At 43.0% G+C, this 62,229-nt stretch overlaps 1 protein-coding gene across 1 annotated transcript; it reads left to right on the top strand.

The window, feature by feature from the left end:
* Positions 1–16,512: 16,512 nt before the first annotated feature.
* On the top strand, positions 16,513–43,661 carry SMPDL3A (sphingomyelin phosphodiesterase acid like 3A). Its single transcript, XM_075268069.1, has 8 exons — positions 16,513–16,648; positions 28,886–29,099; positions 29,948–30,092; positions 31,501–31,597; positions 34,702–34,880; positions 38,499–38,679; positions 40,300–40,424; positions 43,122–43,661. Exons 1-8 carry the CDS (start codon positions 16,555–16,557, stop codon positions 43,458–43,460), a joined length of 1,374 nt encoding a protein of 457 aa, XP_075124170.1. The 5' UTR covers positions 16,513–16,554; the 3' UTR covers positions 43,461–43,661.
* The last annotated feature ends 18,568 nt before the right edge of the window (positions 43,662–62,229 follow it).

Genomic DNA, 62,229 nt, shown 5'->3' with positions numbered 1-62,229 from the left:
TTAATGCATATTGCACATTTTCTGTTAGTACAATAAACCTTATTTCAATCCTGAAATATTACTGTGTCCATCAGTTATTAGATATATCAAACTGAAATGGCTGTTGCAAATACCAAAATATTTAGAGCTAAAAATGATTAAGATTAATAGGGGTGCCCAAACTTTTTCATAGGACTGTATATATCTTTAGTGAATGTTGTGTTTATCTTTGTGTTATCAATCTTTCTCGGTGGTTTGTGTGTATACAAGGGGGTCAGAGGGAAAATCGCTCTTCTCTGGCTGTTCAGATGTTGTTTTATGGGCTTTATGATGTAACACCCCTTCAGACCTCACTCTATAGGAAGGGTGTGCGTATCCCCGAATCTATCTCGAAGCTCTGTAGGAAGGCAGGAGGGTTGTCCTCTTCTTCCAGGGGTTGACTCAGGAAACCCCTGCCTAAGCTCAGAACATACTCACAGAAATAGGGGTAAAACAACCGGGGAATATTTATTAGGATAGAAGTAAATAGGAATGTGCTCAGGAGAGCAAATTGCAAAAGTAGAAAGGTAAGATAGCATATAACATAACATATAAACAATCCAGTGGTTGCTCCTTTGTAACCATGAGCTATAAATGCATGCTAGGCCTGGCAGATATAATAGTATAAATGGATCCCCTAATACTCTAAACTCTGGGGAACACAGGGTTAATGTACAATGACCTACACATAGTACCTAATTCTCTCACACATAAGTTGGCACACACACTCCACATAGCTAGCTGCATGTACCAAATCTCCCCTAATAAAGCTGCAGCAGCATAAATAAGGGCTCGTTCACATCTGCGTTGTGGTGTCCGTTCTGCAGGTTTCCGTTTCCTGCATAAAACAGAGCAGGAGACAGAAACCTGCAGGAGGCTTTCTCACCCATTCATTTGAATGGGTGAGAAAGCTGTCCGGCCGTGAGCGGCGGTGAGCGTTTTGCGCTCTCCGCCGCGAAACCGGGTTTTATAATCCGGACACAGAGTCAGACATGCAGTACTCTGTGTCCAGATTAAAAAATCCGGTTTCGCAGCGGAGAGCGCAAAACGCTCACCGACGCTCACGGCCGGACCCGGTCTGTGCTTTGCGTCTTCTGGCATGCAGAAGACGGAAAACACAGAACAGAAGGCTGAACGCAGGTGTGAACCTAGCGTAACTCAGTCCATTAGTTGGGGCCCTGTTGTTGTTGGCGCGCTTGCTGGAACCGTTGGTGCACTTAGGATTACTGTCCTCAGAAATAGTTCCCACAACAACTCTATAACACAGTTCAGCAGTGGCTACTCACAACTCCCAGACACATAGGTGCATCCACTTCCAGAATTCTGCTTGGCTCTGCAGCAATCAAGTCCTAGTGGAGTGGGGCAGGGTCCGCCTGTGTGATGAGACAAGGGATCTCTCCAGAGCCAAGTGGTAGAGCTGTCTAGCTGCAGGGTGACCTCCTCTCCTGGTCTTAGCTGCTGTGCTGGCAGGACTGTCCCTGGAGCTCTGCCCTGTGTCTGCAGGTGCTGGACTCTCTGCTCTCCCAACCATGCGGTCCCCTCATCTCCTTCCTGCTTTTCCTTGACCCACAATCCCCTTCTCCCCCAATCCTCTGCAGCTCCTCCTCTAGGTGGCAGGGGCACAGAGAAGCAGGTCGGGCTGGGACAGGTAATCCAGGGTGTCTGTACAGTGTTGCCTACTGCTGTTACTGTACCCCTAGCAGAGGTTACACTGACATTTTGGTGACCCTGCGAGAGGAAGGGGGGGTGCCCCGGGTTGACCTCCAGAGCCAGCAGAGACACACATCTTTCCCAGAGATAAGTCGTTAATACCCCTCCTCATGGAGTGAGAGGAGGGGTCACACTGGCAGGAAGGTATGGCTGGACACTAGCCTAAACAGAAACTGAGACCTGAGAACTTTTGGGACATCTGTAAAGTCAGCTAAGAGAGTTGTGTGTGTCCATTTCACTACAGAAGATCTTCCAAGCTCCTGGAATCAAAGACTTTTTTAAGTATTATTCTGTTTTCATCCCATTTATTTTAAAAGCTGTTTGCATTACGTGTCCTTTGTCATCGTTTCTTATATATATAGCACTGAACCCTTTGGATATTAAATTGTTAAATTTAAGGTTAATTTGTATTGCTCTATCAACCCATTACATTTTTTGATGTGTGTTTGTGTCTGACTGTTGGGGAGACACCTGTATATATTAGAGCAATTTCTGCTGAGCCAGGGAAATCAGTGGTGAAGGCGGGGTGTATTTGGTGTGTATGGACTATGTTGGGGTGTGATTTATTTCAGTTTTGCAGCCTAAGTGAAAGGTAAGTGCAAGATTGAGTGACTAGAGTAAGTTCACCTTTGACAGCCGCACCCGCGTCACATGCTAGGATGGCCTGTACATGACACAAACAAAGCAGCTTTTCTGTAAAAGATACCTTACCTAATATAGAAAATGATCCTTTGCGGCATTTAGGATCCATTTTTTATTTTTTCTGTGCTGTTTACTGAATGAAATTATAGGATTTGCATCGCTATGAGCAGCGAGAGCACTTGATTATTTTGATGAATCGGACTCATTAATGGCTTCTTTTTTATCATCTATTATTTAGGCATTTTTTCTTGCCAGTATGCATCTTATACTACTAGATTTTTTTAAGAGTTTTGAATTGTCCATTTTTATATTTCCATTTATTTTTTGCTAATGCTGCCTAAAAGTATAGGGCCAGTTACAAAGCTAGGGGACTTTACCGATTGTCTATGGGATTCAAATTATGGTTAACAATCTCTCCCTCTGGGTATAGGGTGTTACCAGTCAGGGAGCGACGAAAAACACAGACACAGTCGTGTACAATGGAGTCTTTTGGTGTGACTCTTCAGGTTCCTTTATTTATATGAAAATCTAGTGGGGAAATTCAACCTTACAGACTATAAATACAGTGACTAATAAAATGCATAGTACACAACAATCTATTAGGCTGTATTCACACAGAGTAACGCCAGCCGTTTTTTGTGTGCTTTTTGCACATAGCGCCGCGTTAACGCCGCGTGGACGCCGCGTTAATGCCGCGCTATTTAGTGGTGGCGTTGCCCGGCGTTAACGCGGCGTATACGCGGCGTTAACGCGGCACTATGTGCAAAAAGCACACAAAAAATGGCTGGCGTTACTCTGTGTGAATACAGCCTTAGATATTACACAGATGAAGTCCATGATTTTTATACTGACAATTACAGATATTTTCTACTTGCAAGGTTTGGAAAATCATTTGTTTCATAAATCATAAGCAGTAATAAGTGAAAGAACAAAATGGAGAATGTTAAGCCTCTTACATTTTCTTGAACATAATTTACTGATATCTCAGGAGCAACCCCTCTTAGTGACTACATTCGGGTCAAGTTGCCCTTAACTCTTTTTTCACACATACAAATGGAACAGAGGATGAATGTGTACAAAATGATGCAAATGGATTAAAAAAAAGATCCAGTTTTATCTCATTTATGTGACCCTCCAGTCCATAGTAAAAATGTGACACTGCATAGCCAATGTCTAATAAGCAAACCTGGTGTCATCTTTTTGAAGGTTACTGACAATATCTATAACTGGGACCCTACTCTATCCCTACAACATATTCTAGAGAGTAGCTGTTATGGATGCCGCAGCAGTGTCCCATAAACTTGAATAGGACACAGCTATTGTAACCATAACCAATATTATTCCAAATATGATGAGTAAGCAGGCAGTGCCCAGCATGTAAACATCTCTGATAGCTGCATGTTCTGGGGCACAACTGACTTGCAGGGGTCCTGACAGTCAGACTCCCACAGTCTATAATTGATGATAGGTCATGCATTTTTAAAAGGTGGATATCTCTTGAAAGGGGTGTTCCAGCTCTTTGCTATTGTTGACACTATTCTCAGGACATGTCATCAATAAGAGATCATTTGGGTTTCCAACACCCAGGGCCCCTGCTGATCAGTTATTAAAAGGGATCATGACCCCTTCACTGTTTACATCACAAGCTGTCTGTTTTATAGTGACCATGCAATGCAGTTAAGGGGTTATCCACCAGGTATTTTCCACTAAGTCACCCAGAAGTGGGGTCTCCCATAAGTGTAGACCTCATGGCGACCAGACTCAATGCCAAGGTAGAGATGTTCTCTTCCTTATACGAGGAGGACACTCTATTGGCAGTGGAAGCCCTGTCCATTCCTTGGAGGTTCAGGCTCACTTACATCTTTACTCCACTTTCCATGATACCAAGTATATAGAAGAAAGTCAGGCAGGACCAAGCTTCAGTGATTGCCATTCTACCATTCTGGCCAAAAAGAACTTGGTTTTCCCAAGTCATACAGACGATTCGAGAAATTAGAGGCTTCCCCTAATCCAGAACCTGATCTCTCAGGGAACTCAGAATTACCAGGATATGAGAAGATTAAACTTGACAGCCTAGAGATTGGTCAGCTCCTTTGGGAATTTAGAGGACTGTCAGAAGTCTTGAAGACCCTTCCCTGTGCCAGAGCAGAATCCAAATAAAGGCAAATGTTTTCAGAGGGTGGTGCTCCAGACAACAAGTTAATAGCTTGAACCCTTCTATTGAGGTTATTTTAAATTTTCTTCTGGACAGTTTGAATAGGAGTCTTATCCCTGCCACTCTAAAGGTACAGGTTGACACCCTATCGACCTGTTTACACAAATGATTATCTCAGAACCCCTTAATTTCCTGATTCCTTAAGGGTGCTATAAGACTTTGGTCAGTGGTCTCTGCTCCTGTTCCTCAGTGGGATCTAGCCTCAATTCTCTATGGACTATGTGGTCCCCCATTTTAACCGTTGGAGGAGGGAGACCTGACCTTTTTAGCTTTCAAGACCACTTTTTTGCTGGCTATATCACCTTGGCAAAAAGAGTAAGAAAATTGACGGCTTTTTCTTCTGAAGGGCCATATATTTCATTTTTTGCCGATAGAGTCCAATTGAGATTCCTTCCTGGGTTCAACCCTAAGATGTCCTGCCTATCAACCAGGTGGACTCTTTACCAGTTTTTTCCCATCTCCATCCTTTGAGGAGGAGAAGAAGCTCCATATTGGATGTAGTAAGGTGTCTCCAAATGTATCTTTTGCGAACACATCCTTCAGAAGATCGAGAATCTCTTATTTAATATTCATTGTAGAGACAAAGGTCTCAAACCTTCTTTATCAAGATGGATTAAAGAAATTTTTTTTTTTATTTTTTTTATGTAGATTGTGAGCCCCACATAGAGCTCACAATGTACATTTTTTCCTATCAGTATGTCTTTTTGGAATATGGGATGGAAATCCATGCAAGCACAGGGAGAACATACAAACTCCTTGCAGATGGTTTTTTGCCCTTGGCGGGATTTGAACACCAGGACTCCAGCGCTGCAAGGCTGCAGTGCTAACCACTGAGCCACCGTGTGGCCCCTTTAAAGAAATAATTTAAATCTATTTTTGGTCTCAGGGGTTTTAATAACACTCGAGTTTATTAAAGCCTATTCAACTAGGGCTGTGTCAGCTGAGAGTTGCGCCTTGCCTCTTGAACAGATTTGTGCAGCTGCTTCTTGGTAGTCCCAACCAGTGGTGAACCTAGCCTCTCAGCTGCCTGAGGCAGACAATCGAAAGATGCCCCCCTCCCGGACTGAGTCCGGGGGGATGTTGTTCATCTTTGGATCGTCTGCCTCAGACACAGGAGACGTCTCCCCACATTTCCTGTTTCTTCCCTTTGGACCACCATGACCACGGAGGCCAGCAGTGAATAGGCCCGGGCCAGGCCGCGATCCCACTGCCCCTATTATTATACTCGGGGGTCTTTTCAGACTCCAGAATATAATAATCGGAGCCCCAGGGGAGATGAGGGAACATAATAAACACTGTTACTCACCTCTCCGGGATCCAATGTTAATCCTAGCAGGCTTCAGGCCTATACGGTAATATACCAGACCATGTGACGTCTGGGCATTACCATATAGGCCCAAAGCCAGCTAGGATTAACATTGGAACCCGGAGAGGTAAGTAACACTATTTATTATGCTCCCTCACCTCCCCTGGGGCTCCTATTATTATACTCTGGGGTCTGAAAAGACCCCTGAGTATAATAATAGCGGCAGTGTGATCGCGGCCTGGCCCGGGCCTATTCACTGCTGGCCTCCGTGGCCTATAGTACAAAGGGAAGCGGGGGCGGCAGTGAGCAGGTCCGAGGGGTTGGTAAATAGGTCGCTACCTGCTGGAGATAGATCAAAATCATCACTATACCCCATGATAAATTCTTTTAGGGATGTAGTTTCCAAAATGGGGTCACTTCTTGGGGGTTTCAATTTTTACTGATACATTAGAGGGGCCCTGTAAATGCCACATGGCACCCGAATAAACATTCCAGCAAATTCTGCTGTTCAAAAGCCAAACAGTGTTCTTTCCATTCTAAGCTCTGCCATATACCAATACTGCAGTTTACAACCACAATGGGGTATTGCCCTGTTCCAGAGAAATTGTGTAACAATTAGAGATGAGCGAGTAGTATTCGATCGAGTAGGTATTCGATCGAATACTATGGTATTCGAAATATTCATACTCAATTGAATACTACTAGCTATTTGCAGTAAATATTCGATTCAGAACCAGCGTTGACTGGCCGAATGATATACAGTTTATAGCATTCGGCAAATCAACGCTGGTTCTGCAGCAGGCTCGTCCTTGCTAGTCAGGAGAGCTGGCAGCTTGCTGTTACGAGTGAGCTTACTGTTTCTCATAGGAATGAATTGACCAGCGTTGATTGGCCAGTGTACAGCATTTGGCCAATCAACACTGGTTCTGCTGGAGGCTCGTCTGTGAGGAGGCGGAGTCTAAGGTCGGACCACAGTGGAGACTGCTGTGGCCAATCAATGCTGACACTGGCCAATCAACGCTGGTCAATTAATTCCTATGAGAAACAGCAAGCTCACTCGTAACAGCAAACTGCCAGCTCTCCTGACTAGCAAGGATGAGCCTGCTGCAGAACCAGTGTTGATTTACCACAGGCTCGTCTTTGCTTGTTGGGAGAGCTAGCAGCTTGCTGTTACAAGGGAGCTTACTTTTTAGCAACTGCAAGCGCTGTGTAGTTAAAGCGCACGGTCCCCATAGACTATAATGGGGTGCGTGCACTTTAACTGCACAGCACTCCTCCTAAACACTTTCCTCCTGATGTTCGTGGACTTGGTGATTCTCCTTTAGTCGAATAGTGGTTTCCCCTGAAACGAGCATTTTTTCCCATAGACTATAATGGGATTCGATATTCCATCGAGTAGTCGAATATTGAGGCTCTACTCGAAATGAATCTCGAATCTCGAATATTTCACTGTTCGCTCATCTCTAGTACCAATCTGTGGGGTGCTTTTTCTTCTTTAACCCCTTATGAAGATGAAAAATGAAGGGATAAAGAGACATTTTTGTATTTTTTTATTTTCTTGCCCCAATGTTATTAAAAACCCATGTGTACTTTCCAAAATGGGATAACTTTTAAGTGGTTTCCACTGTATTGCTACTTCAAGGGCTCTGCAAATAAGACATCGCACCTCTTTCAGTAAAATATGCTTTTCAAACACCGAGTGGCGCTCCTTCCCTTTGGCACACTGCAAGTATTTTGTGGGTGACGACATGAGTGAAGTATTCCTGTACTTCGGAGAAATGGCATAACAAATTGTGGGATATATTTTCTCCTTTAACACTTTGTGAACATGTAAATATTATTAAAAGCATAAAATAGATATAAAGTTGATAATATGTATTAATACATGGGTGGTATGACTGTCTTCTAAATTTCCTATTTTTTGTTTATAAATTAATACAATAAATATCAAACTTTACCTCTAACATGAAGTACAAGCAGGCTGCACATTTGGAAGCTCAGATCATGGATCTAAATGAGCAAATTACAAGACTGATGAGAGGTTAACACCTGCGTTGGGGTTTCTGTTCTTCGAGTCTGCTCTGCTCCTATCCGCTCGTCACACAACCGTCTCTAAGATTTCTCCCACGCATCCCTAATATTTTGGAACTCACTGAGACTGTCCACCACAATCACAGGCTTCAAGAAGACCCTGTGAAGACTCCCCTATACAGGAAGGCCTACAACCTCCAATAACACTACTGTCACCACACCACTATTTGAACAGTCTCTCCCCTCACCTTCTGTCTCTATCCCTCTTCCCTCATAGATTGTTAGCCCTCGTGGGCAGGGCCCTCTATCCCACTGTGCCAGTCGGTCATTGTTGGTATTCTATTTGTTTGTATATTTTATGTACTGTATGTAAACCTTCAAGTGTAAAGCACCATGGAATTAATGGTGCCTAATAAATAAACAATAATTATAATAACAATAATATGCTGGCAATATAAAAAAACAATAACAGTATAGCAAAGTTTTATTTTGCTCATGTATTATATATGGAATGAATGGACAGGTCTTCTTGGCAAAGGATCCACACATTTGCCTATGACTGATCCAGCTTCATTGGTTTCCATGATACAAATAAATCAAACAATACATTAGCAGTATGATAAACAAGCATTTCTTAGTATATAAATTTTCTTGCATCCCTTGGCTCTGATGCAATGGGGAGTGATTTCATGCATGAATTTGTTGCCATGCAACAGATGTATCCTGTAATAGTCTGACATGGCGCTTAGTTGATGAGCAGCAGCATAGAAATGTTAATGCCTCCAGGAATTGGCTGTTTACAGTTTCCTTATTTATACCGCCTTTCTTCATAATCGTACCGCAGTCATCTCTATCCAGATTAGTCCAGGTACCTCTGGAACTCAATAATAGATTTCATATTGACAGCTCTAATGATGATAAAGGAGATTTCCTGGGTGAACATTTACAATTCCATTGGTTTCTTCTACTGTATAGGAGTGCAGTAATTTACACCTAAAAGGTAGATTAGCAACAAAGATCACACAAAGCCAGCGTTTTCGTAGGTATAATTGAAGTGCTGCTGATTTTTTTTTTTTTTTACGTGATTTTGTTCAATCCCATCCACTTTGCAGGAAATGTAAAATGTGGCGTTTTTGCCATGGCCAAAATTCCATATTTTTGCAACATGGGGCCCCAGCCTATAAGAGAATACATAACCCCCTTGTTAGGCTCCCATGGAGTAACGCGTCGCGCATTCAGACACATATACACGTGTCAGAGTGTGAGCGCTCAAAACAGATCCCATTCACTTCAATGTGTGCCGGCTTACAGGCGCTACACATTGAAATCAATCGGAGGCTTTTTAACCCATTGATTGCAATGTGTAGCGCGCATGAGCCGGCAGTGAAATACCTCTCATTGATGAGTTTATGACAATGGGTCTGACCACCAGTAACCAGTTCTTATTGTTGGAGAAGCTCCATGAGGTTCATATAAAAGTGCTTTGCCAAATGAATGGGTTTGAAAAGTGAGCGCCCATGAGCATTTTGTACCTGTTTGCGGCGAAACTTCTTTTTAACTGGACACAAAGTCGGGCATGCAGTACTTTGTGTCCAGTTAAAAAAAAAATCGGTTTCGCCGCAGACAGGCACAAAACACTCACAGGCACTCACTTTTCAAACCCGTTCACTTGAATGGGTTTGAAAACTGACTGCCGGGTTTCTGTCCCCTGTCCAGTTTCTCGGGCAGAAGACGGAAAGCCAGCTGGATTGCCTAAAGTGTGCAAGGGAGCAGGTGTGAACCCACCCTTACTTCTACTCTATCTCCACTCATACCCCCACACAGTATAACTACCTTTTCTGTTCCATTCCAGTTGCCCCCACAGTATCCTTCGCACCCACAGTTTAATGTCTTCCTCAAGCTGCCTCGACAGATGTGAAAACCCTATGCATCCCTGTACACAGAACTATAAACTTACGGATATTAGAATATGGCAACCTTTAGAAAAAAAAATGTTTTTGCAAAGTTTTGGATTATTGTTAAGTAGCTAAAATTTAAATAAAACTATGTATATCTGGTATCCCCGGGATCGTACCAAAACATAGAATACAGGTTAGGGGGCATTCACACTTGCGCCTGGTGTCACTCCTTAGGGTTTCCATCCTCAGCTCCGAGATACTGGAGAGGGGACGTCATCCCAACGGTCAGCTTTAAAACCCATTCATTTGAATGGGTTTTTAAGGGTGACTGCTGGTGTCCACCTGCAGCCTCTCCACGGGGAAACCATGGCAGCCATATAAATAATATTCCATTTTAGGCAAAACACTGTTCAAAGTTCAAACAACTCAACCAGCTTTCCCAGACTTCCTCTTCTGCCGGTTTATTAGTATTCTCTGCAGCATGCAGAGAATACTGATGAAGGGGTTGCATCTATTTAGATTGTTACTTTGTTCTTTCATTAGGTGTGATCCAGGTTTCTATCTTATAATTTACTAAATCTTTACGGTAGTAAAGTAAAAGACAAACACCCATATTAGTAATGTATTTTATTAAACGATTGCAACAAAACATAGAAAGTGATGCTGGGTTCACACCAGCGCTCGATCTACATTTTCAGGTTTCCGTCTTCTTCCAACAGAAGATGGAAACCTGGCAGACCGTATCTGACCGTGAGTGCCGGTGAGCGTTTTGTGCCGCTTGCTCCGGCATTGAGGCAACTGTCAAGCTGGCCTGCTGAACTCAATCCTTGCGCTGTTCCTGTGATTGTTCCGGCCTCTCAGCAGCTCGCTGGGATGCCATATAATGAGTGTGTTGTTGGTGTCGATGATCCCCCTCAGCTCCGCTTGAGGAGAACTCTGTTGACTTCTGGCTACCTTCATAGCTCTCGTTGTTTGCAACAAATTAGATTTTCTTTTTCCAGGCATGTTTAAAATTGGCAAACTGGATTATTTTTGCAATTGGGTTAAAGGTGTTTGCGCATGTCAGTTTGTCAGCACTGCATGGAGCAGATCAGATAATATGCAAATGCGTGTACACAATTCACTGAGGGTTAGTGTGTGTTTACACAGAGAGCTAACAGCCCTGGCTTTCTCAGAAGCTGAGATAAGAGCAGCGTAATATAGTATGTGAAAATAAATTGATAACAGTCGTAAAGCCATGTCATTTACTGACCTATGTGTTAATCGAGGTTACAATCTATCTATGTGCCAAATTTCATTCAAATCCATTCAGCCATTTTTGCGTGATTGAGGAACAAACATACAAACATACAAACGTTCACATTTATAATATTAGTGGGATCACTATAAGGGTAAGGTCACACTGGGTTTTTTGGTTAGGATTTTGAGGCTGTATCCGCCTCAAAATCCTGACCAAAAATATGGCTCCCATTGAAATCAATGGGAGCCAGTCAGTTCTTTTTTCCAGGAGCCCTTTGTTCCGGCTCTCGGAAAAAGAAGCGACATGCTCATTCTTTCAGGCGGATTCACCTCGCAACATCCACCTGAAGACATTCCCTCCCAACTAGACTAGGCCCATTCATTTTGGCCTAATCTGGAGGGGAGTGCGCGACTGAATGCTGATGCATTGCATCGGCATCCAATCGCAGCCACCTGTATTTTGGTCTGGAACCTGAGGACCAGAAAACCCCAAGTGAACTTACCCTAAATCTTACCAACTACACAATGAAATTAACAGAATAAAATGCTGCAACTGTTTATTTGATATAACCAGGAACAATTTGGGGTCCAATATTATTATATGACGTTTGACTATATTTAGCTGTGCCCTTTTACAAACTTTACACCACTGGAAAAGGCTGTTTGAGAATCATCTTTGAAGGGCTCTCCCGGATTCACGTCTCTGCTACAGCTATCTTTGCTAATGGGCCTTTAAACCAAGAAGCCAAAAAAAGATTTTATATATATATATATATATATATATATATATATATATATATATATATACTATATGACATTTCACATCTTCTGAGTTTTTCTTTTCTCTTATATCATCTCCCCTTTCTCACCTCTTCTAATGCTAGTATATGTAAATCAGAAAGTTTAAGTGGAGAGGGCAGGATTTAGGCTGCACAGCTTTTGTCTATACAGTGAGCGCGGCTGTTTTGCTGGATGGATTCCCTCATGGAACTGACAGTAGGAAAACAATATGCTTACGGTGGGTTAACAGTGCCAGTAGTAGCATCAATAGTATGGGCAGTAGTAGTACCTGACAGTCACAGTGTACCCAGCGACACCAACCAGCTGCACTGCACTAACTCACATTGATAACAATAGGATCTCTGGAAAGCTATATAGTAACCAATGGAGAAGTTTTCTGAATAAATCTGTTTATGTAGTCTCCTTACTATTGTCCTGATAGCATATGTACTAAATAATATAGTGAGTATTGTGCACACAATGTGTGCTCTAAGTGTGGCGTCCATAAGTGCTCTGAAGAGGTTGTTACCCAACTTTGGATTCCAAATTTGTTTAGCTAGGTAGCGATAAACTCCTAGGTAAGCCAAATCCTGGCGTGAGACCTGGACAAGCTGGATGCCAACAAGAAGGACCTGCAAACACATATATTGGGTAACATAGCAAGCGGAGCTTTAACAGAAAATACTGAATACTATATCTACCTAAATAAATTTACCTCCATGTGCTATAATCATGCTATAGCGTGATAGGAATTGCCTTTCAGGAATCTATGAATCTGGGTAACATACACAGTAATGCAGTAATGAGGATTGTTGAATATTAAATAGACCTAAATACAGTGGCGTAACTAGGAATGGTGGGCCCCCGTGGCAAACTTTTGACATGGCCCCCTCCCCCCAACCGACGCTGAAGACGATGACCAACTGACCCCCCCCCCCCCCCGCATTTCTGCGCACACTATAATATCCTATATTGGCCCCTGAACACAGTATTATGTCCCCATAGTGGCCCCAATACACAGTATTATGTCCCCATAGTGGCCCCAGTACACAGTATTATGTCCCCATACTGGCCCCAGTACACAGTATTATGTCCCCATACTGGCCCCAGTATACAGTATTCTATCCTCATACTGGCCCCAGTATACAATATTATGTCCCATTGCTGCCCCTGCACACAGTATTATGTCCCCATAGTGGCCCCAGTACACAGTATTATCCCCCATAGTGTCCCCTGCACACAGTATTATGTCTCCATAGTGGCCTCAGTACACAGTATTATGTCCCATTGTGGACATACATGAACAATTATTATACTCTGAGGTCTTTTCAGACCCCAGAGTATAATAATCGGAGACCCAGAGGGATACAAATATAAACTACTGTTACTTACCTATCTCCCGACTCCTCTGCACTCTCCGTCGGCCATCTTTCGGGACATCATGTGACCGGGGCCCTGCAGCGCGGGTCATATGACGTCACGCAAGTAGTCCGAAGCCTGCCCGGAGCCTGGAGAGGTAAGTAACACAGTTTTTTATGTTATCTCACCTCTCCCCGGCCTCCGATCGTTATACTCGGGGGTCTGAAAAGACCCCCGAGTATAAAAGTGGTTGTGGGGCCTGCGCCGTCACTTACCAATCCCGGCCCCTGCCAGGATGGGAAAGTATTTAGGGCCCGTTACTGGCTGGAGTAATTCCAGCCGGTAAAGGCCTATTAAAAAAAACAAAACGCAGCGCTGCTTCCCCGGTAGTTACGCCACTGCCTAAATAAATCCTTCTGCTTGTTCCCAAATCGTATACCTCTGACTCACAGAGCTAAGAGGGCCCTAGTGCAAGGCAAGACTACAGACAGAAGCCCAGGACAGAAATAATGAGAGACAAGGGCTAGGCAGCAAGCAACTGCTGGAAAAACTTTGTGAACAACTAAGTTAATATAACTTTAAGGTAATATTTGCCTGTATACCTGTATACATACCTGTATAGTGGACCAACAGAATGAATTTTAATGGTGGTCCCGAGGCTCCACAGTTCGACACTGGGCAAGTTATTGAGCTAGGCAAAGGCCCTAAAAGTGGAACCTGCACTTATTAGCTTTTATGGTATATAAAAGGAACCTGTCACATTGTACATACAGTGTTATCTGCAGAGAATATGTTATAGAGAAGAATGATATATAGATGTTATATATAATATTAGGCCTGGTTCGCATCTGCGTTCAGTATTCCTTTCGGGTAGTCTGCTTGAGGACCCCCGAACCGAATGCTGAACGCATTAAAAGCAGTGAGCAAAGAAAGCACACTGACCCCATAGACCATAATGGGGCCCATTTGTTTTCTGCGCGGTGTCTGCACGAATCATGCGGAAAGAAAAGTACTTCAAGCACTACTTTTCTCTCCGCATGATTCGTGCGGACACCACGCAGGAAAACACATGGACCCCATTATAGTCTATGGAATCTGTGTGCTTTCATTGCTAACTGCTTTTTAATGCGTTTGCTATTCCGTTTGCGGGAGTCCCCAGGTGAACTCCCCGAATGGAATACCGAATGCAGATGTGAACTGGGCCTCACTGAATCTTCTCCCACAAAACTATATGTAGATCTGCTGAGTTCCTCTTGTATATAGGTTTGTCAAACATAGTATTACTGTATCTTTTCCCACAGATATATGTAAATCTAATGAGTTGCTCTCATATATAAATTACATACATAGTATTACTGAATATTTTCCCACAAAACCATATGTAAATCTGCTGAGTTCCTCTCGCATATAGGTTTGTTAAACATAGTATTACTGAATATTTTTGCACATAACTATATGTAAATCTGTTGAGTTCCTCTTACTCTAGCAGATCAGACACCATGTTCAACGTGACATGTTCTCTTTAAGCCCTTTGACCTAACTGGCTGACACTATACTATCTACGCGTCACGCAAATACTTCCCCATCATAATTGTCAGCTATTATCACGTATAGGTCTCAATTCTCTTTATTATGATTTATTCTTCTGCACTTTAAGGTGTATAAGAAAAGGAAGTGTAAAAGTACAGAAAAATCTCAGGTCATAGGTGTACGGTAAATGATAATATAGTTATACTAGTAGTATAGTTATATACTACTATAGTTATACTAGTTATAAGGACCTTTCTAGATAAGTCATTAAGAAAGAAAGAAAACACTTTGGGGAACTCACTTCAGTCTTCTGTATATTATGGCATGTGTAGTGTATGCTGCAGTTTGTGATGCAATATACTGAAAAGGGTATGCTAATAAATATCTAGTCTAGACTAACTTACTACTATAACCGCATGAAATTAAATTGCATAGAAAGAAAAAATTCAGCAGTCTAGCACCATTAGGGTTAAAATGTTGTATATTTATTTCACATATTCAATAACGTGTCAGTATATGATAGCGTTCAGCTTCTAAATGGATTAATCATAGCATTACTAAAACCATCTTAAAAGAAACACAGACCAATTCGTACATACATACATGCAGTACTACAATTCAAATGAGGGGAATCTCTTGATGTAGGTATGTTTGTTGGCATTCCACCTTGGATCCAGAACAACACGTGCAGAGTTACAGGCAGCATTAACCTCTTCTACCAACTCCATCTCTTCACATTTTTCAATAGGTGCCACTCCGCTGTTTCTGGCACAGTTGAAATGGTCTCTCACTTTTTAGCCACCCGGCAAGTGCAAGTGGAGACTTCGTCTCTATCACAAAGCTCACCACCATCTAACATGGTTGTCATTCTCAACCCCCCTTTGGACTTGGCTCTGTCATCACTACCTAAGCCACTGGGCAAACTGGGAAATTAGAAATGGCGGGGCCCTGTAGTGAACTTTTGACATAGCTGAACAGTGGCAGACCAATGTATTCAATTCTATCTTTGTCTTGAGGATTGGGCTGTTCTGCCTTGTACAGTTGGACAGCAACCAAAGTAAGGAACTGTTCCTCTGGATCAAGGATGGCTGAGGGGAGCCCCAAATTCCAGAGGGCCTGATACAGATACACTCTTTGCCCTAGGCTTATTACTTCTTTGCACACAATACAATGGTTACTGCCTCCAATATGGCTGCTTCTAGTGACTTTTTAAAAAAACATAATTAAGAAATAATTATCCCTAAAAAGAGCTCCACATTCAGAAACACAAGCGGAAAAAATGCAACAATAATGCATCCCATTTTTCCTGCCACGTTTTTCGTTGTGTTTTTGCTGCGTTTTCCCCAGCTCTTTTTTTCTGCAATGCATGGATGAGAATAAAATCTCATTCCCTTTGCTGGCACTGTAATGCGCAACATTTCTTTATGCTATTTCCACCACAGTCACAATCTTTGTGTTTCTGCTACATAGCCTAAGAAACCGATGATATTCACTGTATACAGGCGTCTCACTCTTCCATTTGTTCATGTATTTTCATATGCTGTATATATATTTCAGATAAATAACTACACAGAGTTAGGACCTCAAGCAGTGCGGTATTTTCTGTTGTAACAAATGGTGTCTAGAAGTTTTTTTATCCAAAAAGTTTTTCTGGCATGTTTTCTGTGGTTTCTTGCCTCTACTTGCTACCAAGAATGCAGGGGTTAATTGCTGTAACCGGAGCCATTACTCACGCCTAACATTGTGTAAACAAGGAAGTTTCTAAGTATAAAAGTAAAGTCATGTGAAGGTATAGCCTACAGATCGCAGATCTCTGGCAGAAGGACATGGGGTCTCTCAATGTCTTGTTGATACTTCTCGCCCCCCTCGCTACCTCAGCTCTTCCAGTGAGGCCTGGAGATTACAGTAAAGACGTCTCAGGTCAGTACAGCAGCCAGTATACAGCTGGCAGACTACTATGGTGGCATGTTACACAAGTCTAGTGATATGTGCGCTCTGTTTACAATACAAAGGAAAGGTGAAGTATCTCTATAGAGTTATATTACCAGCACAAGTATCTCAATGTGTACACAAGGACAGTATAAGGACAGAACAGTCCATGTTCTATTTATTTACAGTCTTGTTGTTTAGCTCTGTTCTAAATATGTACAATTGTAGATACTCGAGATCTTTCGCATTGTTTAATACCTTAAAGGTTAAAGGGTTTGTTTCCTTTTTGGAACTTTAAAGTTAAGGAAGACGGGATGTCCCGCAGCAATAAAGCGCTGCGGAAAAACCACGGCAGCAACGCATCACGGTTCTATCCGCAGCGCTTTAGACAGAAAGTTCACAGAGTTTTCCTCCGCAGACTTTCTGTTTCATTTATATCTATGGGGAAACCGGCTGGCATTTCCATAGGTATAATTGACATGCTGCGATTTCCAAAACCGCACCGTCTGTTTGGAAATCGCAGTGTGTCCGCATGGCGGTTTTTACCGCAAAGTGGGCATGGGAGTCACTAGAATCGCATCCACTTTGCCTGTACTGTAAAACGCTGCAATTTTTCCAGTGGCATTTCTGTTGCAGGTAAATCACCACGTTTCTGTGCCATGGGGTCCCGGCCTTAAAGTGATGACCTATCCTTAGGATCTGCAAGGGTCACATGGTGTCGCATGACCTGATCATAGCTCAGTCCCATTCAAATATAATTTGCTTGGTAAGTACTAAAGAGGCTGGAGCGCTTCAAAAACCGATTGGACAGGGGCCTGTGTTCCAGACCCCTGACAATCTTTAATTGTAGCCTGGAAAACCCCTTTAAGTGCTTAAGCGCAAATAATTATTCTGCAAAATACATACCTGTCCTTTATGGAACCTGAAACTTGTCTGGGCTGCCGCTCTTGTGTTTCTGGTATTGCAGCTATTCAGTGCAGATGAGCTGTAATACTATCAACCATGGGACAAGAGTGATGCCATTTCTGGGAGGAAAATAGATAACTGTTAAATCTGGGGATTTATCAAACCCTGCACACAAATTCTGAAATAAAAAAGTCACAAAATAGGGGAACATTTTTACACCATTTGCCCTACTTTTTAAGGCTTGGGCCCCACGTGGCATAAAGACAGCAGTTTGGCCACAGTGGAAATACCATGGGAACAAACGTAGCATAGCGGAATAGACCTCTTTGGATTTTCAGTGAAAAGCGCTGCAGGAAAAACCACGATATGTAGCTGCTGCGTTTTTTTTTCCCGTAGCACTTTTTTGCTGCAGCCCGCTACGTGGGGCTTTAGCATAAAAATGAGTGCGAAAATGTGTGTTTTTAAAACATCTGAGATATTGTTTCAATCTTGCTCCACTAAAGGGGCGGCATAGAAAGTGCAGTAATAACTCAGAAGGGCAATAGTATTGGCGGGAGTTCACACTACTGTTACTAGGATGACAGCAACAGACGTTAGCTGTTATAGAGAGCGGTCAGAGACTGATTCTGTCTCCCTTCCCATTAATAGTAATGTAAACATTATGTTCCATCATGTTTGATTAGTTTTGTAACTGAAGAGAAAGTCTTGTAAGCAACACTTTATCTTCCATTACAAGAGTAAACATGAAGGAAGTAAGGTCAGTCATGTTGTGGGTCAATGGGAACAATGGCAATGGAGACAGAATCAGTCTCTGATCGTTCTCTGTGACAGCTAAAGTCCGTTGCGGTCATCCTATGATGGAAGACTGCAATAGACTTTAGTAAGAGTAGAGTGAACTCCCTCTTAGACTTATAGAGGGTCCAAATCTATCAAACATCATGCACCATTTCATTTCATTTGTTAACACCAACACAGGCTCCAGCAACACTGACTTTAAACAGTCACTTAGTATCTGGTCAGCAGAACAGGTTTGCTCAGCTGCTCTTGTACTGACACAGCAGAAACGCAGCCAACAGTGATCTTGAAACTGATTTGGTTTGTGGGCCTTTTACTGCATATTCAGAACATTGCAAAATTTCTGTTGCTCATAGACATACAGTAAGGTCCTGGACAGTGTAAGTATAAGTGCACATACTTTGTGTGTATGAATATGTGTATTTATTGTGCAACAAAATTTGCTCACTAAAGAATTTGTAACAATATCTGAAAAAAAAGACATTTAGAATATTTTTTTCACAAACATTTGGTTCTGCTGAATGTAAACGGAGTCTGTACTAAAGTTTTGTCACAGAAAATGTGCAATATGTCCAGTACAAAACAATATATAGCAGACCCAGTTACAGATGCACACTACTTTAATCACTGGCTACACCCATCATTTCAATAAGGGTTTTATTCAGATATCATCTAGAGATTATGCACATTATGTGACATCGCAGATATTTTTAGGTAGACAACTCCTGAGATAGTGTTTGATAATGATAACAATTTCCATGAACAGCAACACTAACAGATCCTGGAATAGAGATTACTTGACTTGGCTACCCCCAAACATAACTTACATTATGCTGAAAACCTTGGAAAACAGATGCATTGCCTTTAATTGCTGTTCATGATTACATTTGTATACTGTCTGTAATCAATCTGTAGGTGGGGATTAAAGGGGCTGTGGAATTCAATGTAAAAAGTGAATAAGGGCAGGATGGCATCACTGGCAGCCCAGTCCCCATAACTTTTGACCCTCGCTGGATCGGAAGTGGTGATGCTTCATTTGTGGTCACATCACTGGCCCACAAACAACATGTAAACAACTGGCCTAAGGAATCATTTACCATTTATGGACAGATCACACCTGAGGCCAGTGATTGTCTGTCGCAGTCATGTGAAAAAGATTAAATTAACGCTAATGTACCAGTGGGACTGAAAAGGGCAGGGATCAGGCTGACAGCACTGGAATTCAGGACATTTAAAAAGTATTATTATTCTCTTTTTACATTTAGTCAGACAGTCCCTTTAAATTGTCCCCGGTTCATAAGTACATGTAGGCCATTGTTAAAGCAGTGAGCTAATAGTGACTCTGCTACAGGAGAATTCTCTGTACTTGGGGTTAGTTGCAGTCAGTGATTAACCCCTTTTAGTCTAACGTAGTCCAGACTACGTTTGTTACAGAAATAGTCCCTACACTTCAGGGTTAGCAGTTGTCGTGTTATGACAAGAAAAGTATGACAGAAAACTTGTATGCTATGGTTTGTTCGGGAAGTTGGTGATTTGGAAATAGTCACTGCTATGACTAGCTTTTCAGACAGTGTGAGTGCCACCCCTCAGGGACTCTATAAAATGCCGCCTGAGGCGAGATACTCATCTCGCCTCATGTCTGTTTATGCCCTGAGCATGGGTAAGCCCTTTATAGAGCAACGAGCACTTCCATTAGTTTTGCAAGGCTGGGGAGATGACATTTAGGTGCAGAGTCAGGCCGATCAGTATCAGTATCCTTCCCAATCACACTGCAGTGGCTTTATTCACCAATGATCTTGCTGTTGCCTGAGGTTTGCTGCTGTGTGGGCACATATCGCTAGGATACAGAGCTAAGTGGGTCTTAGTTCCAAGCAAGAGCCAGGCAGCATGCTACTAGACCCCAGGATATAAAACATCAGGCAAGACTATGGAGGAAACAACTACTGAACTGTTTAGTTCCAACAACTCCTTGATCTATTATTTTTCAGTCAATGAGTATACATTCATGGCTAACACAAATTATGAAGCAAGCTATATTTACATACAGATCATGCAGAGATAATGACTTCTATACAGAATTACCATAAAAAGTGTGCCAAAGCAATCTATCATATGTAGTGGAATTGTTTCTAGAGCAACCGGTACATCTACATAGAAATTATAACCCTGACATTTGACTTTACTAGTTGTTGTGACACCGGGAAGGTGTTTATAGAATAATAGCTGAAACAACTATCTAAATTAAGATTGTACATAACCCAGAAACCTTTCTTAAAGCTGAGACATATGCAGGGGTGTAATGATCGTGGTCGCAGAGGGAGATGGCTGGGGCCCCAGATCACCATGATAGTGGGCAGGGAAACACTGACCACGGTACATCTCCTTAACAGAAAGGCATTATGTGATGTCTGTACATGCCACTAGGATCTTTCTGCTGTTTAGCGACCGGGCGCCGTCACTGCAGCTCAGCACCCGCTGACTCCAGTGAGTACTCAGATGCAATGAAGGTGCCTGGACTCTATACAGTGGAAGAAGATTTCTGCTTCCACACCTATATTGTGTAGAGGATAGGCCCTGGAAATGGCGTCATACAGCTCATCAGACAAGGCTTTAATATTCATATCTAATACCCAACACACTTTAATGTCCCCCCCCCCACAGGCTATTAGTCACCATCACTGCCCCACACAATATAGTGGCCCCATCACTGGTCCCCATAAAGGATGGTGGACCAGTGAAGTGGCCACTGTATGAGGGGAGGGGGGAAGTAGTGAAGGGGCCCCTTCACTGGTCCCCCTTACAGCAGTACCAGATAATTACTTACCTTAAGGATCCTGGTTTGATCCTTCTTCCTCCAGGCACACTGTTGCAATTTACTGTGGCAGAGAGCAGACAAATAAGTATAGATATTTACCCCTTATCCCACACAACTTGGAGGCCACAGACTCAATTGGGTCTACAAGTCAGGTAGTGGTAGAGCTGGAAGCCTGTGGCTTCCTGCTCTACCTGTAGCAGAACTGTGTCAGGTTCAGCAATCCAGTTGTATTTTTAACAACCTGATCACAGGAACAGGGGGGAACTGTCTGTATTCATTTACTGATCCGTGCTCCTGCCTGCACCTCCTCCTCCCTCATCAGCTTTAAGTGGGCATTAAGTCATCATGTTTTGATTACTTAATTTGCGGCGCATGAGGCGCCCTGAAGCAGTGTCGGACTGAGGTGTCTGGGGCGAACCAGTGGAATTGTTTCTAGAGGCCCACCGCGAGGGCACTGGAGATCAGCAGTACCGAGACAGGACAGCTTAAAGTAATAACATGTCGGGAGTCATGCTGCTCACCCGCCATACGATGTGCACCACTGCACTACCTAAACCCACTGCTGCATCCTGTATGGCAAGTGAGCAGCGTGGCTCCTAGAAATGTTACCATAACCTGTAGCCACGCTGTCCTGGAAACTGATCTGCAGAGGTCCTGGCTGTTATATTGCTGCAAGTGTAATACTGATGGCCTATCCTAAGGACTGGCCATCAATATTAGAAAGATGGATAAATCCTTTAAAGTGGTTGTCCAGGAATTGGAGCAACTCATGTGCCGGGCGGGAGATTTAAAATAAAAAAACACACTCACCTGTTCACAGGGCTTCCTTGTCCGCCGCCAGTATCCATTCAGTCTCGTGCCGGCACCTTCTTGCTGGGAGTCCTGCACCTCAAGTGACTGCTTAGACCAATTTGGTACAGGATTTCCAGAAATGAGGCGCATCCATGAGACCAAACAGACACAGGCATGGAACAACGGGGTGCTGGGACAGGTAAGAAGGTTTTTTTTATTTTTTTTATTTTTACACCTACGTCACAGTGATCACTACAGTTTATGGACAACCTCTTTTAAGGGGTTGTTTGGGCCAAATTTTTTATGGCCACTTCACTGGTCCCCCCTATACAATGGCCTCTTCACTGGTCCCCCATAATGTATGGGGAACAGTGATGGGGCCATATTGTGTGGGAGCAGTGATGAGGCTAACATCCTGTTGCTCAAGATAAGCCATAAATACCTGAAGCTCCACATTGCCGAAAAACACCTTTACATGGCCTGTTACTTTCAGCTGAGCAAATGAGAGAAAGTGCTGGAAAATGCATCAAAAGCGCAATGAGAAACACTGTGGAAAAATACATTGCGATTCAGCGCTATTTTTTCCCCCACAGTGTTTTTTAGCTGCGTCTCACTGTTGGGCCTAATCCTTGTTGTCTCAATATATTGTACATCACACTATAAGGCTTAGGCCTCGTTCACATCTGCATTGGTATTCCGTTCGGGGAGTTCGCATGAGGACTCCCCCGAATGGAATACCAAACGCAACTGCAAGCGGTGTGCCAGTGAAAGCACACAGACCCCACCAGATCTCCGCATGGATCATGCGGACAGGGAAGTAGTTCACAATCTACTTTCCTGACCACATGATTCGTGCGGGCAGTGCGCGGCAAGCATATGGATCCCTTATAGTCTATGGCAGTGATTTTCAACCAGTGTGCCGCGGCACACTAGTGTGCCGCGACACATGGTAGGGTGTGCCGCGGGGAAAGTTCCCCAATTACACTTACCTTTCTCCTCGTTCCCTTCATTCTTCTCGCCGCTCTCTCTCTCTCTCTCCGTAGTCTGGCTACGTCATCACATCGCGTCTCTAACTGTTAGCAAGACCGCGGAGAGAGAGAGACCAGCGAGGGAACGAGGAGAAAGGTAAGTGTAATGTGTACACTGTCTGCACAGATGGAGGGGACATGAATCTGGGGACAGACATGGAGAGGACATGAATCTGGGGACAGACATGGAGAGGACATGAATCTGGGGACAGACATGGAGAGGACATGAATCTGGGGACAGACATGGAGAGGACATGAATCTGGGGCAGACATGGAGAGGACATGATTCTAGGGACAGACATGGAGAGCACATGAATCTGGGGGCAGAGATGGAGAGCACATGAATCTGGGGGCAGAGATGGAGGGGACATGAATCTGGGGGCAGAGATGGAGGGGACATGAATCTGGGGGCAGAGATGGAGGGGACATGAATCTGGGGCAGAGATGGAGGGGACATGAATCTGGGGGCAGAGATGGAGGGGACATGAATCTGGGGGCAGACATGGAGAGGACATGATTCTGGGGACAGACATGGAGAGGACATGAATCTGGGGGCAGAGATGGAGGGGACATGAATTTGGGGGCAGAGATGGAGGGGACATGAATCTTGGGGCAGAGATGGAGGGGACATGAATTTGGGGGCAGAGATGGAGGGGACATGAATCTTGGGGCAGAGATGGAGGGGACATGAATCTGGGGACAGAGATGGAGGGGACATGAATCTGGGGACAGAGATGGAGGGGACATGAATCTGGGGGCAGAGATGGAGGGGACATGAATCTGGGGGCAGAGATGGAGGGGACATGAATCTGGGGACAGAGATGGAGGGGACATGAATCTGGGGGCAGAGATGGAGGGGACATGAATTTGGGGGCAGAGATGGAGGGGACATGAATCTGGGGGCAGAGATGGAGGGGACATGAATCTGGGGGCAGAGATGGAGGGGACATGAATCTGGGGGCAGAGATGGAGGGGACATGAATCTGGGGGCAGACATGGAGAGGACATGATTCTGGGGACAGACATGGAGAGGACATGAATCTGGGGGCAGAGATGGAGGGGACATGAATTTGGGGGCAGAGATGGAGGGGACATGAATCTTGGGGCAGAGATGGAGGGGACATGAATCTTGGGGCAGAGATGGAGGGGACATGAATCTGGGGACAGAGATGGAGGGGACATGAATCTGGGGACAGAGATGGAGGGGACATGAATCTGGGGGCAGACATGGAGAGGACATGAATCTGGGGGCAGAGATGGAGGGGACATGAATTTGGGGGCAGAGATGGAGGGGACATGAATCTTGGGGCAGAGATGGAGGGGACATGAATCTGGGGACAGAGATGGAGGGGACATGAATCTGGGGACAGAGATGGAGGGGACATGAATCTGGGGGCAGACATGGAGAGGACATGAATCTGGGGACAGATAATGAATGATAATGAAATTTTGTGTACATCGAAACAGGCCCAGGTTTCACACTGAGTGAGTATAAATACATTTAGAATCTATATTATTAACTATATGTATAATATGTACTGTTTTAGTGTCATTTTGTGCCATTTTGGTCGGTGGTGTGCCCCGGGATTTTTTAAGTGTAAAAAGTGTGCCGCGGCTCAAAAAAGGTTGAAAATCACTGGTCTATGGGGTCCGTGTGCTTTCACTGCACAGCGCTTGCATTTGCATTTGGTATTTTGTTCGGGGGGTCCCCATGCGGACTCCCTGAACGTAATATCGAACACAGATGTGAATGAAGGGTAAGGCCTAACACAGTGTCCTGCAGCAAAAAGCGGAGGCAACGCATGAGTTTTTCCCAGAGCGATTTTTGCTAAAACTCCACAGAAGTTTCCTCTAAGGACCTTCTGCTTCCATTATACCTATAGGGACACTGCCGGTGTTTCTGTAGGTATAAGTGACACACTGCGATTTCCAAAACCGCAAGAGTTTCCACTGTGTGTATTTTATTGCAATGTGTGGATGGGATTGCACACACTATATATCTACACATTCCTAGATCTACCATATCTACTCATTCATATATAATCACACATATACATTATTAGAGCATATATACATTTATATACATTCATATACCATATACAAATTATATATACTTATATGAATGTATGAATACTATATATACTCACATTTATACATACACTCACACATACACATTATTATAGCATACTGTATATACTCACACATACCTATATACAACCATACAGTACTTGCAGCAGACTGCTCCTTATTCTTATTCTTATTCTTATGGTAGAGTTGGAAGGGACCTCAAGGGCCATCGGGTCCAACCCCCTGCGAGTGCAGGTCTTCCTAAATCATCCCAGCTATATGTTTATCCAGATTCCGCTTGAAGATTTCCATTGATGGAGCGTCCACCACCTCCCGTGGCAGCCTATTCCACTCTCTCACTACCCTCACTGTCAGAAAGTTTTTCCTAATGTCTAATCTGTATCTCTTTCCCTTTAGTTTCATCCCATTGCTTCTTGTACTTCCTTGTGCTAATGAGAATAGGGTAGATCCCTCTGCACTGTGACTACCTTTCAGATATTTGTAGACTGCTATTAAATCTCCCCTCAGCCTTCTCTTCTGCAAACTAAACAATCCCAGCTCTTTTAGCCGCTCCTCATAGGACATGGTTCGCAGACCTTCCACCATTTTGGTTGCTCTTCTCTGGACTTGCTCCAATATATCGATGTCTTTCTTGAATTGAGGCGCCCAGAACTGTACACAGTATTCCAGGTGTGGTCTGACCAGGGAAGAGTACAGCGGAATAATGACCTCTCTTGATCTAGATTCAATGCATGTCTTAATACATCCCAGAATTTTATTAGCCTTTTTTGCAGCAGCACCGCACTGTTGGCTCATGTTGAATTTGTGATCCTGTCCCCACACACTACAATGTAAGGGATGACTCAGTATTTTATAAGGAGGAGGGGGGGAAATTCAGGCAGCATGGACAAGTCTTTATGAAGTGGCAGCTAGTGGCAGAGATAGCTGAGGCTGGTAAGTGCCCGGAAGGGTTAAAAGACAAGCAGCCATTAGCTGATGCTGCAGCATCAATGATGTCCTCCCGATAGGGAAAGTATGCACTGGCAAGGGGCCCCTGTGTGCTGAGGACCTGGGCAATTGCCCGCAGCCAGCCATCTTTAATTATTGCATTGTTGCCTGCAGCCTGGGGTCCTGGAGGTTACCGATCCGGCACCTGACATTATTAGCCTTCATTTTGTCAATGCAAATCATTGGTTAGGTGCCCGATTGGGGACCCTGGCTGTCCCGTTCGGGCCCCTAACAAATGCATTTGCATTGACAAAGTGAGTTCTAACAGTCAGGGCTCGGGGCCCACCAGGGGATTCCCTGGTTCCCGGTGGGCCAGTCTGACCCTGCCCTGGAGGCTGAAGAGGAACACTGCAGTAAGCAAGGGGGTTTAGGTAAGTTAATAGGGAACATAACTGGCCCTCCACTGCTTATTGAAAAAAAAACAGCAGCCCTCTGAGGATTCACTGGTACCCCGGTGGACAGCCTGAGCCTGAGTCAGATCATGGAAAAGTAACAAACAACTCCTGCAGTGCACGTCATGGGTGCAACTTTGTTCTACCTCTAAGTGATCAGCATATATTATAGTCTCTACAGACAACCAGAACTGACCATGTAATGACCTGAATCTCTTAAAGCAATATCATACATGCAAATTCAACATAATGCACTGCTCACTGGTACAGATACACAGTGACAACAAGGCAACAATTCAACATGTGTTCATGATGCGTCTATTTACAGTGCCAAACACCCCTAATCCTAAATCTACTCTACCACTACATGCGCAGCTCACTCTTGAGTTAACTCTTCATTCACCTGTCCAAGCAAGTCATAAATCCTCACAATGGAAATAGCCAATTGTTGAAGATGTCCATCGCACTACCTTTCAAGTGCATAAATGTCTGAGTGCTAAAGGATATCAAACTATTCACTGATCTCTCAGCAAATATCCTTAGATCCCTTTTTCTCCCAACCGTAGAACTGCAACAAGGCGGAACAACAGTCAAACAGGTTCATTCGACCTCTATGAGATTTACAGAACGACTAAGCTCTGCACTTTCATAGAGCTACATTGAGAGCAAGCATGTATGATTAAGGATATAGTCTATAAAATAAAAAGAACTCATTTAGTATAACATTCCAGTGAAAAGATCACCTTGAAGGTGTTACATTGTAGGTTCCTCTTTAATGGGTTGAACATGCCCTTGTTTGCACATAAGTTCCCTGCTATCTTATCAAACTCTCTGTATCTTTCAGCTGGAAGAATCTAATAGCAGGGAAGTGGCAAATTCCCACTACTTCTATCTCATGCAAGTCAGTGTATTACTGGCTATATTTATAATAGCCTGTATTCTGTTAATGGAATAGCATTCCTGCCCAGTTATTAGATTAACTAAAGGCCTTATTAGGTGATTTATAATCCAATTAGATGGCCTGACTAAAAAGGCCAACAATCACCCAATGACCAAACTTGCTTATTCATCATTCAACGGCAGCACATTGCTCTGTATAAGTACTTTGCTGCCATATGGACAATGGAAGTATACCGCCTGCATGTCCTCTGCATCGGCCTGTGTAATCAAAATGTGCTACTCAGTGCTCATTCAGAAATAGCACTCAGTCTAATAGGGCCTTTAGAAACTGATACCAGTAATGAAACCAGTTATGGAATAAATTCAGGCATCGCTATACATTTCCATGCATACAGGTGCCAGGTTACTTCAATGTCTTTTTTTTCAATTATAATTTTTATTAGGAATTTTTAAAGGACAAGCAAAGTATAAAACAGGAATCCAGAAATAAAGCAGACTCAGGTACACTTAAGCGCTCATGACACCAGAAAGTCATATATGGTAAAGGAGCAGTAGTTTTTTTTTCTACGCTAAAATTGAGAAGATAGGTGTGCAGGGAAAGAGTGGAAGGTGAAGAACCAGTAGCCAATCATCTTCAGATAACGGTCCAGGACAGGTCCAACAGGGATTCCCCCAAATAAATCTCCCATTTCCTCATATATGGGTGTTGGAGACTGGGAGTAGTGCCTGCCTCACCATCAGGGTCCTTCCAAACACAGGCTCAGAGAGGAGAGGACCCCTCTCCAACTGTAATCACCCCGGGAGATACTACTACTACCACCACCATCTGGTAGAGCTGCAGGACCCCCCTTGACTGTTTCCGGCCCAGGAGTGGGATTGGAGTGTATGTTGGAGTGTGCTCGGCCTTGCACTATAACTCCTATCCTTAAATCTCCTCCACTGGGTCGCGACATCAGCTCATCTCATAGGTCAAAAAGCGATGAGCAGACATGAAAGGTTCTGGATGTAATTGTGGGCACAAGAGGGATTTGAAAGTAGCAGAAGAAAACACTACTTCTATGGTGCACCTTGTAACTGAGCTCTCATTAAATTGGAATATAAAAAGAATATTTGTAAACTTTCAATCTGTAGAGTTTTCAAAATCATGTTCACTCTGTATAGTATATGCACATGTATTATCCCTATAAGTTTTAATGAGTACCGGTACTTGAGAATTCTACTTTATATTTATGTGTTACTTTATAATTATGTGTTAGGTCAGTGGCAGGACCTAACAGGCAGACTGGTAGGCAAAAACAATAGTTGTGATACTGAATTATTAGAAAACTATTCCATATTAATTTGAAAGAAAGGACCCAACCTATTCAGAGGTCATGTCTTCTGATCGTAACAAATTCACTGTCAGATTCACTTCAGTCATCCAATGCATTTAACCAATGGAATGATTCTGGGGTGTATATCACCAAATATGATGGGATCTGTTTTACTAATTAAATTATTAATTATGATTTTCTTTTATGTATAGGGCAATTTTGGCATATTTCAGATCTTCATTTGGATTTCTCCTATCACCTTACTGAGGATCACTCCAAAGTATGCTTGTCTTCTAAGGGGGTCAATGCGTCAAGTCCTGGAATTTTTGGAGACTTTATGTGTGATTCTCCATACTCACTTATCTTATCATCGATCGAATATATAAAAACATCTGTAGAAAAAGCTGATTTCATGATATGGACTGGGTAAATTTTTTTTAATATCATTCTATAAAAGGTTTAAGGACAGGTAGTGCATTATTGGAAAATAAGAATACAAAACTGAAAAACTCTGTAGAGACCAGCCATATATAACTTTCAATGTCAGTATAATTTTGTATAAGAGGGAGCTGTCCTAGACTATAGACTAAGAAACCTCTTTAGGCTAAGGTCCCACATTGCGGAGACGCAGTTTTATTGTGGCAGATTGTGCTGCGTTTTTTTTTTTTAGCCAAAGCCAAGAATGGCTACGAAAGGAATGGAATATATATTGGAAGTTCTTATACTTTTCCCTTCTGCTCAATCCACTCCTGGCTTTGACTCAAAAAACTGCAACAAAAAAAAACTGCGTTTCCGCAACGTAGGCATTGCAGGAACTCTGTTTTTTGTTTCAGGTCTTGCTGCAGTTTTTGAGACAAAGCCAATAATGGATACAAAAGGAATGGGAAATCTATAGGATGTTCTTATACTTCTACCTTCTGCTCAATCCAGTCCTGACTTTGGCTAAAAAGAAATGCTGCAAAATCTGCAGCAAAAAAAGCTGCGTTTCTGCAACGTGGAGCCTCAGCATAAGGGCATTAAATGTGTAAGCTCTGTTATTAGATCATCTGCTAACCACACAAACATACTCAAGTGGCCAAACCAGATCTTATCTAGTCTGGTCACATTTCTTGGATGTTATTGATCATCTTCAATTTGAAGAGCTTAATGTTTTACTGTTTCATTAGACAATAAAAGATAATTGCACTCTTAACATAATGAGAACTTATGGAAAGAACAAAAATATAATTGTAAAATTGTCAAAGATAACTGTAAGACATATTTTTCTTCCACAGAGATAGTCCACCTCATGTACCTGTAAATGAGTTGTCCACAAAATTGGTGATAGAGGTCATTGGAAATATGACCTCCACTATTCGCAGCCTTTTACCCGATATGCTTGTATTTCCTGCACTTGGCAACCATGACTACTGGCCCCAGGTATTTTTCTTCTTCCAAATTTTGCAATGAAATAGTATATATATGTAACACATATACTGTCCCATATCTCAACGTCCCACACCATTGTGAGTATAACAAGTGGGATTAGCAGGTATATTTGCAGGTCTTGAGTAAATCTAAGCATTAGATACAATAAAACTAAATGCTCACAATTATTGTGAAAAGTAATATTTACCATTCATTTACTATTGTGGATTATGCATGTGCCTATATTTTATGACACTGTATCATTTAGTGAATCTAGATGAGAAGGGCTTTGGGATAGTGGCCTGTTTGGCAAATAACCGATATATCAAATAACTGAAACCAGATTACAAGAATTTTAATGTATCCCTCATAGAAATTAAACATTTATATTACATCGACATACGAGTGTATACGGGGAGAAAGGCAAATCCTATCTCAGCTTTCCACAGTCAAACATCAGGGATTTCTTATGTACATGTTACTAATGAGATCCCGAGAGGAAAAGAACAGAAAAGATTTGTTAGGTTATAAATTATACAACATTGATGAATCATGTTAGTCCTGCTTCTCCTTGGGGTGCTTTCACACATGCCTTTTTAATGCAGTTTTTTGATGTCATATTTTAAACCAATGTCAGTGATCATGAAGAGAGGGGAAACATTGTATTTATAATGTTACTAGACACGTTTTTGGTTAAAAGAAACTGTGTTGCAATGTTCTGGTATTTTCAGTGGTGTGACGGGCTACTCCAGTGTACAACAACACGAGGGTATGAGTCAAAGGTCTTGGTAGTATATAGAAGCAGCAGATACTGCGATGTGTGTACAGTACATTATCTCTGTATTATGTTCTGGGGCAAAACACTGAAAAAGAGCCATTAAATCCCTGTTAAACCTGTTAAATCTCCTGCCTATCCACTTTCTGCTTCACTGTTTTACTTTGGTCATTGTTTAGTAAGGACATGCTGTCTGCACATGACTGCTACAGCCAAACGCCATCACCACTGCTGACTGCTGCGACTCAATTTCACTGCAGCACTGTAAACAATGATGGATGTAGAGCACAGGAGAAGTAGTTCTGGAACAACAGGGGATTCAACCATTGACCAATAATTCTGTTATTTTATGTTTTCTCCATTTTCCCCATTTTCTGTTATTCGCAGATTCTGGAGAAGTTGTTAACTCTGTGCCTGTGCAGTGGATTTGGAGCTCTGTATCAGCCAGACATTGCTTAGACCACTATAAAGGAATAATAACCCCTTCCCACCAGAGACATTTTTTGATTTTCATTTTTGACTCCTCGCCTTCCAAACACCCTAACTATAACTGCATAGAGCAGACTGTAATAGAAGAAATGCTGAGACAAGCCTGGAAGCTTTCAGTAGAACTATATTCAGTGTTCTCTTTCGTATGTATTTCAGGACCAACTTCCTGTATCAGGAAGCGAGATATATACTGCAGTGGCAGAATTTTGGAAACCATGGCTGTGTGATGAAGCCCTCAGCACATTTCGGAAAGGTATTACTGTGCTACCTGTATATTACTTTACCATCTGACAGTCAAACACGTGATTTCACCAAAAAGGGGAAACAAAAGGATAAACTTGCAAAAAATTCCTATGTTACTTAATAAACTTACAAGCAATGCAAATGATCTTTGTTGGCTGTAGAGCAAAGAATTACTAATACTGAGTTACCTAAGACCACTTCTGCTTAAAGGGGTTATCCTATGAAACATATCATTCTAAGCATGATTTGTAATGTAATGTTCTAAACTTATTATAGTGCTTCCTAGTGTTTCACCCCTCTTTTTTATAGTGTTCAGAGGTTGACATGCCTTGTGTCTTTTTTGTCTTGTTAGCAGGGATTCCTACTATGTGATCAGGCTTACTCATAAGAGTGGCTTCTCTGCTTGTCAAAGGTGATGCTATTAACCAAGCAAATAACATTCTCTTCCTCTAACAAGCAGAGAAGATATCACATAGACACCGTTTTAATTATGTGATCTAGGGCAGTGATTTTCAACCTTTTTTGAGCCGCGGCACACTTTTTACACTTAAAAAATCCCGGGGCACACCACCGACCAAAATGGCACAAAATGACACTAAAACAGTACATATTATACATATAGTTAATAATATAGATTCTAAATGTATTTATACTCACTCAGTGTGAAACCTGGGCCTGTTTCGACGTACACAAAATTTCATTATCATTCATTATCTGTCCCCAGATTCATGTCCTCTCCATGTCTGCCCCCAGATTCATGTCCCCTCCATCTCTGTCCCCAGATTCATGTCCCCTCCATCTCTGTCCCCAGATTCATGTCCCCTCCATCTCTGCCCCAAGATTCATGTCCCCTCCATCTCTGCCCCCAAATTCATGTCCCCTCCATCTCTGCCCCCAGATTCATGTCCCCTCCATCTCTGTCCCCAGATTCATGTCCCCTCCATCTCTGTCCCCAGATTCATGTCCCCTCCATCTCTGTCCCCAGATTCATGTCCCCTCCATCTCTGCCCCAAGATTCATGTCCCCTCCATCTCTGCCCCCAAATTCATGTCCCCTCCATCTCTGCCCCCAGATTCATGTCCTCTCCATGTCTGTCCCCAGAATCATGTCCTCTCCATGTCTGCCCCCAGATTCATGTCCCCTCCATCTCTGCCCCCAGATTCATGTCCCCTCCATCTCTGCCCCCAGATTCATGTCCCCTCCATCTCTGCCCCCAGATTCATGTCCCCTCCATCTCTGCCCCAAGATTCATGTCCCCTCCATCTCTGCCCCCAAATTCATGTCCCCTCCATGTCTGCCCCCAGATTCATGTCCTCTCCATGTCTGCCCCCAGATTCATGTCCCCTCCATCTCTGTCCCCAGATTCATGTCCCCTCCATCTCTGTCCCCAGATTCATGTCCCCCCCATCTCTGCCCCAAGATTCATGTCCCCTCCATCTCTGCCCCCAAATTTATGTCCCCTCCATCTCTGCCCCCAGATTCATGTCCTCTCCATGTCTGTCCCCAGAATCATGTCCTCTCCATGTCTGCCCCCAGATTCATGTCCCCTCCATCTCTGCCCCCAGATTCATGTCCCCTCCATCTCTGCCCCCAGATTCATGTCCCCTCCATCTCTGCCCCCAGATTCATGTCCCCTCCATCTCTGCCCCCAGATTCATGTCCCCTCCATCTCTGTCCCCAGATTCATGTCCCCTCCATCTCTGCCCCCAGATTCATGTCCTCTCCATGTCTGTCCCCAGAATCATGTCCTCTCCATGTCTTCCCCAGATTCATGTCCTCTCCATGTCTGTCCCCAGATTCATGTCCTCTCCATGTCTGTCCCCAGATTCATGTCCTCTCCATGTCTGTCCCCAGATTCATGTCCCCTCCATCTGTGCAGACAGTGTACACATTACACTTACCTTTCTCCTTGTTCCCTCGCTGGTCTCTCTCTCTCCGCGGTCTTGCTAACAGTTAGAGACGCGATGTGATGACGTAGCCAGACTACGGAGAGAGAGAGAGAGAGTGGCGAGAAGAATGAAGGGAACGAGGAGAAAGGTAAGTGTAATTGGGGAACTTTCCCCGCGGCACACCCGACCATGTGTCGCGGCACACTAGTGTGCCGCGGCACACTGGTTGAAAATCACTGATCTAGGGGATGCAATAATATGTGCGCATCTTGGGGTGAGAGATAGCACAGCACTGGATTGTACTGTCTGCATATCCCATGTAGATAAAGTATAGAACCTTAAAATGTAGCTCTCATTTCTTTTTTTTTCTTTTTTTTTTTGATATTTTGTCGGGGTGTTTGGTGACCATTTTTATAATATACTTTATTACCATATCTAAATTCCTTTTCATTATAAAATAGGCTGTGACATTCTCCCTAGCAACCACTACCACCGCTGTCCGCCCCAGGGTTTCCATCCTAAACCCCAGAGAAACTGGAGCGGGGATGGCTTACCGGTGGTCAGCTTTAAAACGCATTCATTTGACCGCTGGTGTCTGTTATGCAGCCCCTCTGCCTGGACACAAAGTCCTGCATGTATGACTTTGTGATTGTGAAAGAAAAATGGTTTCCAGGCGGAGAGGCCTCGTACGGACACAGACGGTTACCTTTAAAAACCCATTCAAATGAATGGGTTTTATAGTTTACTGCCGGCAAGTTGTTCCCTATCCAGTTTCCCTAGGGTTTAGGACGGAAATCCCGGTGCAGACAGCGGTGTTAGTGTGAACGCCCCATAAGTGAGCTGTTAAGGCTCCGTTCCCACGGAGTAACGCGCTGCTCATTTAGACACGTAAACACGTGTCAGAACGAGGCCTTAGTTAGAGCATTGCTAATGGGAACTTTACAACCTCATGTTTTCTATTAAAAGGAAGTTTAATAAAGTATATTATGACATTGTTCACGAACCCTCTCCCTGACACAATAGCAAATTTTTTTTTAAAAAAAGTCAATGAAGTAACACTTTAAATATCATAACAAAATTAAAAAATCTTAAAAAACATAACAAAACAGCAATAGTTCATAAAACCATAGCAAACACTTTGCTTAAGGTTAACAATTTCCCTTTAAATGAGACAGATATTTGTGAGTTTGTGTAACCAGATGATATTTTCCATTTGGTCTTGCAGGAGGCTACTATTCACAGATCTACAAAGCAAATGGAACTTCACACCCCCTTCGAATCATCAGCTTAAACACCAACTTGTACTACAGTCCAAATAAAGAGACCGTCAATATCACTGACCCAGCTGACCAGTTTATATGGCTGGAGGAAACATTAAAACTTTCTCGCCAAAACAATGAGAAGGTAACAGTCTAATGCACATGAAAGTTTATAACTTTACTTACTGTACTTGTATGTTTAGCCGCTGTGTAAACTAAATCAATTGTTCTTGAGCAGCTATTGATTATTTGGAATTTTTCAGTGTCCAACGCCTACAAGGTTATTAAACACTCAGCACTTAATAATGTTTGCTTCAATCGACTAGAAGTATGTATTTATTATGTAATATTTATTCCTTGTAGAGAAGACCTCTAGAATACATTCACTATTAGTGCTTAGGCTATTCATTTGTGATATGCACACATGGCATGTCTTCATGGGGTAGTCACCCGGAGACATACTTCATGGGGTAGTCGCCCAGTCATACCTCCTTACTTTTAAAGTGATGGCCTTTGAGATGCAGAGAAGAAATTAATACATTACACTGTCAGGGTCACAAGGGAGAGATTAGTCATGGGGACATTATATTGTGTGAGTGCACAAGGGGCGTAATACTGTTTTGGGCATGAAGGTACATGGGAGGGAATCAGAATTATCAAATGGGCATGGGAAGGGTTGGAAGGATGACTTATGATACCTAAATTTGCAGAGATTTTGTCCCTTTCTGTCCTTATATTTATCTTTAATGGTGATCCCTTCCTGCCACAGCCATTTTTCATTTTTGAATTTTTATCTTACTCTCTGCCTTTCAAAAACCATACATTTTTTAGTTTTCTATTCACAGAGCCATATAACAGCTTATTTTTTGCAGGACAAATGATATTTCATAAATAAAAATTTTAATACTCTTTACATTGTACTGGGAACCGAAAAAAAAATCCATAATGAGGTAAAATAAGAAAAAACATGACATCTGGGTTCTAATGGGTTTTGTTTTTATGGCAATTCTCACGCTGGGCGGCAGAGATTTGAAGTATCGGCACCCACCATCAGGGTGCCGAGAACTGCGGTTGTCACTACAAAAATCTATAACTGTATCTGGGGTTTATCAATAGGGAACAACTCTCCTGACGAACTATGTCGTAAGATAGCGGCAAAGGGAAACGTGTCAAGAGACACGATCAACTAACTTAGAACCTGTTGGGGGGTGAATTAGTGGACAGAATAGAGGGAAAATACATAGGCATTAGTGAGCACGGGTCTACTATATCCTAACACCTGATGCTGTCCCTCTTTAGGAAGGATGTAATGGGGAAGATGTGTGTATCCCTTGCCTCTAACCCTCCAGGGTGTCCTGTTCAGTTATAAAAATTCACCTGCCGAACATAGGTCTAGGATCTAGAGTTGGGCAGACATATATCAACCTGCAAGGATTTATTCATCTATTATTCACAATTCGTGCAGCTGAGCAGTAGATTAAATATCATGCTACTGACTTACATCTAACTGGGGCTGACACATATATGTGTTATTTCTGCGCTCCGCTACGCCACACATGTAATGTAGCGGCAAAAAAGTCAATGGTACCGCACACTCTAAAATTATATGTGGTGCTAGCGAAAAAAGGTCATGCCTTGACACTTATACTGATCCTGCTACCACACTAGATCGCGTCTGATGAAGGTCTAAGGTCTAATTGATCTAGCCTGTCTTTCTATGCCAATATTTTGCATTATGTCAAAAGGCGTTAACTATATTGTAAAATAAATCTCTATATTCCTTTGATCACAAAACAGTGTGTGCAGCAAAATCTATTTTCACACATGTAATGTAGCAACCTTGGAAGTTGTGTCTATAGCAAATAATCAGTGATATTGATAGAACAACAAATCCCGACAATAGGTGTGTCTACTGAATGGCGTATCTTATATCTAGGCTAACAAGTTCAGCGTGAAGCAGGAGTCTTCTGATACATACAGAAGCTTGTGGGATATATTTGATGGGTAGCCTGTTTTGAATATCACTTTTATCTTTTTCACTTATTTATGGGGTTTTAATTATCACTAGTAAAAGTTACTTTTTTCATTTGATATCAGTGTTATCCTTGCCATATTTCTACACATTATAATTAATAGACCACAAAGTTTTTGCAATTCTCACGCTGGCCACCAAGCAAAATAATATGCAGACATTTCCTGTTTTCTATAGGATACTTTTTAGCAGCCACTTCCCTTATCAGCATACTGCTGATCACAGCTATCATGTATATAGGATACAGAATCCACCAGTCACAATAGCTGATGTCACAACTTATCTACTCCGATTTCCTCAGAGGTCACAGAGGCATACCTAGAAAATTACGCCATAGAAGTCAAGAGGGACTGCTCCAGACCATTGTGTCTATGGCCCACAGTCCATCTTCAGGAACAGGAAGTGAAAAACTATTTTAGGCTTAGCAGCAAGAGTTGGAATTGCAACTTTTTTAGCATTTTTTTTGGATAATAACTTGAAAAATAAAAAACATCATAAATTCTTAAAAAAATATTAAAAACTTGATTTAAACAATAGGTAACTTTCTGGCGACACATACTCTTTGATATCATTATTACTCATGAAAACAATTGGTCTTTGTGCTGTCAATAGACAAGTCAACCCTGATAGCACATGTTAATGAAAAAACGGGCATATGAAAGAAGTCTTAATTTGTATTGCCTCCCAGCAGCCACAGGATGTAGTTTATTCATTCAACTGTTAAAAGTAGATGCTAACAAAACATGGCATTGAGTCTCCACCTAGTGGTCAATTCACTGGTATGAACCTGGCTTGTTGTGGAAAATGATTACTGTTACAAGATTGATTTTCTGGAATTCTTATTAGTTTCCTTATGTTGCATTGTTTTCCCAGACATACATGGTTGGCAATATACAGTATATATAAATGTTATTATAATGTCATTTGTAAATAGCACATTCATATATGCAAATCAGTTCAGTGTCACTATATAAAGGGATTATCTAAACAGTTAAAACAAGATCCAAACAAAAAAAATAAATAAATAAATAAAAATCATTACTCTGTAATCTGTCTGTTCACCCTGTAATCTGGCATTCTCATATGGTCTATGTTTACACATAGACAGGAGGTGAACCCTTCAGCCTGTCAATGGTTCAGTGATGGGAGACCTGACGCTAGTAATAGGGCACATGGCTGCTGCGGCCATTGATTCCCTGCAGCAGTCTTGTGTCATCTGCATGTACAGAGACACTTGGGGGACTGTCAAAAAGGCAATGCTAGATTTCTAGGTGAGCAGCTATCTGAGTAATGATGTTTTAGCTTCTTTTCGTAACTTGTACAGCCTCTATATGATAAAGTGGGTGATCAATAATAGTGGAGGTCTGACTTTTGGCACTGTCACTGATTATCTGTTTGAAGGGGTCACGGCCCATTCAAGTGGTTTGCACTTGCAAATGCCATACTTTACATCGTGTGAGAAGTACACAGTTTTGCACCATTATTCCCTTCACAATTATGAGATAATGCTGCAGTATGTTGGACATCCACCATATTGCTTACCGTACTCATCAAACAAATGCTTGGCATGGATGCCAGAGTCAGATCCCCACCAATCTAATACTGATGATCTGAATGATAACCTCTTTAGAGTATTAGTAACTACTTTTCAACTATTAATGATAATACTAAAAATATGTCCCTTATTACATGATTGTTTTGTTGTTCATATACTAATGTTTCTTTTTATAGGTGTACATCATTGCTCACGTTCCCATTGGATTTCTTCCATTTGCTGCATTCATAACAGCAATGAGAGATTCATTCAATGAAAGACTGGTGAAAATTTTCCGCACTTATAGTGATGTTATTGCTGGGCAGTTTTATGGGCATACTCACCGTGATAGTATCATGGTTGTTTTGGATGATAAAGGTAAGATTATTCATAATATTTGTTAAGGGATGAAGTTTTACTCAATTCTTATGTTAATTTAGAGTATTGATTAAAAAGGGGAACATCATTATTCTTATACAAATTATAGTTCAGGAACATTAACCTGTTTTGAAACTTAAGTCTCTATTCATTGTGATCCACTTCTGCATTAGGAAGTGGGAATGCAGTGAATATGTACTCCCCCCCCCCCCCAAGACACCCTTCCAGTGCCAGGGTTCTCATTCTGTTACCTCGTTCAATACCCACCACATGTAGAGACACCGCAGTGGGCGTAGTGAGCGGGGAGAATGAAATGATCAATGGCAATGTATTAGTAACAGTGACAGATGCATCTAAATTTGACAGCTGTAGTTTCACTCCTATCATATCAGCAACACCCCCATATAATCACAGGCTGCTGATAAGTTGTGAAGGTAGATGGAGGCCTAACACTGGCCTCTGTGTCATCTATTGAAGGCTTTGTCCTACAACACTAACTTGCACACAGATCACCCAATAAATATATATCAATGTATTAATCAAAACATGATAGAAAGAATGCACAATAACGCACTGTATATACAAATACATACAATATATGAGCATATTGAATAAATCAATAATGTACTTCACCGCCACATTTCTTACGAAATTCTGAGACTAAAATAAGTAATACATTAAAATGCACAATTACATTATTTAAACACCATCAAACCATCAGATAGTCCGATAGGTGCATCATTTCCTTGTAAAAGACACTTTTAACTCCCTCCCGACATCTGCCATATTAGTACGGCGGATGCCAGGTGTTTAAAGATGGCGACCGCTTGGGAGTTGGGCAGCCTCCATAGCCACCAGATGTCTGCTGTTTTACATAGCAGACACCTGGCGCTAATGCCGATCGATCGCGGGCATTAACTCCTCTGACGTCTCGGCACCAGATATTTAGCTGGACATGTCCAGATACATAAAGATCTGTCCTTCCTTACTTGCCTCACTTGTATGTACGGCATGTACGTAAAATGATTATAGATCAGTGAATTGTGACTAGTTAAGGCCACTTATGACTAAAATAGTAGCATGTGGCATTTTGGGGGGTCAGAATGAGGCACATTCATCAAGATTTAGACTACAAAAGTAGTGTAAACGTTGACCCAGGGCTACTATAGAGCATTGAGAGTCAGCCCCATTTTGTGATGAAGTGCACACTCATCAGCAATTAAGAGTACCCTGCGCTGTTATAGGGACATTATAATTACTATCCTTTATGTGTCAAAAGATGACCAGTTTTTTAAAGTTACTTGATTTTGTGATGCTCTTTTATTAGAAGGCTATCCTATATCTACCTATATGTATGAACACCTAGTGGTTGTGTTATGAAGTGCTGCCTGTCAAGGGTTTGGGTAGCATATCACCATACTGTAACATCATTGCTCAGCCTGGACATGATGCCAGAAGTAGTGCACTGAAGACATAGATTTGCTGCACCAATCACATGCCAACACATGTAGCATTTGTTGCTTTATATATTTTAAGAAGTTGATAACCCTTTTAATGCCAAACAGATCTAAATCATTTTGGACACCTCTATAACTGAATTATTATTATATTATATTTCAGACAAGCCAGTTGGATCAGTGTTTGTTGCACCCGCTGTAACACCCATTAAGTCCGCCTCAGAGAAGGATTCCAATAACCCAGGATTCCGCTTGTACCAGTATGATACTAATACCTACAGCTTAAAGGTGACTCTTTACAATACATGCATATAGCCACTATATATTTATTTATCGATATAAATTTACAGGTGTGGAAAGTAAGAATGCTTTCAAAAATGGAAATGGTAAAAAGTTTATGTTTGTTAATTAAAAAATACAAAGTAAATGAACAAAAGTGAAATCTAAATTAGATCAATATTTGGGGTGACCACCCTTTACCTTCAGCATCAATGCTTCGAAGTACCCTTGTACACAGTTTTTGAAGGAACTTGCCAGGGAGGTTGTTCCAAATATCATGGAGAACTAAGCACAGATCTTGTGTGGATGTAGGCTTACTAAAATCCTTCTGTCTCTTCATGTAATCGCAGACAGACTCACTTCTGGGACTCCTTGTTCTTCTTTCCACTAAAAATAGTTCTTAATGATATTGGCTGTGTCCTTGGGGTTGTTGTTCTGCTGCAGAATAAATTTGGAACCAATGAACCTCCCTCACAGCATTGTATAATGGACAGGTACATTTCTATATTTCCAAGAACTGAAAACACCAATTACTCTGAACATATCACCAACTCCATTGCCGAAATGCAGACCCAGACCTACAAGGAAACGATACCATGCTTCACTGTTGCCTGCAAATACTCACTATTGTACCTCTTTCCAGACCTTTGGTGAACAAACTGTCTTCTATTTCAGCCAAATATTTCATATTTTGACTCAAAAGTCCAGAACACCTTCTGCCATTTATCTGCACTCAGTTGAGACAGGGAGTTTGGAAAAGCCTTTTAAGTTGTTATATTTTTTTGTGCATAGTTGAGTCTCTTGGCCATATTTCCATGTGGAAACTATGGCTTTTTCCCCTCTATTCTTCCATGAAGACCACTTCTGTCCTAACCTTTCCAAAAAGTAGATTGTCTTACCTGGGTCCCACTGCATTCTGGCAGTTCTAAGCTGGTGGCACTGCTGAACCTCCTTCTATTTTGAAGGGGAGTAAACTTGATGTGTCTATCATCTTCACTTTGTTTCCTTTACTGACCACTTTGTCTATGGTCCTCAATGTTGCCATTTCTTGGTCCTTCTTTGAGCAACACATCTTCAAACCCCAGTCTGCTTTGAAATCTTTTCTGGGAGAGACTTTGCTAATGCAAAAAATGGGGAATATTTAATTTTGCAAAATGTGGAAGACTTCTAATTTTTGCCAAAAAATCCCCAATTGTATAACATGCTGTGCACCACATTTATTAAGTATTTTAGACACCTTTATGAAAAAAGATGGGACCTCATGCGAAAAAGGGAGTGGCCTAAGTTATGACACCTTGTGCCAAAAATCACCAAAATTTTGAAGCCAGCTAATAATTGGTAGAAAATTTGACTAAACAGTGTAACAGTACACAAAATTTATAAAACAGAATTAGACACTTTGGAAAATATGGCACAGTTTAAGGGTAAGCCCCGCCTCAGGTTCCGATCCAAAAACCGGGTAGCTACAACAGAAAGCCGATGCACGGCACCGGCATCCAGCCGCACACTCTGCTCTGGATTAGGCCCAATGAATGGGCCTAGTCTGTAGGAAAGTGTGTCTTCAGGCCAAATCGCGAGACGAAACTGCCTGAAGAATGAGCACCTCGCTTCTGACCTGAGCGACTCCTATTGATTCCAACAAAACTGCATGTGAACTTACTCTAAGATAGTCTAGTCTGAATGAGTACTGAATAAACCTTAGATACTCCTAGGGGCAGTTCACACAGTTTTTTGCAGGCGGATTTTGACCTCAAATAAAATTATTTTTGCTTGGAGAAAGCACAACTGTATTTGTTTTCAATATATTGTTCACAATTACAGATCTGTAACTATGAAAAATATACGGATCTATTTATTGATAAGGCCCCATACACGTCTAAGATAATACAGATGAGAATCGGGGCTGTAAAACCATGCACAGAGGTGCAAGTCCTATTCCTGTCCATTTTTTTCAGCACAAACTCACCCAGAAAAGTATTTGTAATCATTCCCTTTTTTTTGCACATCAGTAATTTTGGATGACATATTGATGTGGACATATTTTTTGGTAATCATTTTTGTAGACAATAAAAACCATCACGTCGTATGCATGTAGCCTTCCTTACATACAGATTTATAAAGCTAGCGCTGATCCCTGTGGGAACTGTTCACATCTGTATGCAGACGCTAGTGGTTACAGCATGCAGCAAGAAATATAGATTAATTGTATAGATTCTAAAAAAAATGTAACAATGTTTTCTAATTAGATGTCATTAAAAACAATAAATTCTGCAAAATCTTTACAAGTGGACATTTTTAAATGATGTGCATTACATATGTGGCTCATGGTGAGGAGTAGCTAATAAATGTGTTTCACAGTAGATAAATACACAACAGACATTATTTTGGATGGAAATGTAGCAGAACAAAGACACATCTACAGTTCTAAGTGTGGACCTAAGTACTTAAGTGAAACAATATTGGTGGGATCACTAGTAGAGATGAGCGAACACTATTCGCAACAGCCGTTCCGAATAGCACGCTCCCATAAAAATGAATGGAAGCTTAACCCCCCCGCGTGCCGGCTACGTCCATTCATTTCTATGGGAGCATGCTATTCGGAACGGCTGTTCCGAATAGTGTTCGCTCATCTCTAATCACTAGTATATCATTCTAACAAGAGGTTTGCGTTACGTTACCAATAACATTTCTATGATTACATTTTAGGATCTCTACCATTACTACTTAAATCTTACTGATGCAAACCTAAGAAAAGAAGCCATATGGGAGTTGGAATATATTATGACCAAAGAGTACAACATTAAGGATCTACAGCCTGAAAGTTTGCAAGAACTTATTTCAAGATTTCAAAAGCCACAAAGTGTTGACTTCCAGAATTATTACAAGAATTATATAGTAAACTTTGATATACCTGAAGGATGTGCTACTGTTTGCAAAGAACTGCAAGTTTGTGCAATGCAACATGTTGATGTCGCCTCCTATATAAACTGTGTTTTTCCCTTTATGAAGCAGAACAGCATGGAGGACATCTCAAATTTTATTTAAGGAAATTGACAGTGAGATTATGTGAGATTAAATATTTCTGACACATTTATGGTTTGGTCAACTGGAAGTACAAGTTAAACAAGAAAAAAATTAAGTAGGCCAAAAAGAGCAAATGAAAGTCGTGTTGTATATCACAAGATGGTAGTAAAGTTGCTGTCAGTTATTCTCAACCTGCAAGACCTCAAGGGAGGGTCCATAATTTGGGAGAAACTAATTTTACAAATGTGAAAAATTCTGTTAATTGTAAAATAATAAAACAAAAACAGATACCTCTCATGTTTTCATTTACTATAATAATACACTGTAAGAGGCTGTTCACGACTTCCGCCTCAGATTCCTCTTTATTTTCTGCGCCTCCTGCTCTCCTTCAGCTTTCTGCTGTCATGGGTGCTGACTATGTTATACAGGGGGTACCTGCCGTTAACAGTCACAATTGGTACCTACAACCCTCGTGGCTGTAAAACCATTAGATGTTTTGGTAACTGCAACTGAGGTACTTTTGTAAAATTAGGACATGGGTATCACCATGTAGGCCATGGTCTAATTCAATTCCTATGATCGCAAAATTGTTTGGGACTTAAGTAACTTCCCATCTTCTGATCAGGAGGGATTACAGCACTGAAAGCCAATCAGGAAGGTTTATTCCCTACAAACCCTACCTCTTCTGAAGCAACATTTCCCCCAAATCAATCCCGAGGTACAATCAGGTTAGCCAATGGAATTGTCTGGCCACCATCTACATGAACATGCTCTAACACAAGCCATGGAGTGGGCACAGGTGGGGTAAGAGTTCCAATTCTCCATTGTACTACTTGCGTATTGCATTTTTATTATGTACTGTTCGAGGAAGTCCCAAACTTTCAAAATTCCACATACTTAGAATGCAGTGCATAGGTCTCAAGTGCTCCTGTGCATAAATATATGGGACAGTGCCTGTGTGGGGAAACCAGCACGTAGATTGCAAACACATCTGTGCACAGACTTAGACTCAAAAGGGCACATACTTAGCGCCTGTACTCCTGTGCATGGACTTAGGCTCTAAAGGTCCCATGATTAGAAGTAGTTTAATTCTATAACTCGTTCCAAGGGCTATGCCCATTAGCAAGACAAAAGGGAAAAAATAGATATATATGTGTTGCTCTCTCACTTCACCTTCCATCATACAATGTCTAATATTTTATAATATAATCAGAGCCGTAGCTAGTGGGGGTGGGGGGGGGCCCTAGGCCCACTGACTTTGTAGGGCCCACTCCGGGGCTGCTGTTAGTGCACACAAACTTCAACTGTATTGGCATCTGCAGGACATCTATGCAGTTGAAATACATGGTAGATCAGGAAGCTATTAGCCATACTATGACCTGTAAATACAGAGCAGTGATGGGGTCAACAGTATCTCCTCCTGCACAGCCTGTGCATATCTTCTGTTTTCTTGCCCTTGGTATAGAATAGGGGATCGATGTTCCAGGAGGAAAGAAGAAGATGCACATCGGCTGTGTGCAAGAGGAAGTCCCACCCAGCACTTTGACATCTATTCTATGTTTCCAGTGGGAAGAAAATAGAAGATGCGCACAGACTGTGTGTAAGAGGAAGCCCTGCCCGCCCCATCACTCTGTAAGTACACTATAACTATGGAGAGTAGCAGAACATGGAATGCTATGGGGGGGAGGGAGACTATAACCTGAGGAGGGTGCAATTAGCTCACTATTAATTTAATTAATTATGTGTGGGAGGGCTATTACCTGTGTGCCGCACTATTAGACCACCATTACTCATACCTCCCAACCGTCCCGATTTCCGTGGGACATTAACGATTTCGGTGATGTGTCCCTTGGTCCCGGTTGGAGGGAGGTATGTCCCGATTTCAACTCAGATCTGCGTCCAGAGGACGCAGATCTGAGTTGAACACATACGCGGCTAAAGCAAGGAGCTGTCACAGCTCAGCTCCTTGCTTCGCCACTGCACGCCGGCTACTGGCTGTGTAGATGCAATGTGATGACGTCACATCGCGCCTACAACTGTGTGCGAGAGAGAGTGGCGCAGAGAGAGGGAGGAGAGGGGGAGTGAGGAGAAGGTAAGTGTAATGTGTACACTGAGGTGGAACGTGAAACGGGGCAGATGAAGGAGAGGATGGCATGACACTGGGGGCAGAGATGTAGGGACATGAATCTGGGGGCAGAGATGGAGAGGACAGCATGACACTGGGTGCAGAGATGGAGAGGACATGAATCTGGGGGCAGAGATGGAGAGGACATGAATTTGGGGGCAGATATGGAGGGACATGAATCTGGGGGCAGAGATGGAGAGACATGAATCTGGGGGCAGAGATGGAGGGACATGAATCTGGGGGCAGAGATGGGGGGACATGAATCTGGGGGCAGAGACGGAGGGGACATGAATCTAGGGGCAGAGACGGAGGGGACATGAATCTGGGGGCAGAGATGGAGGGGACATGAATCTGGGGGAAGAGATGGGGGTACATGAATCTGGGGGCAGAGATGGAGGGGACATGAATCTGGGGGCAGAGATGGAGGGACATGAATCTGGGAGCAGAGATGTGGGGACATGAATCTGGGGCAGAGATGGAGGGGACATGAATCTGGGGGTACAGATGTGGGGATATGAATCTGGGGGCAGAGATGGAGGGGACATGAATCGGGGGGGGGGGAAGAGATGGAGGGACATGAATCTGGGGGCAGAGATGGAGGGACATGAATCTGGGGGCAGAGACGGAGGGACATGAATCTAGGGGCAGAGATGTGGGACATGAATCTGGGGGCAGAGATGGAGGGGACATGAATCTGGGGGCAGAGATGGAGGGGACATGAATCTGGGGGCAGAGATGGAGGGACATGAATCTGGGGACAGACATGGAGAGGACATGAATCTGGGGGCAGAGATGGAGGGGACATGAATCTGGGGGCAGAGATGGGGGGACATGAATCTGGGGGCAGAGATGTGGGGACATGAATCTGGGGGCAGAGATGGAGGGGACATGAATCTGGGGGTACAGATGTGGGAACATGAATCTGGGGCAGAGATGGAGGGGACATGAATCTGGGGTAGAGATGTGGGGACATGAATCTGGGTGTAGAGATGGGGGACATGAAACTGTGGGCAGAAATAGGGAGGACATGAATCTGGAGACAGAGATGGAGTTGACATGAAACTGGGGGCAGAGATGGAGGGACATGAATCTGGGGGCAGAGATGGAGGGGAAATGAATCTGGGGGCAGAGATGGATGGGACATGAATCTGGGGGCAGAGATGGAGAGGACATGAATCTTGCAGCAGACATGGGGGGACATGAATCTGGGGGCAGAGATGGAGGGGACATGAATCTGGGGGAAGAGATGGGGGACATGAATCTGGGGGCAGAGATGGAGGGGACATGAATCTGGGGGCAGAGATGGGGGGACATGAATCTGGGAGCAGAGATGTGGGAACATGAATCTGGGAGCAGAGATGGAGGGGACATGAATCTGGGGGTACAGATGTGGGAACATGAATCTGGGGCAGAGATGGAGGGGACATGAATCTGGGGGTAGAGATGTGGGGACATGAATCTGGGTGTAGAGATGGGGGGACATGAAACTGTGGGCAGAAATAGGGAGGACATGAATCTGGGGACAGAGATGGAGTTGACATGAAACTGGGGGCAGTGATGGAGGGGGGACATGAAACTGGGGGAGAGATAAAGGGGGGACATAATTTACGGGTGACTGTAGGAGGATTATACTGTGTGCGGGCACATGAAAAATTAATGAGAAAGTTGGGAGGTATGCCATTACTGTAACAGTGCCCCCCATAAGTAACAGTATTAGGGTGCGTTCACATGGAGGAAAGTGCAGCGCAATCTGGCACGTATACACGTGCCGGCAGATTACGTGCTCAAAATGCTCCCATTCATTTCAATGGGAGTTAGGAGCGTATACGCCGCGTTATTTTGCGCTCGTGATTTTACGGCCGCAAAAATGTCCTCTCCATCTCCCAAAAATAATGCGGCGTATACGCTCCTAACTCCCCTTGAAATGAATGGGAGCATTTTGAGCGCGTAATCTGCCGGCACGTGTATACATGCCAGATTGCACTCCACTTTCCTCCGTGTGAACGCACCCTTAATTTTGTTGGGAGGTGTGCTATTACAACACTATTACAGTACTAGTGCCCCCCATAGGTTATAGCATTATTTATGTGAGAAGGCTATTATCCATGGAGGGAGGGCACTATAACATGTGGGGTGGCCTATATTTAGTCCGGTCTGAAATCCTATAGACTTGGAAATCAGTAACAGTAAATTATTTTTGTGCACTGTCTAACCACTTTGAATGTGCTAGCTCTATTAGCTGGTCCTTATCTAGTGTGGTTTTCCTGGCACTTGATAATATTTTTATTACTAATGAGTACTTTTTAATTCATACTATTAAAAGTTATATTTTAAGTGTATCCTTTTTCTACCAGTTTTCTATATAATATTATTTGATACACCTACCTCCTATCTGACATTTAGTTTGGTGGCCCTGCAAACCAAATCCTGCCCCCAACCAGCACCACCCTCCAATTAGGTTCTCTAGTGACAATTAAGACATCAGCGTGCCGGCGCAGACAGGCACAATGATGTCACTACATAGCGCCGCCTAAACTAGGACCTAGACCTCCTGTGGTGACGGCATCTTGTAGGCTGCAGGATACAGCAAGGAGAGCCGACAGTGGCAAGTCTGAGCAAGGGAATCTTAGGCGGGTGAGTATTGTTTTTTTTGTTTTTTTGTTTTTTTTTGAGGGCTGGAGCTCAGGTTCTTCAAATCTCTGCTACCACTATGGGGAGCTTACTATAGACTGTATACAGTGTATCATGTATCCAGGGCTCATTGTTATGTTACTTTGTATCTATTATTATGTTTATACCTAATCAGTGTTTTCTGGGTTTTTTGCAGTTTTTTTCACAGCATGTCCTGGATACATCTGACTGAGGGCTGGGACATGGGAAGAATATGAAAATCTGTCTCCCAAGATGTAAACAGGGAGACAGTGCCTCTGTTATGCTGCCCTCTATAGCAAGCACCCTGAACAACATGCCCGACTTCCCAGAAGCCTTTACTGCATGATGCGAGGTTATAACCAAATCAATTTCTCAGCTACGGACGGCACCGTTTCGGTCTCTTTGGACTTCATCAGCGCAGCCTAGAGAGAATTGATTTGGTTTAAGTGAGAGGCTGAAAGACCAGATTGTGCCTCCAAAGGTATGTGTGCTTTGTATTAATAATGATGTAGGCTGCTATGCTACTAGCATAGCAGCCTGTTTGGGGGTGGGATTTTCACTTTAAAGGAGTGTTCACATTGCGTTTTTAGCCTCCCTTGCCGGGATACGTTGGTAACCAGTCACAATCAGCTACCCACTTATCCCTGCATGGAGAACTGCAGGCCCCCCTTTTTTTTAATGGCCAGTTCTTCGTGCAGGGATAAGTTGACAGCTGATTCTGACTGGTTACCAATGTATCCCATCAAGGGAGGCCAAAAACGCAATGTGAAAAAGCCCTGAGGATTTATTAAGAGGGCTCTTATAAATGGTGTTGGCTCTCTATAGGGGTTGTCACACGTAGCAGATTGTACCTGCAAATAGAATCTGATTAAGCCTTGTAATGCTGCTAAATAAAGGGAAATGTAATACAGAATTGGTATGTCGCAAAATAAAGTAGTTTTAAAATGGCGGCAGCCGGGGGGGGGGGGGGGGGGCAGACACTTAGGCTGTATGGGGCCCCAAAATTCCTGATGGAGGCCCTGGATGGAGGACAAGGACTCTAACATCCACCAGCTCCTTCAAATCATCATGGGCTGGAAGAGGATACCAAGCTGTACACCGACTACTTTAGATTGTATCATACCTCAAGCTTTGTCCCATGAAAATATATAGTGAAATTATTACAAAAATGTGAGGGGTGTACATATATCTACTGCACTGGACACCACTAGATGGCACCAAAACCCTTAATAAATGTCCTGCAATTTTTATATTTCAGGAAGTAGTAGTGTTCAGTTTTATGCAAATTTGCTAGGGAATTTGGATGCTGCATGCAAGATATATACTTTAGTATAACAATTTTTTTTAATGAGAGTGATAAAGAACAAAAGTTTTTTATAAGTGACTTACAATTAACCAGCATTCTCCTAATCTATAACTGAATACTGCTAACATCTGCCCTTACATTGACTGCCTACCAGGTCCTGTGTCCCACTCATTCATTTTTTGTGACAATTTAGGCAGGAAAAAAACCCCATAATCTCCTTCATCTTACTAAGATGATGCAGGTATGTATCAGAACAGGTACCCCAATTTTTTTTGTCGTCTTTACTTTTTTTTTTCTAATTCTCAAAGAACACATTTAAGGGAGCCTTCACACGGAGTAACGCCAGGCTTGTAAAAATACAGGCGTAAAATCACTGTCCATAGACTGCAATGGATTTCTTTGGTTTCGTTTTACGCCTGTATTTTTACGGTGTATTTTTAAAGTTAATTACAATGTATTTCAATGGGTTGAGTGTGTTTACGCGGCATTTACTCAGCGCGTATACGCAGCTTATAATGCCACGTATACGGACCGTGTTACGCTGCGTATACGCGCTGCGTATACGCCGCATAAACACACTCAACCCGTTGAAATACATTGCAATTAACTTTACGGCCGTAAAAATACAGGCGTAAAACGAAACCAAAGAAATCCATTGTCTATGGACAGTGATTTTATGCCTGTATTTTTACAAGCCCGGCGTTACTCCGTGTGAAGGCTCCCTAATATGATACTGATAATGCTATCCTAAAGAGTGAAATAGACAGTTTTGTGTTGCCTCATTACCTTTCTATTTGTTATTATTGCTTTTTTTTCAATAATAAAAATGTTGGTGAAAAAGTGATTACAGAAAACCCACTCAAATTGTGGTTGACATTTCACAGAGTAAACAAAGTAGTTTAGGATTATGTGACGTCTGACGTCATTTCAGAAGACAGCGTAGTAGCCGGGGACAGGTAAGAAACAGTAATCTTTTATGTTTTTATTTTCCCGGGTCTCCGATTATTATACTCTGAGGCCAGACCCCAGAGTATAATAATTGTTTATGGGTGTCCACAGTGGGACGTAATACTGTGTGCAGGGGCCACTATGGGGGATAATACCGTGTGCAGGGACCACTATGGGGGATAATACTGTGTGCAGGGGCCACTAAGGGACATAATACTGTGTGCAGGGGCCACTAAGGGACATAATAGGGTGCGGAGGAGGGGGCCAGTCAAGGTCTTCGACGTCGGTGTCGGTTGGGGGGGGCCCCATGTCAAAAGTTCGCCACGGGGCCCTGCCATTCTTAGTTACGCCACTGACAATAGCAATTTGCTAAAATGGTGTAACTGAAAAGTACACCTGCTCCAGCAAAAAAAGTAGCCCTATGCATGCCCGTACACGGAAGTATAAAAAAGTTATGGGTGTCAGAATACGGCAACACCCAGAATATGGCAACTTTTAGAAAAAAATATTTTTGGCACAGTTTTGGATTTTTGTTAATGGGTTAAAATGTAAATAAAACCATAAAAATTTGGTATCCTTGGAATCGTACCGAAACATAGAATATAGGTGACAGGCAGTGGCGGATCCAGGGTTTGCGGGGCCCTGGGCAATTGACTTTGGCGGGGCCCTACTTACTGGGGGGTCTCGCACTTCTAACCTGTACTTCCCAACTGTTGAAGACTAGAAAGAGGCAACAAAACGTGCGTCGCGCGTCGCAGCAAATTAGGCCCCGCCCACTTTTATGTTGACTCCACCCATTCTCATTCAATTTTCATGTGATTCCACACAGTATAATCCTCCTACAGTCACCCGTAAATTATATGTCCCCCCCTCCATCTCTCCCCCATTTTCATATACACCCTTCATCTACCCCTAGTTTCATGTCCCCCCCCCTCTATCTCTGTCCCCAGTTTCATGCCATTCTCCCCCTTTATCTGCCCACAGTTTCATTTCCCCCATCTCTGCCCCAGTGTCATGCCGTTCTCCCCCCCTTCATCTGCCCCAATGTCATGCCATTCTCCCCCCCCTTCATCTGCCCCAGTGTCATGCCATCCCCCCCTTCATCTGCCCCAGTATCATGCCATTCTCCCCCCTTCATTTGCCCCAGTGTTATGCCGTTCTCCCCCCTTCATCTGCCCCAGTGTCATGCTGTTCTCTCCCCCTTCATTTGCCCCAGTGTCATGCTGTTCTCTCCCCCTTCATTTTCCCCAGTGTCATGCTGTTCTCCCCCCCTTCATCTGCCCCAGTGTCATGCCGTTCTCCCCCCTCCATCTGCCCCAGTGTCATGCTGTTCTCTCCCCCTCCATCTGCCCCAGTGTCATGCTGTTCTCTCCTCCTCCATCTGCCCCAGTGTCATGCTGTTCTCCCCCCCTTCATCTGCTCCAATGCCATGCCGTTCTCCCCCTCCATCTACCCCAGTGTCATGCTGTTCTCTCCCCCCTTCATCTGCCCCAGTGTCATGCCATTCTCCCCCCTTCATCTGCCCCAGTGTCATGCTGTTCTCCCCCCTCCATCTGCCCTAGTGTCATGCCGTTCTCCCCCCTCCATCTGCCCCAGTGTCATGCCGTTCTCCCCCCCTCCATCTGCACCAGTGTCATGCTGTTCTCTCCCCCTCTATCTGTCCCAGTGTCATGCCGTTCTCCCCCTCCATCTGCCCCAGTGTCATGCTGTTCTCCCCCCCTTCATCTGCCCCAGTGTCATGCCATTCTCCCCCCTTCATCTGCCCCAGTGCCATGCTGTTCTCCCCCCTTCATCTGCCCCAGTGCCATGCCGTTCTCCCCCTCCATCTGCCCCAGTGTCATGCTGTTCTTCATCTGCCCAAGTGCCATGCCGTTCTCCCCCCTCCATCTGCCCCAGTGTCATGCCGTTCTCCCCCCTCCATCTGCCCCAGTGTCATGCTGTTCTCTCCCCCTCTATCTGCCCCAGTGTCATGCTGTTCTCCCCCCTTCATCTGTTCCAGTGTCATGCCGTTCTCCCCCTCCATCTGCCCCAGTGTCATGCTGTTCTCCCCCCCTTCATCTGCCCCAGTGCCATGCCGTTCTCCCCCCTTCATCTGCCCCAGTGTCATGCTGTTCTCTCCCCCTCTATCTGTCCCAGTGCCATGCTGTTCTCCCCCCTCCATCTGCCCCAGTGTCATGCCGTTCTCACTCTCACACACACACACACACACACACACACACACACACTCACCATTCCTCGTTCCCCCGCAGCTCTCTCCCTCATACACATATTGTAGGCGCGATGTGATGACGGCTACAAATGCCGGAGCTCAGCGTTAAAGCAGGAGCTGAGCTGTGACAGCTCCTGCTTTAAACGCCTGTGTATTCAGCTCATTGGCGTCCTACCGCCGACGAGCTGAATACATAGGCGTTTAAAGCAGCGACAGCTCCTGCTTTAACGCTGAGCTCAGTTGGAATCGGGACATGCCGACCGGGACCATTTTGTTAGGTCCCGGCCGCGCCGCGGGGCCCCGCTAAGCCCGGCTTGCCCAGCCCTGGATCCGCCCCTGGTGACATGTCATTTTGACTGCACAGTGAATGGCGTAAAAACTAAGCCTGTAGGCACTTTTTCTTCAAATCCACCCCATTCTGAATTTTTTCCATTTTTCCAGGCCATTTAGCACCTCAGCGATACACGTTCCAGCTAAGTAAGGGACTGAATAGTGTTTGCGTAATCCTGAGTGCAGGAGAGCTCTTGTGTCAGTGGTGGTCCAGTTGCTGACTCAGCTACAGTCCTATGAAAAAGTTTGGGCACCCCTATTAATCTTAATCATTTTTAGTTCTAAATATTTTGGTATTTGCAACAGCCATTTCAGTTTGATATATCTAATAACTGATGGACACAGTAATATTTCAGGATTGAAATTAGGTTTATTGTACTAACAGAAAATGCGCAATATGCATTAAACCAAAATTTGACCGGTGCAAAAGTATGGGCACCTCAACAGAAAAGTGACATTAATATTTAGTACATCCTCCTTTTGCAAAGATAACAGCCTCTAGTCGCTTCCTGTAGCTTTTAATCAGTTCCTGGATCCTGGATAAAGGTATTTTGGACAAACAATTCAAGTTCAGTTAAGTTAGATGGTCGCCGAGCATGGACAGCCCGCTTCAAATCATCCCACAGATGTTCAATGATATTCAGGTCTGGGGACTGGGATGGCCATTCCAGAACATTGTAATTGTTCCTCTGCATGAATGCCTGAGGATTTGGAGCGGTGTTTTGGATCATTGTCTTGCTGAAATATCCATCCCCGGCGTAACTTCAACTTCGTCACTGATTCTTGAACATTATTCTCAAGAATCTGCTGATACTGAGTGGAATCCATGCGACCCTCAACTTTAACAAGATTCCCAATGCCGGCATTGGCCCCACAGCCCCAAAGCATGATGGAACCTCCACCAAATTTTACAGTGGGTAGCATGTGTTTTTCTTGGAATGCTGTTTCTTTTTGGACGCCATGCATAACGCCTTTTTTTTATAACCAAACAACTCAATTTTTGTTTCCAAAATGAAGCTGCCTTGTCCAAATGTGCTTTTTCATACCTCAGGCAACTCTATTTGTGGCGTACGTGCAGAAACGGCTTCTTTCTCATCACTCTCCCATACAGCTTCTATTTGTGCAAAGTGCGCTGTATAGTTGACCGATGCACAGTGACACCATCTGCAGCAAGATGATGCTGCAGCTCTTTGGAGGTGGTCTGTGGATTGTCCTTGACTGTTCTCACCATTCTTCTTCTCTGCCTTTCTGATATTTTTCTTGGCCTGCCACTTCTGGGCTTAACAAGAACTGTCCCTGTGGTCTTCCATTTCCTTACTATGTTCCTCACAGTGGAAACTGACAGGTTAAATCTCTGAGACAGCTTTTTGTATCCTTCCGCTGAACAACTATGTTGAACAATCTTTGTTTTCAGATCATTTGAGAGTTGTTTTGAGTAGCCCATGATGCCACTCTTCAGAGGAGATTCAAATAGTAGAACAACTTGCAATTGGCCACCTTAAATACCTTTTCTTATGATTGGATACATCTGGCTATGAAGTTCAAAGCTCACTGAGGTTACAAAACCAATTTTGTGCTTCAGTAAGTCAGTAAAAAGTAGTTAGGAGTATTCAAATCAATAAAATGATAAGGGTGCCCATACTTTTGCACCGGTCAAATTTTGGTTTAATGCATATTGCGCATTTTCTGTTAGTACAATAAACCTCATTTCAATCCTGAAATATTACTGTGTCCATCAGTTATTAGATATATCAAACTGAAATGGCTGTTGCAAACACCAAAATATTTAGAACTAAAAATGATTAAGATTAATAGGGGTGCCCAAACTTTTTCATAGGACTGTATAAGGGTGAGTTCACACGGAGTAAAGTGCCGCGTGATGTGGCACGTATACGCCGCGTGAGATTTTGCGGGCCGTATACGCTCCCATTGATTTCAATGGGAGCTGGGATCATATACGCGGCGCTATTTTGCGGCCATGATTGTGCGGCTCCAAAATCATGGCCACTAAATAGCGCCACGTATACGATCCTAGCTCTGATTGAAATCAATGGGAGCGTATACGGCCCGCAAAATCTCACGCGGCGTATATGTTCCACATCGTGCGGCACTTTACTCCGTGTGAATTCACCCTAAGACTTCAAGTCCCCACCTTCAAGTCCCACTTGTGTCCCCATTGCACCCCAATTGGTCCAAGGAGGACCATTACACTTATGATTTATTAAAAGTTAAGTTTTATATAGCCATTGGTGTGATGATGAGACCTTCAGTTATGTATCTTTCTTTGAAAGGTAGTTTTATTTGTTCATATCAGTCCTGTGTCTACCGTTAGGAATGTTGTGTTTAAGCTGTGTTTACATTGGTGGTCAATTCGCTTCAGTGGGAACTGGCCTTTCTTGCCAGCCAGTTTATTACCCCTGAGCAACAGAAGTCCAGAGAGGGAGAGGGGGCTAGTGACCACAAGTTCACCCCCAGACATACATATCTCGTAGCACCTAGGAAGACATCTCTCTTTTCCAGGATTCTGCAATGGGGGAAGGAGGAGGGGGCCTACCTGGAAGGGAGGTGTAGGTGGGACACTAGTCATATGCTGAAAGGAGGACCTAGATTCTTGGTCACTCAGCAAAGAGGCAGAAAGTAGAGTTCTGATTCTGGGAAGCATGTGAGCACATGCTCGGCTACTGACTGAAGAAAGTGCCCTGTGGTCTAGGAGCGAGGCCCCAGTGAACCAGACCACAACTTTGTTTGGTATTATCCTTTTCTACTCTTTTATTCCCATTTTATTTTCTGCATTGTAATGTTTTTATCTGTATTTGTATGACATTCACTGATATGTATTTCTGTATATGTTATTGGCTAGTACCGACCCACTCGGGTTAATAAATATATAACATTTATAAAGCTCGTTTCATATTTTCTTATGAACCCAGGCACACACGGGGCATGAGTGGAAGGTAAGAAGGGTGATCGCAGTGTGCCAAGTGGCTTTGGCAAAGGTGAGATTCTTCACAATTGGTCCTTGCATTTATATCATTTTAGGGAATGTCTATTGCTTTGATCGCTTTTTTTTCAAATTTTTATCAGACAAAACAGCAAAAAAAAACAGCAGTCCTGCAATTTAGATATTTTTTTTTAACCGTTTCTGCATTCACCATACTGGAAAAATATTTTTATAGGTTTGTAGACTGGGCATTTTTGAACACAGGAATAACTAATGTGTATGTGTTTCACAGTACTGAAGTATTTTTATATGAATTTTTAATATTTTTTATTTTATAAATATTTTTTTGCACTTATTAGACCCCCTTGGGGGCCTTGCACCCCGGGGATCTGATAATTAATGCAATGCATTACAATATATTGATATTTCTATTTCTGGCTGCATAGAGCAGGTCTGTTTGCCTTCAAAAGGCTCCCAACTGTCATGGTAATATGAAATCCCCAGCAAAATGACCGCACCTATGCGCCACTGGCAAAATGGTGCCTCACTGAGCTTTGAAGGAAGGTTAACGGCCGTGATAAAGCAGAGACCTGGCAGCTATGGTTGCTGCTAAGCTCCTGAGTGGCTGCCATATTTAAATATCCAACATCTGCTGTACTATTATGGCGGATGTTGGGAAGGGGTTAACAGGACAGGTTCCACTCTGAACAGGCCTTGCCATGGTTGACCAAAGAAGCTGAGTGATCAGCATATTATCCAGAGTTTGCCTTGGCAAAATAGACATATGAGTGCTGCCAGCATTGCTGAAGAGGTTAAAGGGGTGGGGGGCAGTCTGTCATTACCCAGACCGTCCCGGAAGGAAGCCACTTCTAAAGATGATGCACAAGAAAGATAGCATACAGTTTGCTGTAGACAAGCAGACTAAGGACACGGATTACTGGAGCGCCATGATTTGGGACTGCATGAGTGCTGCCGGCTGTGGGAAGCTACAGTACGTTAAGGGAACCATGCAGCATGTATTGTGACCTACTGAAGCAAAACATGATCCCCTTCCCTCAGAAACTGGGCTGCAGGGCAGTATTCCAACATGATAATGACCCCAAACACACCTCCAAGATGGCCAATGGTTAATAACCTCCTTTTCTTTATGAGGATATGATGCTCTGTAAACCTTACTTATGATTAAGCACTTGTCTCTAATCGAAGATACCACACATGTGCCCAGTAATATGGTATTGTGCACGAGCAATTGGCTCTCCCTAGTAAATCGCACACAGGTGTAGTAGGATCTATGATTTCAGAGCAGCATACATGCGCGCGTGCGCAGTAGCCTTCAACATACGCCAAAAGCGGCATGTATAACAATGGATTTACTGCAGTTTATCGACATACAGTTAGTGTTTATGGTGTTTTATTATATATTTTTATTGGTTAACAATTGGTATAAAAAGTGGCATGGTATATGCCAGTTACTGTGCACTTGATAAAGGACCATATCGGGTCTGAAACGCGGTGTGCCATACCTATATTCCCAATAAAGAAGGTTCTCTGAAAATATTTGAGTTAGCGCTGTTCCTTGGCCTGATTCCATATCAGGTTGGCCCATATACTGTTGGCTCACTTCACGTTCTGAGACATAACCTCAGCAGCTGCCCTTTCTTCTGATCCTTCCTTCCCAGGATTTACATGTGTTGAGGTTTTTGGGTTGTTGTGATTTCACCACAACCCATCAAGATGAACAGGCACTTGTCTGTCCTTAACTTTATATTGATGACCCAGAGATAATACACGAGGATCTGCGCGGTATCTCCTTTTGTTTTTCCCTTGGTTGCCTATGAGGACAACAGGCTGAGCCAATGACTTGCAGACCGCCCTCAAAACTTCTGGTATGAACGCTGTTTTGTTATGAGGATCTAGGCGCCTAATAGTAAGAGATACATCATATATATATATATATATATATATATATATATATATATATGTATATATATAGGATTGGTTTTATTGTTATTTGTTAGAACTGTTTTGTGATCATGTGTTGTATCGCTTCACACTGTGGATGGAGAAATAAAGCTGCTGAAGTCAGTTTTAAACTTAAAGTGCCTAAAACGAGATTCTGTATCTCAGAGCAGTAGTTAGACAGTGTAAACTGACAATATAGTCACACAGGCAGTCTGAAAATGCACTTCTTTTGTAACAGTAGTCCAGACTTTATGATAAATTTGTCTGACACAGTTTTTGCCAAAATTGTTAATTTTACGATGCACTGAGTGTTAAAAAAAAAATCTCCTGGAACACGCCTTTAAAGATGACTTATTTTGAGCCTTAAAAGGACTGTTTTACCATTACCTACCATGTCCACACTATGGAACATACAAAATAAACAGTGTTTGCACTGTACATGGTTCTAAAAATCAGTGGCGTAACTATGAATGGCGGGGCCCCGTGGCAAACTTTTGACATGGGCCCCCTCTTCCCGGCCGACACCGACGCCGAAGACCTTGACCGTTCCCTCCTACGCATTTCTGCGCGTTCTATTATGCCCCATAGTGGCCCCTTAACACAGTATTATCCCCCATAGTGTCCCCTGCACACAGTATTATCCCCCATAGTGGCCCCTTAACACAGTATTATCCCCCATAGTGGCCCCTACACACAGTATTATCCCCAATAGTGGCCCCTCCATACAGTGTTAAGTCCCTTAGTGGCCCCTACACACAGTATTATCCCCCATAGTGGCCCCTGCACACAGTATTATGTCCCTTAGTTGCCCCTGCACACAGTACTATGTCCCACTGTGGACACCCATAAACAATTATTATACTCTGGGGTCTTTTCAGACCCCAGAGTATAATAATCGGAGACCCAGGGGAATAAAAACATAAAAAACTACTGTTACTTACCTGTCCCCCGGCTCCTACGCGGTCTTCTCCGCTGCCTTCTGTGCTGCTGTCCTTGTTCAATGGCGTCGGACGACACATGACCCGGGACGCAGGCCGGGTTCATGTGACATCAGAGACGTCAGGAAGTAGGCCTGGCAGAATTGTGGAGAGGTAAGTAACATGTTTTTTATGTTTCTTACCTCTCCTGGTCCACCAATCATTATATTCGGGGGTCCGAAAAGACCCCCGAGTATAATGATAAAGCAGTAGCGGCTGTCACCGGGCCCCCAATGTCCCAGGCCCTGAGGCAGCTGCCTCTGCTGCTATGGCGGTAGTTACGCCACTGCTAAAAATCATTTCAGTGAAGATGTATGGTATCATTATTAGTTTTTTTTTTTTGTTTTTTTTTACAGGGTATGGCTCAATCTTGTATTCAAAGTGTAGAGCAATGTGCATGTCATCCTACTGAGCACACTGCTGGTGGTTACACATTGTCAGTGACTCTCCTTACACCTAGATCTCTGTGCAGTGATCGTGTCTTTACTAGAAACAGCTAATGGAGATAACTCTTGGCTCAGTAAAAGCAGGATAACTATGGAGAGACCAGACTATGGGAACAGTTACTGACAATGTCTGTCCATTAGCACTCACTTCAGTAATATAACATCTCTGCCTGTTTGGGTCTCTGCGCCATGCTCCGCTCCCACACTTTGGCGCAGGAGGCGTGTTCAGTTATGATTCCTTGCTTTAGCTTTTTGTTGCTTTGTCTGAACATTGTTCTAGTCTCTCATCTCTGATTTTACAACACACCCATCTCCTTCACCTTGATTTCGCTCTCTGTTCCTCTAATAGTTAATCTTAGCCTTCCCTTTGTGATTGACAGCCAATCTAGCAATCAAGTCTGGGGCTGGATCTGGACTTCCTATAAACTGGTCATTAGCCTACACATGTGTTCTATTGCTATTGTTCTATGATATTGTGACTCTGTCCTTGCTAAACTATTCTCTTACTATAGTAGTGTATTACTGACTTCTGACCTTTGGCTTACCATGTGATTTTGGATTGCGATTTGGTACTGCTTTGTCTCTCTGGCTTGAACCCTTGGCTTGCTGATGTCTCTCCTGTGTTGTTTTGTCTTGTCCTCTTCTGTGTAACACTTATTCAGAGAAAAGTCTGTCGCCCAGCTGTCCCTGTCATTAGGACAGTTGTAGCAAGTAGGTAGGGACAGGGGCTGAGTCAAATTTAGGAATCACTGTCTATGTCTTTCCCGTCCTCCCTGGTTTCAGCAGCAGCACTGGGGAATTGCAACTAGCAATCCTTCTCTGGCGTTTCAGCAGTTCTTAAGAGGTCAGACATTTTCTGTAAGTCTTCACAAGGTTGGCACACACTGTTGCTGGTATGTTGGCCCATTACTCCATGCAGATCTCCTCGAGAGCAGTGATGTTTTGGGGCTGTTGCAAGCATGATGTTGCCACCCCCAGGCTTCAATGTAGGTATGGTGTTCTTTGGATGCAACTTTCTTTTTCGTCCATACATGACAAGTAGAGATGAGCGAACAGTGAAATATTCGAGATTTGATATTCATTTCGAGTAGAGCCTCAATATTCGACTACTCGATTGAATATCGAATCCCATCCCAACCGCAGCTTGAGGTTATGAGGGAAATGACTTTTTGTCATAGGAATGCATTAACCAGCGTTGATTGGCCAGTGTACAGCATTAGTCCAATCAACGCTGGTTCTGCCGGAGGCTTGTCTGTGAGGAGGAGGAGTCTAATATCGGACCACAATGGAGACTGCTGTGGTCCGATCTTAGACTCCGCCTCCTCACAGACGAGCCTCCGGCAAATGCTGTACACTGGCCAATCAACGCTGGTCAATGCATTCCTATGACAAAAAGTCAGCTTCCTCATAACAGCAAGCTGCCAGCTCTCCCGACTAGCAAGGACGAGCCTGCTGCAGAACCAGAGTTGATTGACTTCAATGACATTTTTTTACACGTGTATTTTGACGTGTTTTTTTATAATGTGTAAAAAAATGTAATTGAAGTCAATGGGAGTCTTATTTTTATACGTGTATTCTTTACACATGTATTTTGCTAAAATGAGCGCGCGTTTACTCTGTGTGAATGGACCCTTTGATAGAAAAAGGGTGTCGTCTGCTTATAGAGAGGTAACTTCTATAGCGTATCATGGCAAGAAAAAAATTCTGATGAAAAAATTGGTCTTTGAGGGGAAAGGGGTTCTTCTTAAATATGTATCTAAATATCTGTATGTGATCCCACTATTCACTCTGTATGGGGTGTGCAGTTAGTTTAATGCAGAGAATAAGTGCATTTGGGCAACATACACTTACTACACATTGCAACTAGCAGTATTTTAGATGTTGTCTTTGAACTGCAATTATAGACAATGCCAAAGGACAAGAATAATTCTAATAATAATATTTTTTTTTTTTTTTTTAGAAAACCCCACATTTTCTAGTCTTGGACAAGTTCTTTAAATTGAGTTTGCACAAGTGAACTTGCTGGATCCCCAGAAGTGGACACAGTACAGATATATTATTCAATTCTATTCTTGAAAAAAAGATATAAATTGATATACAGTATGTTGGCACCTTTTACTGATCGCTTTTTAGGTCTGCGTCTCAAGAAATCCATCAGTGAGTGCAGCTCAGCTCTATTGAGTTTTATTGTCAATGTCTGAGGAAATCTGAAAACCTGTCAAATCAAAGCTACAGACTGCTCTTGTGTTCAGACTGTCTCTGCCTGTTCAGATTGGCTCTGTTTATAATCACAGATCTCTGCCTTACAACATACAGTACATGATATACAATAGAAATTGTGAATTTTATGTTGGTGTGTACAAACCTCATTATTTACGTTGCTGATGCTTTATTAGTTTTGCCAGGGGACCCTGATGGGAAGGGGAGGGGGGGGGGGAGGGGGGGGAGGAATTCATAATACCATTGAAAGCCTGCTCCTCGATTAGGATTGTCCATCTAAAATGGTTATTGTTTTAGTTGGTTTAAGTCAATTTCAGTATACACCTCACATGATAGGAGGTTCTTGCATGTTATAGTTGTAGTAATTCTCCTTATTTTTGTTTCTCTCCACTTTTATTCACCCATGGCATTTTTTTCTGGATTCTTTGAGCTAAGGACCTTTTATTGCATCTTAATTCCCCACCCCCTTCTACCCTCTTTCTTCCCCACCCCCACTTTTTTCTTTTCCCCATCTCTGTACTTCATTATGATCTTCTTCAATTCTTCTCCTTTCATGGTGGTTGAATTAATCCTTTACAAGATTATTCCCTCCTTGCAGAGGGCTAAATGTCTCTTAGAAATATAGCAAGGTCCTTTTCAGGATATATAAATAAACAGAAGTTGAAATTTTTTCT

Source organism: Leptodactylus fuscus, chromosome 3 (assembly GCF_031893055.1).
Source record: "Leptodactylus fuscus isolate aLepFus1 chromosome 3, aLepFus1.hap2, whole genome shotgun sequence".
Classification (NCBI taxonomy): domain Eukaryota; kingdom Metazoa; phylum Chordata; class Amphibia; order Anura; family Leptodactylidae; genus Leptodactylus; species Leptodactylus fuscus.
The sequence above is the reverse complement of the archived record's forward strand: the minus strand, read 5'-3'. Positions and strand labels throughout refer to the sequence as shown.

Excerpts from the sequence above, each read along its gene's own strand:
- SMPDL3A (XM_075268069.1), top strand. The coding sequence starts at position 16,555 with ATGGGGTCTCTCAATGTCTTGTTGATACTTCTCGCCCCCCTCGCTACC. Across the intron at positions 16,649-28,885 it reads TTACAGTAAAGACGTCTCAG|GGCAATTTTGGCATATTTCA; the intron begins GTCAGTACAGCA and ends TTTTATGTATAG. Across the intron at positions 31,598-34,701 it reads CCTCAGCACATTTCGGAAAG|GAGGCTACTATTCACAGATC; the intron begins GTATTACTGTGC and ends TTGGTCTTGCAG.